This window comes from Theobroma cacao, chromosome 7 (assembly GCF_000208745.1).
Source record: "Theobroma cacao cultivar B97-61/B2 chromosome 7, Criollo_cocoa_genome_V2, whole genome shotgun sequence".
In the NCBI taxonomy this organism is placed as follows: Eukaryota; Viridiplantae; Streptophyta; class Magnoliopsida; order Malvales; family Malvaceae; genus Theobroma; species Theobroma cacao.
This window is the reverse complement of record NC_030856.1, coordinates 3,535,146-3,607,234: the sequence shown is the minus strand read 5'-3', so window position 1 is coordinate 3,607,234 and position 72,089 is coordinate 3,535,146. Positions and strand designations below refer to the sequence as shown.

Below are 72,089 nucleotides of genomic sequence, written 5' to 3'. Positions count from 1 at the left end.
TTCATCATTTTTCCTTTCCCGTAATTATTTTGGTTCTTTGGTCTATCTTATGCTTCTATTCTCTTAATTGAATGAAAAATAGTTGTAGTAACTGAAAACTGAAAAGGAAAAATTCTAAAAAATTTTAGCACATAAAATTTTCACTTTTATTAACACTAGTAATTTTCCTTGTTAATTTTATGTCTCTTTGTTTCTTCTGCCTAAGAGGTTTGTGCTTAACAAAGAGCCAAGGAGGTTTGTGGATCATTTTAATTGACCTTTGGAATTCATCTTTCTAAATAATTTGAAGAAGAAATTAGGTATCTTGAATGTCATTTTACTCTCTCAATTATTCTCACAATTATTTCTTGAATGTCTTTTTGGGATATATTGTTGTCCTCCCAAGCTTTCTTGTTTTGATTATCTTTCGAAAAAATATATCTCAAGCTTACTCTTGTCAAATTCCCCTCTTTGCTTTTGTTTTCTCTATCAAAAGAAAAGTGACTTCTAAGTTTAAATAGACTATTTGTACTAGCCTTAATTTATTTTCTAATAAACCCCTAACATAAGGAAATATTTTAATATAGATCCTGTTGGATTCCTCAAGCCATGTAATTACAAAAAATTGAAATAGAAATGCAATGAAAATAAAAACTAGAGAACCCATACCAAGCATCACCATGGAGTACCATGGCCAGCCATATTATAAAACTATAAAAGAATATAGTTATACCTTAGCCCTTGGTATGTACAAATATGTAGAAAGCAGCAAAGATATTTTTCCACCTGAATGCACATCAAGGTCCGATTGTTGCAAACTAAAACAGTCCAAATGTATGAACGCCAATGTAGTCCACACAATCACTATGAACTCGAACCTTTTTCAAGAGATTGGGGCTATTTTTGACCAGATCTTGTGCTAGCAAGGAAGTTTACCAAACTCAAGTCTTTTGCTTTCTCTCTCTCTTGGCCGAACCTAGAAGGAAAAGCTTTTTCTCCCTTCCTTATACAATGTGAGGCCATAGCAAGACTAGGAGGAGAAAAACACTCACTAATTTTTTGTCTAAAACAACATATTTATAGGTTAACATAACATTTAGTTATCACCACATAAAGTTTAGATAATTAAATATTTGATCCCATGGCTTATTTAAACATTTTAATTAAGTCCAGTTGAAGTTCATAACCTCTATTCAATTAAGTCCCACTTAATTCTAAAAGCCCATTTTAATCTTATCATAGTGATTTTATGTGTGTGACCCATTAGGCTCCTAACAAGTTGGTAATGGACTTGAATTATAATTCTAATAAATTAGGCTTAAATGAATCATATTCATTATCAATTCCCAATTGATTAATTCAATTTCATAGCCTAAGATTGGCATCTAGCAATACATTATGGCTACCTAAATGTTAGAAAAGTCAATATAATTTGACTAACCTTTCAGTGTACAGTATATCAATGTAATTCATTCTTTTATCATATATCCTAGAGATGATAAAAGAATAATGCAATGTCTACTTTTATTGATTTCCATATTCATTCTTGAAGTTAGATCATTAGTTTAATGGAGACCTATAAAACTTCTTTTCATAATATCCAAGTCGCCTTGGCCAAAGACTTCAACAAGCTAATATCAACTAAGAATTGTTAGGATATGTCCCTTAAATCACTTGGGGTGATGATTCCTTTTTTGACTACTCATTTGCTTTCACATGCTTTGTACTACATCCAACCATATCCTGTTTTGTCATCCATGGTAGAACTCATAGTGATATGATCAAATATATAGCACTCCACATATAACACAATCTGGTGTCTCAAGTCTAAAGTGTATTTACACTACTAACAAATGAGAAATATTTGCATAGATACTAGAGTGATATACCAAATGCATTTCTCATGTTGGGTCATGTTCAGTGAACCTGCTCTCCTAAGGCAAGCACCCACATGCTAGTTCTAAATATTTCAATATGTCAACCTATAAGATTGATTGCTTACTTCACAAGTAAAAACCATAGCATGTGCTGATATTTGAGCATTATTGATGCCCTGTCTCAATAATACAATGATCATGAACTTTTAAGAACAATGATTTGATTTATAAAGATTTCATAATTGTATCTCAATACAATTTATTTGTACAACATATATAGTTCCATGGATTTTATCTACCTAAATTTAAATAGTGATTAAATTACAAACTCATGGATAAAGAACTACCTCAATATTACTATAAATAACAAAATGTTATACATAGATAGATTAAAGTGTAATTGCCATACAACCAAAGATTGACTTGTGGGGCTCGTACTAACAGATCCAACAATTTATAATTTGTTTTTTGAATAGGCCCAACTATTTATAAATAATTCAATAAGGAAATATAATTCATGACCCTTTTAAATTTTCAAATTGGATTATTCTCCATTTAAATATAAATTTTGATTTAGCAAAAGTATATTGGATTTTCAATTCAGAGCATCACGAATTGAATTAAGATAAAGAAAGAAAAATTAATAAACAAGTTGGATTTTCAATTCAGAGGACTCATTGCATTCACTTGCCTAATTTTAGTCAAATGTACAAAGGTCAGACGAAAATTATAGAAAAATTAATTCATAACCGGCTGGGAATTTGACATATAATAAAAGGATCTGGTGTGAATGAAGTACCATCAACCTTTGAACTTAGCCTAAGTTGCCTCCACCCCTTTAAAGTATATAAAAGCCTTGTTGAATTGAGACAACGAAAGAAATATTAATAAAGAAGTTGGGCATTTCATATTAATCTTCCATTCCACCGATTTAAACCAACATCCTCTAAGGATAGGAGAAGTAACAATTCTTTACCTCGCTTAATCAGGTAATTCAGCTGTCTACTACTTTATATCGCAATTTGTAATCTTTTGGTTCCTGTTTTTTAGAATCTTATAATCTTTTGACATAATTTCATCATCTTTCGATAACTTGCACAAAATTATTTTGGTTCTTTCTTTGTCATGCTTCTATTCTCTTAATTACGTTTAAATTAATTATAGTGAGTAAAAATAGGAATAATTCCAAAAACTCTAGCAAATAAGCTTTTCACCTTTATAACACTACTGAACAAACACTTCCATCTTATCTTTGCAAACTAGAACGCGTAATCAACAATGGCAGGTGGGCATACTACAATTGCTTTCAATGTTGATGAAGATGATTACCAGACATTTATCCAAAGCCTAAGATCCATACTCTCATACTCCACATCACATGATATCAATGTGCTCATGCCACAGACACAGCCTCTAAGCTGGTTAGATATTCGCCTAACTTCTGGTGATTCCACCATCATCTTGAGAATCGACAAAAGAAATCTATACGTGCGTGGATACTCAAGAGATGATGGCGCAACATTTTGGGAGTTTAAGGATACATCTTTGATTCCTGGATCGAGAACTCTCACATATACCGGAAGCTATGTAAAGGGTATAACTTTGATTAAGGTTGCCGATGTTAACCGTCAAACTCTTCCATTGGGTTTATCTAATTTGCGCACTGCCATTCTTGACCTAGCAAGAAATGAGGACCCAACCGACAAGGATGCATTGAAGGATTGTGCTAGAGCACTGTTGCTTTTAACTCAAATGATTGCTGAATCTATTAGGTTTCAATTAATAACCGACCACATTGTTACAAATTGGTACAATTCTGCACCACTCACTTTGCAACTCGTCGAGTTGCAACAGGGCTTTGGAGATTTTTCTAGTGCTGTCCAACGTGCTGACCTCCCCTACTGGACAAATAATACGCCCTTGCCTAACGTCCCGAACCCTAATGAATTCAACATTTGGACCATAGGTCAGGCAATTGCTGCACTTGGGATCTTGTTGTATGTCCCGCGCACAAGCAGCCGCAAGAAACGCCAAGTTGACGTTGATGTTGGCAATGCTCATAATGCGGATATTACTGCTGTTCCTAATGCTGATACAAATGTTTCATACGTGCGTACCTTGGTGAGCATTGAGTATGTACGTGTGAACAATATTGATGGTGAAAATCCAGGTGACCTCTATGGAATGGTGAAGGTCAAGGACTTTTGGGGCCTTCATACGGTGTATGATCGAAGTTCAAGTGACTACGAGAGCAAAGGTCCTGGTGGATTTGCCACATTGACAGGCCCTTCTACTGCTATTTCGGGCAGTGATGTGTTCGTTATCAACGTCAGTTTGTGGGACCATGACAGCTTGTCCCCCGACGACGAGATTGCTCAAGGCGACATCGTGTGGGAGCCAAGAAATGAGAATTTAACTTTCACCAATTACGACAAACGTTTAGAGGAGGTTGTGTATGGTGAAAATGGAAATGTCACAGTGGGTTATTCCGTTGTAAGACAAGCTCTCAACGCCACTATTGAGGTTTTGTTGATCAATGGGGATAATGAATCACCGGCCGATGTGTATGGAACAATCAAAGCTTCACAAGATTTAGGGGGATCATCGACGTCCCTCACATTGTTTGAGAAATCATCTGATAAATGCGTCAAAGTGCGTCCCTATCATTCTATTCCCCTGACTCGTTCAGTTGTGGTAGCACCAATAAGTTCTGGGTTAACAGTAATGACAGATTTGTGGGATTATGATACTGTATCATCTGATGACCAAATTGCGAAGGGAAGTGTACACTTTGATGCAATGGTCGGAAACCAAACCAAGAGCATATACGGTGAATATGGTGAAGTGCAAGTATCCATCACTTGCGAGTAATTGAGGAAGCAACACTTCCCTTGCCCAACCTTGCTCGCTGGTTGGTTGGTTGGGATACATAGTAAATAAATGGAGTGGGAAGGGGATGAATATTGTTATGCTGTAATATTTTTGAATTGTTTGCAAGAGTTGTGTGACTGTTAGTGTATGGTATTTTGTATCCGTTTTATTTTGTTTGGAAATTGGATGTAATGCTAATATAATAAAGTTTAATATAATAAAGTTTGCTTTTTGTTTGATTTATGCTAGCAAATATATTTGTTTGTTGAACGATTTAAGAAAGAAATTTAAGAACAAGGTAGTTTCCTAGATAGTGCAGCCTCTAGCCACCAGGGTGACATTACCAACATGAAATCTAGAAGTTAAAATCTATGTAAAATTAAAGAATGAATTTGGAAGTATTTGATGAGTGATGAGGTTGGAATGATTAGAGTATGTGGAATGGGTGGCATAGGGAAAACTACCATCATGAAAGATATCAATAATCAATTGTTGAAGGATAATCAGTTTGATTAAGTGCTATGGGTTGCATCAAACAAATTCAATGTTTTCAAGTTGCAAGAAGATATTGTAGATTCTTTGCAACAATCTCTTTCAAAAGATAAGCTACAGTGAGCAACAACATTATAGCATATTTTGGAGGGAAAGAGAAACGTGTTGATCTTAAATGATGTTTGCAAAGGATTTTCTCTATTGAAAGTAGGAATCTCAAAATTGACATTAGATATGGTAAGGGCAGAGCTAGCCAATTTTTATTGGGAGGGCCAAAGACGAAGAGGAATAAAGGTTAAAAATTTTTAAAATTAATACATTGCATTTAAACAACAATTAAAAGATTCATAATAGAAAATAATTGAATATAACATATAAATCAAAAGGAATAAGAAAAAAAAACTTACAAAAAAGTTGTGATCGACAATGTTTTCTAGATTTATAAAATATAATGTATAAAATATAAGTAGGTAAATACGATATATAGGATTTCAAACAATAGTTAAATAATATAAATAGAAAGAAGAAGATAAAAGAAAACTTTACCTTATCCAAGTTCATAAGATCATAAATCTATCTTTTAAAAAATGAAATGTGTTTCAGTATTTAATTATATAAAAGAGAGTAAAGCAAATTAAAAGAACAAAAGGAGAAGAGAAAAAGAAAAAGAAGGAGAAGGAGAAAGAGGCGTGAATAAATTTAAATTAGAGCAACGTTGGTTAGGACTTGTAGGGTCATTTTATTATTTATTATTTATATTAATTATTAAATAAAAAAATTATTTGAGGAGCATTAAAAATATATAATAAATAAAATATTTCAAAAATTTTGGGAGGGCCATAGCCTCCATAAATATGCTACTCTCTAAGATTATTAAAAATATATAATAATTAAAAATTTTCAAAAATTTTGGGCGGGACAATACCACCCTCCACCCTTGATATATGGGAAGGAAAGTTGAACTCACTAGTGGATCCACTGAGGTTTGTAAATCTATGGATGATATGGTTGTCAAACTGCAACCACTGTCGAAACAAGGTGTCCAATGAACTTCTTCTTAGATCCTATGGGGCATAGTGTTGTATGAGATAAAAATTTAAAAGACATTGTCAACAAAAATGTTGAGTCATGTGGCGGTTTACCACTTAGTATTGTGACAATAACTAGTAACATGAAAGGGGTAGATGATATTTATGAATAGAGAAATGCACTAAATGAATTAGAAGAGCAGGTGACAACTATGAAAGGATTAGAAATTAAAATATTTGGATGTTTAAAATTTAGTTATGGTCATTTGTGAGATATAAAATTCAAACTTGTTTCTTATATTGTTCTTTGTATCCTGAAGATTTTGAATTCTTGATGGCTTTGAGACCAAACAAGTAATGCATGACAGAACCCATAGGATTTTAAATAAGATTGAAAATAATTGCTTGGTAGAGAGTGTTATAACTTAAGTGAGAAAGTTCCTATTGAGCAAAAAAAAGTGAGAAAGTTCCTTGAGTATTGATGATTATTATTATTGAAAAATGTTTTCTCTTTTTTTTATTCCTCTTATTAATGTTCGAATGATCAAAACTAAAAAGCATAGGCAAGACATATTCAAGAATTTGTGATGGTTCTTTAGCAGAATTGGTAAAAGTTTGAGATTTAATAACATAGTAGTAGAAGCAGTATCTTTTTTTTTTTGAAAGTTGGAATAATTCATTAAAGGGAGTAACCAATGGTTAAACTCCAATTAAAAGTACAAAAGAGCTGCAATTTTAAGACCTATGCGCAGTCCCAGTGATGGCATAACCCTCAAAAATACATAATTGGGCAAAGCTAAGGCCACTAACATAGATTTTCCTAAGCAATAAACTCACAATTCCCGCTCCTTAAATGTTGACTTTAATCTCAACCTTTCAATCAGAGCACATCAGCACCAGGCAACCCCTTTCACCACCTCTCCCTACCTCAGGAACCAATGGAGCACCAGAAACATCCGTCATAGACTATCTTCAACAACAAAACAAACAAGCTGTCCGCCTACCAGTCAATACTGAAAACAGTAATCAGGCAAGAAAGATTTCATGCAAACAGGCCAACACTACAACAAGCAAAAGAAGCATCCAGTCACACTAAGATGCACCTAAATCATCACAAAAAGAACCGCAAAAAATCTCGCTCATCATTTACTCACTCCTGCCCCCACCTCACTTCTCCTACTTGGAGTGTCCTCCCAGACGTTCACCAGGTCCACCTCTCTGCCTATTCCTGTTTTAGCCAAATTATCAGCTTGTTGATTAGCCTTCCTTAGAATATGCTTTTTAAAACTATTGGTTTTATACATAGTGGTTTTTAAATTATACAGAGTCGCTTATATGGAGCTTGTAGGACCAATATTCGAAGTGGTTAAGTGCTGTGTCATACTTCTCATGTGCACGCCTAGGGAAATTTGTTTGCCAGAAGATTGAAGAAGTCAAGGAAATTTATCAACGAGGTAATTGATGGGTCTCCAACTACTGGGATGACATTTCCAACAACATATCTAGAAGGTGAAATCAATGCAAAAGAACAAATTTGGGAAAACTCAATGGGTGATGAGGTTGGCATAATTGGAGTGTGTGGTATGGGAAACACTACTATCATGAAGCATATCAATAATCATTTGTTGAAGGAAAATCAGTTTGATGTAGTCATTTAGGTCACTGTATCTAGGAAATTCACTTGAATTGTATGTCATCTGGATTTGTTCTTGACAGAGGCTTTCATCAGAAAAAAAAAAATCTTCTTTTTGAGATTCAAATTCAGTTTCTGTATATGATTTAACTAATTATATTTGAAATTTGTTAAATCCTTTTATTAGGGGGTATCTTCAGGTCTTATATCTGAAAGAAGCATTATCCAATTTCACCAACGAGATTTCTAAAAGCAAGGCATAGAATGCCAATGCAAATGAATGTAACCTTACTCTCCCTTACGTTTAAACTAACTACAGATTGACTTGACAGTAATGGAGTTGCAATACTGGATTAGAATTATGTTAACCTCCAGTCAATATAGATTGCAAGGTTGAATCACTGCAACTTGTTTCAGTTCCTATTTTTCAATGGTCTTAACTTGACAGCATCATGTACCAAGGAAAGAAATGTCAAAGCCAGCTGAAGATAGTTTTCTCTATCTCCAAGAAGGGTTGAGACGTATAGAATAGTTCATATGCAGTGCTTTGTGTTTATTTCATAGATAGAGAGATTGAAGGACCAAACTGAAGCTTCATGTGATTAAGATATACAAATTCCATGTAATCTCATCATGTTTTGCTTCTTTGCTGCATTTGTGTAAGATAGTTTTCTTGTTTTAATTATCAAAAAGATCTGTAATTCCTTACTTATGTTTAGATTATATTAACCCACAATTGAAAATCTTTAGAACCGTTTAAAACGACTAATATTTACTTGCTTCTTTTTATTATTATTATTATTATTATTTTCAGTCATGATTATGTTTATTATTGTTGAAAATTAGATTTATGTCCATGTGATGCACGTGTGATGATTTAATTACAATACAGTTTTTTGTTTCCAATTTAAAGAGATGTGAACATATAAAGTCAGATTTCCCTTTAGGTTTTCCACTAGTGACAACAGACATAGCAACAGTCTCACTCAATGGCTGACCCATGATACGAAAATTCCTTTGATTCTCCTCTCTGAAAACAAGATTATATGCCTCATCCAAAGATGGAAAAGACTTCATCACAATGATCTGTGATCTTAAGGCAGAGAAACTATCATACTTCAACTGTTGATACCCTATGCTTGAGTGTCGTTTTATTCAGTTAACTTTACCGTTTTACGTAATACGACTTTAGCTCATGTCGTTTTGCTCTTGTTTACTTAAAACACTACTTGAGTGTGTCGTTTTGATGGTGTTATATGGCTGTTAAGCCAGGTGTCCTCTGTTTCCTTTGTAGCTGTTGCCTAGCACTGAGACCAATACATGGATTTCAGTGCACAGCCAACCAAGTGTGTTTTTTTCCTTGTTTTCGAGGCTTAGTGCCATTGCTATTTTTCCGTTTCCTTTCATTGTTCAGTGTGATGTACATAAGGTGAAATTAAAGAGAATGAGAGGCGGTGTGAGCTTCTGAGTGTGCTCTCCCCATTTTTATAGATTTTTTCTCCCTGTTCTTTGATCTTGCTGTTCCTCTGTAAAATTTCCTGATTAACAACCTTCTTCCTTCAACACTCCGGCTCATCCAGTGTTTTTCGGAGACAACTACCTTATTTGGGCAGTGAAATACTATTCCTTACTTATGTTTAAAATTTATTAATCCATAATTGAAATCCTTTAGGATTGTAAAACAATTCATATTGTCTTGGATTTATTATTATTATTATTATTCTCCAAGATGATGTTTATTATTATTGAAAACTTGATTTATGTCCATGTAATTTGCTTTATGTTTGTAGCAATTAATAAGCAGGTTATATATGTTTCGATTTTTAAACCATATGGTGTATTCTGCTTCATTTTTAGTCCCAAGGAAGCATTTCTTATGAGGCAGGTCATTTTGATATTGAACTTGATTTCTTTGGAGACCCTTGACTGCTCTTAAAATTTCACTTTAAATCTTGCCATACTGTATATATTTAACTTCATCAATTGATATTATATTCCATACTTGTTGAGAAAAAGTGAAAAGAAGAAAACATTTAATAGAAGAGATGAGCATTCTTAATTTGTCTGGGTACTGAAAAACCAAGCATAAGAATGCCCATCTTCACTACAATGCTTTCAATTTAAGAAAATAAATTTGCATCATATAGCAGAATTATGAGTTTCAGAATTTTCAGTGATTAACACTTCATTTTATAATTTTTACAAATAATTCTAGATTATCGTTATACGTAAAAAGTCTGAGTATGGTCCAACCAAGCTACTTGAGCAATATTTAAACCTTTATTAGGAGTAAGGATAATTTTATACATGTAATTATGTCATGTCAAGGTTCCAATGCAGTAAACAGTAGCTTGATTATCCAGCTGATACATTCTTTTAACATCTGTACATATTTATGGTCTTTGCCTCAAGACATAAAGAAAGTTGAGAGGACAAAATTGGAGTTAATGGAAAGTAGGACAAGTGCCCCATTGATAAAAATCCTACTTTCTCAGTCTTTGTTCAATTCAAATTTGAATTATTTTGAAACAGATGTTCCTAATTGCTATCTTCTTGGCTCTGTTTTGCTGCTTCTCTTTCTGATTTTAAACAGGATATGATGGAAATGCCCCAATTGACAACTGATAATCATGGAACCAATAAACAGGATATTTTCTGGAAGAGAATGAAGTGATAATTTGGTGTCTTGAACAATTGATGATCTGTTCCCCTTCCTTTTTTTGAGGTAGTCTGAAATGGCTGACAAGGAAGAAGCTGAATCTCCACCTGGCGCAAGCCTCATTTCTTTCTCATTACTTTTATCAAGGGCTGAACTTCTTGTGCATAGTGTCTTCTATAACCAAGTCTTTCTATATCAGCAACAAGGAATTATAATCCATGACTTATTTAAATTGGATTAATTCTCCTTTGAAATTTAAATTTCGATTCAGCGAAAGTACATTGAGTTTGCACCGCAGAGCATCAAGAATTGGTATTATTTTGAAAATAGCTCTACGGTGTGTGACAGGTTTTGTTGCTCCACATCGTCAATTAGTATTATTTTGCCAGGTCTAGGCATCCTGTTTGATTTGTAAGAAAGTCATAAAGTAACCAATTGATGGCAGAATTAAGCCAAAAACACAGAAACCTAGAGAGCAGATGGCATTATAAGTATTAGTTTTCCATCTTCCCTTTGCTAATGACAGGGTAGGTGCTGTTTTTACATTTTTATGCAGGATGGTCATTGTTTAATCAAGTTGGTGCATTTCCTTTTCTCCCATTTCTTCATTTTATCTTTTTTTTTTTTTTGTCAGATTGCTCAGTTTCTAACTTTCCTTGTTGGAGTCATTGCAATGCCATAATGCATGACATAATAAAGCCAAAAGCATGAAATTTTATAGGTTTATGCTATTCAAAACAAATTGATTACGATGAAAGCAGGGGAATTTTAATAGCATTTGCGTAACATCAATTCTATTTGACCCTTAGGGCAGGTTATTGTAATTTTTTGGTAATTCAAAAGACAGATCTTGTACGTAGCCTATAAATTATCTTTTATGTAATCAGCTAAAATGTCTGTTAGAAAGACTTAACTATTGGCAATCATGTTCACTTAATAATTATTATTGAGAAGAAAAATAATCTCGATGACATTTTTTCAAAGTCTAAAAATGCATGCTTACTTAATTTCTTGCACTCTGATAAAAAAAAATTAGGCTCTGAGCCATTATGGAGATTATGAGATTAATATGAATATGGTTCTTTTAGATTGGTTGGAAATGTTCAATGGTTAGCCAATGCAAATGAATCCAACCTTATTTTCCCTTGTGTTTAAATTAATTACAGATTGACTTGACAGTAATCGAGTTGCAATACTGAATTAACAATTATGTTAACCTCATCTTAATATAGATTGCAAGGTTAAATCACTGCAACTTATTTCAGTTCCTATTTTTCAATAGTCTTAACTTGACAGCATCATGTACCCAGAAAAGAAATTTCAAAGCCAGTTTTGAAGATAGTTTTCTTTATCTGCAATAAGAGTTGAGATTTATAGAATGGTTTCAGTGGTCTTAACTAATAATCATACCGATAAGTAGGACAGAATTGATGAATCTCAAGGTTCCGTGCTGGAACAGAAATGTAATCACAATTCTTATTTCTTCAACAATTTAACTTTTTCTTTTGTCTTTTTTGGTTTAATTTCTCATTTCGCCTTCCTTTCTTAAGGTAATCTGAACGGGCTAATAAGAAAGAACCGAATTGCCATCAAACACAAGGCTCTTTGCAAGGGCTAAACTTCTTCATTCTGTGCATTCCATAGATTGACACCTTTCAGGAATGCTTTCATTCTAATGGCCCAAACAGGATAGTTAGAGCCATTGAAAATGGGTACGGTTTGCTGTGTGACAGTTGAGGCTGACATTTTGCCGAAGAATGAGCTTTTGATGAGTAAGAGGGAGCTTTAACAGGCACAAAGATCAGTTGTTTGCTCTGATACCATGTAAAGAAACTGTGAAAGAAGAATGAAACTATAATAGAGCAGATGAGATCATATACTGCTCTGGTATGGAGAGGAAAAAAAACAGAGAGGAATTTGCTAATATTCACACACACTGTATTCAACTATGACCAAAATATTTATACAAGCTATACAAGATTAACACCTATTAACATAAGAGACAAGTGTTGTAAAGCTAACCATGGACAAAGACCCCTCATAAACACTAGTGTACAACACTTAACAACCAGTACAATGAAGCAAAATACATAATAAACAAAATGATAAAGTCAATGCATGCTTTAACTCTAACAAGGTAACACTAAAAGAGTGGTTGAAACTTAGTGTCACTTTATTTTCATAATGTCTACAAATCCTCATATTTTTATTGCTTTTGATGATGTTCTGCAGTAGTGGTTATAAGGCACCAGAATATGCTATTGAAGGATTGTTTTGAGTAAAATTAGATGTCTTTAGCTTTGGTATATTATTGCTGGAGATTATAAAAGGGAACAAAAATAGAAGGCTTTACCATCCAACACAGAGCGGCAACCTTGTTGAACATGTCAGTTTCAGCAAATTTATTATAATCAAAATTTTTTTTTGCTTATCTTGGATTGATAAAACCTAAAAGGGATTCAATTTGCTGCAAGCATGGAGATTATGAAAAGAAGGCAGTGCTTCAGAACATGTTGAAGAATGCTTAGGAGAGCTTTGCAATCTATCACAAGTGATACGATGCATCCATATTAGTCTTTTTTGTGTACAACAGCATCCTGAGGATAAGCCAAGTATGTCATCTGTGATTCTGATGTTGGGAATTGAAATTGATTTGCTACACCCCAAACAACCTGGTTTTTTGTTTCAAAAAAGTCCACTTGAAGAAGATTCTTCATCAGACAAGCATGTATCTTCTTCAACAAATAAAATGACTCTATCTATACTAGATGCTCGATGATTGATTAACAGTATACTTAACTCTTTCATCTCCAAGGCATTATTAGATGATATTGATGATCAGTATGTCTTGTACCTTATGCTTTGATACCAGTGGTTTAGTCCCAATTTGAGCTTAGCACCCTGCAACTGCTTACTTGTGGGTGATGATATATATATATATATATATATTTGTCCCACAGAGACATTGACAAGATGACTGCACTGAAGCTTCATATAAATCAGAAATTAGGAAGGATTCTGTGCAATCTTTATTTTCCAGTTTTGTGTTCTAACATAAATTAGCATTTTCTTTCTTTAAAATTATAGTGAAATCTTTCTATATCAGCAACAAGAAAACGACTCAAGATCAGGCATCTCTTTTTTAAACTATAGATTCAGATTAATACAGTCAATATACTGCAGAACACTTGGAAGGAGAATTGTTCATACATAATAGTATAATTTAGATAAATATCTTAACGAACTAACAATTACCTAAGCTGTCTTAGTCAAGTAAGCCGTTCATACCAGTGTTACTTCCCGTATGAGTTTGCAAGCTTTTTGCTTAAATCCACAAGTATGAAGTTGCCTTGGAAGTAGTACTCTGTAGTATTAAATAGTTTCTTGTCTTGTACGAGTGAAAGATAAGAAGTGAGGTCAATAATGGAGAAAGGAAAAGTGATTCTATCAGACATTATAGTGGAATTAGTGCTCCACAACCCACTTGTGCCTCCCTATTTCTCTAACCTTGTCATATTTTCTAACTTCTCATTTGACAAAGTAATCTTCTTGTATGAGTTTACCTCTCGGGTGCTTTCTTTCCACCAAACAATTATAATAGCTTAGATCACCTTGTATTCGCTCTCATTTTTTCAACTTTTATTTTATTTATATTTTCTTTATTTTAAACTAGCTTTAAGGGAAGTGACTTCCGAACCCAATGAAACTATGTAAGAGTTTCTTTCCCTTGTGAAAGAAAGTGACCTTATATTTGTACCTAGGTTTTAATCAGTCTAATAATCAACCACCTATTCATTGATGCAAGCAGTTTAATCTAAGAGCATCAGCAGATTGGTTACTTTAATCTTAGTTCTCTTGCTTAATTTCTTTGCTCTAAGGAACAAAGGGTTTAAGAGATCCCTATCATCCTCTTTTTTTTTTTCTCTGTTTTGCACTTGCTTTGTGTAAATCAAAAATAAGAATTTTGTGAAATCTCATTGTAAATTGATTTCATTTCTTTTATCTTGCACTTTATCAGACGTTTCATTGAGGAAGAGTCATTTAATCCTCACATCATAACAAAAATGAAAACGCATGATAAGTCATTAATTATTTGTGGTTACTACATAAACTTAATAAACTTAATATATGTTCTTTGTCCCTACTCACATGACGCTTGAAGAACTGCATTTACTATAAGGTAGCTTTTCTGCACTCCATAAACTGCTAGTCATTACTGTTAAGGGCCAGGTAGAGCATGCAGAAGACAGCTAATGGTCTTTTGAAGGAAGACTTGCATACTAGTCAACGGTTATCAGTTTAAGCATGTTTGCTCTCTAAAATCTGCCAAACTGAAAAGTTTTTCTATGAATTTTAGAAGCTTTGAAAGTTGAAAGCAATGGACATTCTGTCTCTAGATATTTTGAAGCTTTACCTTAAGACAAACAAATTAGATAAGATTTTGCTGCCCTTGCGAAAGAATGTTTGTGACTTGTGAGGACAATAATGAAGGAGAGTAGGATAATGTTGTGACTTGTGAGGACAATAATGAAGGAGAGTAGGATAATGTTGTGACTTGTGAGGACAATAATGAAGGAGAGTAGGATAATGTTGTGACTTGTGAGGACAATAATGAAGGAGAGTAGGATAAGTGGCCCCATAATTCATCCACATTTGCATTATTGTGAAACAGCTCCAAGGAAAGTGACTTAACAACTTGTGCGACGACTTTGCATTTTCTTCATAATTCATTTTCTTCTCATAAAGGATAATTTTGAACATCTTGATTTCTTGACAAAGTTTGCAAAAAGAAGTTGGTTTCCTTCATTCACAAACTCAACCGAGACCTGTAAGGATAGAGCTTATTCGCCTTACTTCATCAGGTAATTAAACTATAAAATATCTTTGGGCTCATATTCTTTGGAATAAACTTATAACATAAATTCATCATCTTTCATTCCCTTCACATAATTATTTTGCTTCTTTGTTCTCTTAATTAGGTGAAAAATAATCATAGTGAGTGAAAACTGAAAAGTTAATAATTCTGAAACTTTAGCACATAAATTTTCTCTTTTATTAACAATATTAATTTTCCTAATTAATTTTATGCCAACTTGTTTCTTCTGCCTAAAATGTTTTCTGCTTAACAAGGAGCCAAGGAGGTATGTGGATCATTTTAATTTACCTTTGGGCTTCATCTTTGCAAATAATTTGAAGAAGAAACTAGGTATGTTGAATGTCATTAAACTCTCTATTTATTCCCACAATTATTTAAATGTCTTTTGGGTATGTGTATATATATATATATATATCACAAACTTTTTTGTTTTAATTATCTTGTCAAAAAATATATCACAAGCTTTCTTACTTATATTTAGATTATATTAATCCACAATTGAAAATTTTTATAACTGTTCAAAAAATATTAATTAATATTTTCTGGTTGTTTATTGTTATTGAAAATTGGATTCTGTTTTTCTTTTTCCTCTTTGAGTAATGCTGTAATTAATATTCAATAATTTGTGATGGTTATCTACAGGGGGAAATGAAGATGTGATTCTTTACTTAAATCCCATAATTAGCCTAAGTTGCCTACACCCCTTTAAAATATGTAAAACCCTCATTGAATTGAGGCAAAGGAAGAAAAATTAATAAACAAGTAGGGCTTTTCATCTTACTTTGGTTTCCTGCAGAGTACTCATTGCGTTGACTTGCCTACTTTTACTAATAAATTCTCTTCCCATAAAAGATTTTGCAAGCAGAGACATCTGATTTTGCTCTTCTCTTCACAAATTTTGGAAGGAGATATTATTAATCTTCCCTTGTTCCACAAATTTAACCAATACTCTCTCAGGATAGAAGTACCAACTCATTGCCTCACTTATCCAAGCAATTGAACTGTCTACTCCTTTATATTATGACTTTTAATCTTTTGAATCATATGACGTTATAACATAATTTCATCATTTTTTGACATAATTATTTTTGGTTCTTTCTTTGCCATGCTTTTAGTTTCTTAATTAGGCTGAAAATAATTATAGTGAGTAAAAAATAAGAATAATTTCAAAAACTTTAGCGAATAAGATTTTCACCTTTAAAACACAACTGCTTTTTGTTCTTTTTATTAGTACTGACCTTCGTTTTTTTCAGTACAGCAGTTATTTCCCCCAAAAAAAAAAAATTGTAGCAAGGGGCCAAGGGAATTAATTTGCGACACATCGACTTGACATCTGCTCTTCATCTTTCCAAATAATTTGAAGAAGAAACTAGGTATTTTTATTGTCATTCTCAGTTCATTCTTGCAATTATTTTTCAAATGTCTTTTTGAGATATATTGTTGTTTTCAAAAGTTTTCTTGTTTTAATTATCAAAATAAAAGATATATTATTCCTTACTTATGGTTATATTGTAGAATCCACAATTGAAAATTTACAAACATGAATACAGTAAAACAATTTACTAAAAAAATAAAGAAATTGAATAATTCATCAAGGAGGTGAAAAACATAATTACCAGGTAATAATAAATAAAAGAGGTCATAATACATATATAGAATTAATTGAATAATTCAAAGAGATTTACAAAAAGAATAAATTAGCTTTCGAGGATGGAATCGGGACTAGGAAATATAGAAACTAAACATGAGTAGACAAAATATATGGGGAACAAAAAGTTAAATTAATTAAGCAACGTTAGTCTCTAACAAAAATGTACCAAGAGAGTCGAAAAGTTTACAGCTCATATTGATAAGGGTAAAATTTGAAGTAATTATATAAGGTAAATTTTGAATTTTGAATGTAAATTGTTGACTAACCATTAAATTGTAATAAGTATTAAAAAAATCAAATTAGAGTAATTATTAAAAAGACAGATTAATAGAAATAATAGCCAATAAAAGCTATGTGAAACAATTAGAAAGGAATGCAATGAAATCAATGCAAATTTTAATATTATAAAGTTTTTCTTTTGTTTGAGTTATGCTAGCAAATATATATTTTTGTGCAAAAAAACTCAATTTTAACATTAAATGGCAATTTCTTTATTCATTTAGGGTAATAATTAGAAATTCTTACCTAATCTAATTTAAATTTATATTAAATGTGTAAAATGCATAAATGGAAATAATTAAATTTAGTAAATTTAGTCTTCCAATATTAAAATTACATCTTGCCTTGATTAATTGATACATAACAATTATTTAATATATATACATCGCTACAACAAATTTGACTTAAGACAACATATTTTAAAAATGTCTTACTGAAAATATTTTAATAACACTTTTTTATACTTTTTAGAATATTTTTGTAGATTTAACTTTAATATATAAATTTTTAGATGCATTATGAATAAAATGTAACCATAGAAATTGCATACAAGCAAAGACTTCACTTTTTTATATTGCTACTAAATGTGAAAAATGTGAAATTAAAAGTTTAAATAGCTACACTTTTTAAGATTTCACTATACAAAAAAATAAGTTGCTTAAAGAAGTGTGATTAAAACTCAATTTTGTTGTAGTACGTGTTAGAAAAACACACTATCAATGTAAAATCGTTTCTTTTTTTTTTTATCGAAAAATTTATCATTTATATATTTATATTAGATTGATTCTCTATTTACATCATCCTTTTATTAATGTTGTAATAGTCAAAGCTAGGAACCATAAATAGATATGATATATTCAAGAATTTGTGATGGTTCTATAAGGGGAAATTGAATTATATATATATGAATAGTGTTAAAACTGTAATTATTATACTCAAAGATTATGGAAAAACTTCTTGTTTCTAATAATGTTTTCATAAACATTATGTTTTTTCTTTAGAAGAATTGGTGAAAATTTTTATTTAGTAACACTTTTCTCTTGACATATTGCATATACATAATGTTGTATGAAAAGTATAGGATTTTAGTATAGGGAGGAACTTATGTCAGATGGAGATCTAATATATACACTACTGAACAAACACTTGCATCTTATCTTTGCAAACAAGAACGCGTGATCAACAATGGCAGATGGGCATACTTCAATTGCTTTCAATGTTGATGAAGGTGATTACCAGACATTTATCCAAAGCCTAAGATCTATACTTTCAAGCTCCACATCACATAATATCGATGTGCTCATGCCACAAACACATTCTCTAAGTTGGTTAGATATTCGCCTAACTTCTGGTGCTTCCACCATCATCTTGAGAATTGACAAGAGAAATCTATACGTGCGTGGATATTCAAGAGATGAAGGTGCAAAATTTTGGGAGTTTTCGGATTCATCTATGATTTCTGGATCGAGCCCTCTCGCATATGCAGGAAGCTATGTAGATGGTTACACCTTCATTGATGCTGCCGGACAAGATGTTACTCGTGAAACACTTCAGCTAGGTTTACCTAATTTAAGCAATGCCATTGCCAACTTAGCAAGAGCGTTGGACCCGAACTCGACCCAAAATAATGCATTGCAGAATTGTGCTAGAGCACTGCTGGTTTTAACTCAAATGATTGCCGAATCTACGAGGTTTCAATTAATCACGGACCACATTGTCAAAAACTGGTACAATTCTGCACCACTCACTTCACAACTCGTCGAGTTGCAGCAGGGCTTTGTAAGTTTTTCTAGTGCTGTCCAACGTGCTGACCTCCCCTGGACAGATAATACGCCCTTGCCTAACGTCCCGAACCCTAATAGAGCCCAAATTTGGACCGTAGGTCAGGCCATTGCCGCACTTGGGATCTTGATGGAGACAAGACCCGTGACAAGCTAAGCTGATGTTGTTGCTGGCAATGCTCATAATGCAGATACTGCTGATACAAATGTTTCATACGTGTGTACCTTGGTGAGCATCGAGTATGTACGTGTGAACAATATTAATGGTGAGGATCCTGGTGATCTCTACGGAACGGTGAAGGTCAAGGATTTTTGGGGCCTTCTACTGCTACTTCGGGCGGTGATGTGTTCGTCATCAGTGTTAGTTTGTGGGACTACGATAGCTTGTCCCGCGATGACCAGATTGCTCAAGGCGACATCGTGTGGGAACCAAGAAATGAGAATTTAACTTTCGCCAATTATGACAAACGTTTGGAGAAGGTTGTGTATGGTGAATATGGCAGTGTCATGGTGGGTTACTCTGTATTAAGACAAGCTCTCAACGCCACTATCCATGTTGTGCTGATAAATGGGGATAATGAATTACCGGCAGATGTGTATGGAACAATCAAAGCTTCGCAGGATTTAGGGGGATCGTCGACATCCCTCGCATTGTTTGAGAAATCGTCTAATGAATATGTCCAAGTGCGTCCCAATTATTCTATTCCCTTGACTCGTTCATTTGTGGTAGCACCAGCGAGTTCTGTGTTAACAATCACGGCAGATTTGTGGGATTATGATACGCTGTCATTTGATGACCAAATTGCCAAGGGAAGTGCACACTTTGATGCAGCGGTCGGAACCCAAACCCAGAGCATATATGGTCAATATGGTGAAGTGCAAGTGTTCGTCACTTCGAGTAATGGAGGAAACAACGCTCCCCTTGCCCAACCTTACCCGTCGATTGGTCGGTTGGGATACATAGTAAATAAATGGGTTGGAAAGGGGAGGAATATTCTTATGCTGTAATATATTTGGAATTCTTTGCATGAGTTGTGTCACTGTTAGTGGATGGTATCTTGTATCCATTTTATTTTGTTTGGAAATTGGATGTAATGCTAAATATAATAAAGTTTGCTTTTGTTTGATTTATGCTAGCAGATATATTTGTCTACCGAAGGAGTGAAGAAGGAAATTTAACAAGGTAGCTTCCTTGATAGTATGCAGCCTCTAGCCACCAAGGTGACATTACCAACACCAAATATAGAAGTTAAAATAGATGTAAATTAAAGAACAAATTTGGAAGTGTTTGATGAGTGATGAGGTTTTTCCGATTACAGCATGTGGAATGGGTGATATAGCGAAAACTACTATCATGAAAGATATCAATAATCAATTGTTGACGGATAATCGATTTGATAAAGAGATATGGATTACCATATAAAAAGAATTGAATGTTTTCTAGTTGCAAGAAGATATTGTAGATTCTTTGCAGCAATCTGTTTCAAAAGATGAACTGCAACAAGAAACAACATTATAGCATATTTTGGAGGAAAAGAGATATGTGTTGATCTTAGATGATGTTTGGTAACGATTTTTACTATTGGATGTAGGAATCTCAAAATCAACATTAGATATGGAAAGGAAAGTTGTTCTCACTAGTAGATTCATTGAGGTTTGTAAATCTATGGATGGCGTGGTAATCAAACTGCAACTGCTTTTAAAAAAAAGGTGCCCAATGCACTTATCCTTAGATCATGTGGAGCATAGTGTTGTATGAGATAAAAATTTAAAAGTCATTGTCAACAAAATGTTGAGTCATGTGGGGCATAGTGTTGAAGCATTATCCAATTTCACCAACGAGATTTCAAGCAGGGCAGAGAATGCCAACATCAATTTAATTATTTAAACATAGTTTTTTTCCTTTGCGCTTCCCCATGTTGTTCCAGTTGCTTGGTTTTTGACATGTCCTGTTTGAGTTTTAGCAAAGCCATAGACGATCAATGGATGACAGAATCAAGGCAAAAGCAGAAAAACTTGAAGAGCAGATAGTATTGTTTTGCCCTCTTCCCCTTGCTAATGACAGGGCAGTTTCCATTTTTTTTTTTTCTAAATGTAGGATGGTTAATACTCAGCGAAATTGGTGCATTTTCTTTTCTCCTATTTCTTTTTTTTTTCTCATTTCTTTTTAGTTTTTTTTCAAATTGCTTGGTTTCTAACTGAATTAGTTGCACTCTGATAAAAAAAAATTAGGATCTGAGTCATTATAGAGATTATGATATTAATATGACTATGGTTCTTTTAGATTGGATGGAAATGTTCAATGTTTAGCCAATGCAAATGAATCTCGCCTTATCTAGAGATCAGAAATTATCATTACATGGTTTCAAGATATGTAGATCTAGAGACAATGAAAAACCTAAGGATAGCTAAGGACCATTTGTCAATTGAAATGTGCAATTCTTGAATCAGCCATGAATTCTTGGTTAATTTACAAAACTAATCAAAATTAGCCATTTCAGATTACTTCAAAAAAGGAAGGAGAAAAGATTACTTGTTGAAGAAACCAAAATTATAATTTCGTTCTCTCCCAGTCCCAGAGTATCCTGTTTATTGGTTCCATGATTATCAGCTATCCATAGGGTCATTTCCATCATCTCCATATTCAAAATCAGCAAAAGAAGCAGAACAGCAAAGCCAAGATGATTGCAACTTGTGCATGGCTTCTTCTATTCAAATTGGATTAATTCTCCTTCTAATTATAAATTTCAATTCATGAAAAATATACAAGAATTGGTATCTGACACACAGAAGATAGTATATGCTGTCTAGATGACTAGACTCAAACTGCAGCTCTCGAAAAATATAATAAAGATTTTCACAACGTCTATTTCATTTTAGTTTTACTTGGTAATCTTGGATTCCTCAATCATGTTGCGCATGCAAAAGTTAATTACTATTCTTTGAGAGATGAACCAAATTATAGCTCTCAGCCTCCTACATTGCCTCTGCTTAAGACCGTCATTATTAAAACATACAAACCTCGTACAAAAAAAATAATGCACAACCAGCTGGGAAGTTGACATATAATATAAGCTTCTCACATGAATGAAGTACCATCAACCTTTGAAATTTAGGAAGTTAGGCATTTGATCTTATTTTAGCTTCTTGAAGAGGACTAATTGCAGTGACTTGCCTCTTATTTTTTAACTCAGTTGCTTCGTTATTCATTCTCTTTTCACGAAGGATTTTGCAAGGCGAGAGATCTGATTTTGCTCTTTCCTTCACAAATTTATAACAAATTCATTGCCTCTAAGATATTGCTCTTGACTCAATGTCTTTTTCCACAAATTTAACTAAAACCCTCTAAGGATAGGAGAAGTACCTAGTCATTACCTCACTTAACCAGGTAATTGAACTGTTCACTACTTTGTATTATGATTTTTAATATGTTGAATCTTATAACCTTATAACATATTCATTCATCTTTGGACAAGTTCGACATCATTATTTTGGTTCTTTCTTAGTCATGCTTCTATTCTCTTTATCAGGCTGAAATAACCATAGTGTGAGTAAAAAATAGGAAAAATTTTAAACAATTTAGAAAAAATAAAATTTTCACCTCTCCAACACTACTAATTTTCCCTCTATTATTTTATTTCTTACTTTCCCTCTTTTATGTCAGCTGTTTTCCACAAAGAATTTTCACTTAACAAGGAGCGAAGGGGATTAATTTGCAGTTCAACTACTTGACCTCAAGTTCTTCATCTTTCAAATAATTTGAAGAAAAAATCAGGTACTTTTAATGTCATTTTAGATTTTAGATTTTAGATTCCTCAACTATGCCTTTTGATCTTATCTAAAAATATTCTATATACATAATATTATATGAGAAATATAGAATTTTAGTATAGGGAGGCAGTAGCTTATGTAACATGGAGATCTCATATATGTTGGTTTATTGAACTGCAGTGAATAGCTTTTATGAAGCTTATAGGGCCAATTTTTGAAGTGATAAAGTGTTTAGGGGGTCCAACTTGTACATACATAGATCATCACTGGAAACTTGAACAACATATGAATGATCTTCGAAGAAAAGTGAATGATTTAAATACTCGAAAGCTAGACCTCAAACTCAAAATAGAAGTGGAGCTTCGTTGCTGAAAAGTGGTGAATAAAGAAGTGAAAATTTTGTTTGAAGATGTACAAAGGGTAAACAGTGAAATGGAAGAGATTAAAAACAAGTTCCATGTTGTTTCATACTTTTCATGTGGTTGTCTAGGAAAATTTGTTTATCAAAAGATTGAAGAAGCAAAGGATATTTTCCAACAGGGTAATTACCCTAATGGTGTGGCAATTGATGGGCCTCCAGCCACTGGGTTCACGTTACCAACACCAAATCTAGAAGGTGAAATCGATGTAAAAGAACAAATTTGGGAGTATTTGATGGGTGATGAGATTGGAATGATTGGAGTAAGTGGAATGGGTGGCATAGGGAAAACTACAATCATGAAGCATATCAATAATCAATTGTTGAAGGATAATCAGTTTGATAAAGTGATATCGGTCACAGTATCAAAAGAAGTGAACATTTTCAAATTGCAAGAAGATATTGTTGATTCTTTGAAACAATCTCTTCCAAGAGATGAATTGCAACGAGCAACTATAATAAAGGATGTTTTAGAGGGAAAGAGATACTCGTTAATCTTAGACGATGTTTGGAAACGGTTTTCGTTGTTGGATGTGGGAATCCCTGAACCAACATTAGGTATGAGAAAGAAAGTAGTATTCACAAGTAGATCCATTGATGTTTGTAAATCTATGGGTTGCAAGGTGGTCAAAGTGCAACCTCTTTCAAAGGAGGAGTCCATGAACTTATTCCTAAATCAGGTGGGGCATAGTGTTGTACAAGATCAAAATTTAAAAGACATTGTGAACAAAATTGCTAAGCAATGTGGAGGTTTTTTGCTTAGAATTGTGACAATAGCTGGGAGCATGAAAGGGGTATATGATATTTGTGAGTGGAGGAGCATTAAATGAATTAAATGAGCGGGTGAGAAATGTGAAAGGATTGGATACTGAAATATTTGAGCATTTGAAGTTTAGTTTTGATCGGTTAGAAGATCCAAATATCAAAAATTGTTTCTTATATTGCTCCTTGTATCCTAAAGATTTTGAAATTAGAAAAGCGGAATTAATTGAAAATTGGATAGAAGAAGGATTCCTTCACGGCTTAGAGGCTAGACAAGCAATGCACAACAGAGGCCATAACATTTAAAATAAGCTTGAAAATAATTGCTTGTTAGAGAGGGTTACAATTGATAATATTGAGCGAGTAAAAATGCATGATGTTTTGAGAGACATGGCACTGTCTATTAAAGGTCATTAGTTCATGGTAAAAGTTGGTATGCAATTGGAGGAACTGCCAAGTGAGCAAGAATGGACAGTGAGTGTTGAAAAAGTCTCCTTGATGCGAAATCTAACATTAAAAATTCTTCCTCACACATCACCTAAATGTTCTCATTTGTCCACTTTGATATTGCAAAAATGTTACTTAAGAAAGATTCCAAAATCTTTCTTTAAGCACAAGGTTGGGTTTAAAGTTCCAGATCTTTCTCATAATGAAATTGTGGTTCTACCCAATTCCATCTCTAACTTGAAAAATCTCAATGCATTGATAGTTTTTAATTATGGCATGTTAAAAAATATGCCTTCGTTGAGCTCATAGCATTGAGAAAGTTGGACATTTCGTATACAAGTATTGAAAAGGCTCCTCATGGTATAGAACTGTTAGAAAATCTTAGATATCTTGATCTAAGTTCAAAGAATCTAACGGAGCTACCAGTAGGAATATTACCGATGATTTCTCATATCCAATGCTTGATATTACCTGGGGTGCATTTAATGGAAGAAGAAGTAAGCAAATTGGGGAAGCTTGAGTATGTTACATGTTCATTTTGTGACATGGAAGAGTTTAAGAAATATGCAGAGTTTAAACAAGGTAAATGGCCTACACATTTCAGTTTTCAAGTGGGATCATATGTGGCTTTTTATGATGTAGTGGTTCTTGGTTTTTCTCCAAATTTCAGAAAATTCAGACACGGGTAATATTTTGGAATTGCGAGATGGAGAGTAGTGATGATATAGTAGTCCCAAAGGACCTTCATACTTTAGATATTGAGAAGTATGATGATTTCAAATGTTCAAGTAATATTCCTTTGTTTTGTAAGGCAACTGACTTGAACATATGTCGTATTTTGGAGTGTAAAGGGATAGAGTGTGTGGTTGACTTGTCAGTATCGTCTTGCAATGCACTTCAGAACATCGAGGAGCTAGTCCTATTTTCATTGCAAAACTTTCATGAAATTGTGAGAGTAGGAGTGCCGGTTGAATTTGAATCTACCTATCATGCTCCAAGACCACTTGCCATATTCTCTTTTATTAAAGTATTGGATCTGATGTTTTGTTCGACGATGAAGAAGTTGTTTCTAGTGGAGCTGTTGCAGAGCCTCCAAAACTTTTGAGGAAATTAATGTCCAATATTGTGAAGAAATGGAGGAAATAATAGCATTAGAAGAAAATCACAAAGGAGAAAGAACAACATTTATTCTTCCCAAATTAAAATCATTAGAGTTAATCCGCTTACCAAAATTGAAAAGCATTGGCAGTGGTGAAGTTGTGATTCCTGTAGATTTTCTCAAAAATCTCATGGTAGTCGATTGTTCAAAAATCTCAAAAATCTCTTCCCCTTCTTGAAAATGGGCAACCATCTCCTCCTCCTTTTCTGAACACTATTAGAGTACACCTGAGTGAAAGGTGGGAATCAATGAAATGGGATCACCTTGATGCTAGGGATGTCCTTTCTCCATTTCTTGTTCATAATAGAAGGAGATGAGGAAGAGGTATTCTTACTTAGTTACTTCTTTTGATGAATCTTGTCTTGTTTGGTCATGTTCAGTTTCGTGTTCATAATCGACTATTCTTGGTCTTTATCCTTGCACTTATTAAAGGCCTGGTGTATATTTCATCATTGCTTAAAGATAAATTTTTCATTATGTTATTGTTTGCAGGTCTGTTGAAAATCTCAAGGATTTTATTATATTTGCATACTATTATTTGCTAAAATGATGAAAGACAAAACTCGATAACCAAAAAAAGGTAAAACAAGAGAGAAAATAACAATAAAATAAAATCACCAAGTAAAGTAAAATAACTATGCAATATTTATGCCTTACATAACCACCTACTTCACAATACAAACCCACTACCCAACATGACAATAACCGTAAAAGAGAAAATAAACAATATTAACTAATAAACTAAAAAATTGTTGAAAATAACTGAATTTGGTTCTTCAAGTCAAATCTCATTCTTCAACGAGATCCACCAAGACCCAGTTTTTTGTAGAGAAGGTGCCAACATTCATGTAGATGCTGTTTTAAGTGTTAATCAGGTAAATATGAAATTTTATACTTTCAAACAAACTATTAGGACTAGTCCATTTATCTGGGTTACCGGAGTTACTTGGATTGGCTTTTGCAGGCAATCTTGGGAGGAACCATCCAGGTCCCAACTCTTACTGGTGATGTTGTACTCAAGGTTTGTTGGAAATTTTGCATGATTGATGTAAAACATAAGAAACTGACATTTGATTATTTATTGTAGTTGAAGTGAATGCTTACTTTGTCACTAAAATTGTGAATTTATATGGTTTCGTATTAGCAGATCTGCCTTGTCACTCAACCTGGCCAGAAGGTAGTTCTGAAGAATAAAGGTGAGAAAGACTAGAGAGATACAAGGACAGCAAGAAATTGAGCCTAGGTAGTTCTAAAATTATGAATTTGTGGATGTTTTTGACAGGGATTAAAACAAGGAATTCTTACGCATTTGGTGATCAATATGTGCATTTCAAAAAAAAGCATGGGAGAAACTCGACGGCAAGAACGCAAAAACTACGGCAACCACAGATATGATAACAGTGGCAAACGTTGGATAGATAGTCTACACTCAGTCTTCGCCAACAACTTCAGCAAACGACTCTCATGGAATGCCATTAGAGGCACGTTTGAGGAGTATGGGAGGGTGGTTGATGTCCATATTCCAAAAAGAATCCTACAGGACAGAAACAGAGGCACAAACTTTGCTTTTATCCGGTACCGGGACAAAAGCGAAATGGAGAGAGCTCTAAAATGGGGTGGCCATCAATGGATCAACGGTTGAAGGGTTGGAGTCAGGAGAGCGAAACTGTGGAGAGCAAATTGCAACAAAGAGATAAAGGGTAGTATGGTTAAAGGCTCACTAGCTTAGGGAGCAAACCAAAAAAAATTGGATGGAAGGTCATATCGTGATGTGGTGATAGAAGGCAAGGTCAACGATCAAGACCCAAAAGGAGCTACGACAAAGCAGATGATGGCAGCCAGACAAATTTGCAAAGAGTCCCCAAAGGCGAAAAAGGAGACAGAACAGGGGACAAAATTGGAGAACAAGGAAACAGGGCAATAGCAGATGTTATCACACAGGAGTATAAGTGGGGTTATCAACACAAATATCCTTGATGAGGACATGGACTGGACCAGGCGCAGTGCTGTAGGGTGACTACGTGAAAGATTGAGCTGCGAAATGATTGAAGCAAGGATGTTTACTGAAGGTTTCTCAGTCCGAGTCAGAATGGTGGAGGGTTTATCAACTTTAGTGACCTTCGAGGATTACGAGGAGATGGTGGTGATGCTAGAAAATTGTTGGGATCTTTTCGACCAATGGTTTGAGTCCTTGATTCCGCTTGATATTGCTAGCAGCGACAAGAAAGTCAGGTTGTGGATCAAACTAGAAGAGATCCCAATCAAACTATGGCATCTTAATACTTTCAAGGCAGTTGCACAATGCTGGGGAGATTTCATTGGTGTTGACAGAGCAACTTTTACAAGAGAAAGATTGGATCGTGCTCTAATACTGGTCAATGTCAAGAGTCGCACCATCATCCATCCATGAGCCATGTTAGAGGCAGAGAGGAAGATTCATATTATCAGCGTAAGTATTGTAGGGGGAGAACGCTGTGACGACCTTGAAATCTACACCACCAGAAAAGAGATTGTTGCAGAGGAAGAAGAGACGATCGTGAAGGACAGACTCAATGGAGGACCACCAGACACGGTGGAGGAGCCACCGTGTACGTTGAACCCAACGATCAATACGGATTCACAAAAGGGATGTACGGGTTGCTTAGAACTGTCAAAGATTTTTGAATTAAAGGGGTCTGCAAAAGGTGAATTTGGTGACAGATCAGGGGAAACTAAAATTGGATCACAAATCTGTAGGACAGAAGATAGGGGTAAGAATGCATAAGAAAAGAGGGAATAGTTAGACAAAAAGACGAAAGTGGTAGTTCAATCCATAGGAAATAGTGGAAATAATGTGTCAAAAAAAGGGGAACAAGAGGAATGTATCGTGATGAGTTATAAAAAGAAGAAAAAACTCACATGGGCCGGGGTCACTAATGAAGGGAACCGTATGAGCGGAGCTGGGCCAAGTAAGAATGGGTCTTTCTTAGCTGGAAGGGAACAAGAGTTGGAGATTGTCAAAGGTTTTGGGCCACTTGATGGAAACCCATCAGCTGTGGATTGTAAAGAACACTCAAGTGGGCCAAAATTAATGCCAGGGGTCAATTTTAAAGGCAGTTCAGTCAGTATCCCAACTCAAGGCCTTAATAATCATGTTGAACAAAAAAAGGTCCCATTTCGCTTAGAATAGTTCATAGGAAAAGAGACGATCAATACTGGTGCTTTAGAGGACGATGGTGCTGCTTTGAACTTAAATTTGGACAGAAGGATTGGGCTTCAAAAACAAGTTAGTACGGATCGTGTTGAGGAAGATAGTGATAAACAAATAAAAAAGGTCCTTCACGAGTTGAATGAGGCCGAACAGAGAACAAGTCACAATAACAAGGAGCAATTGAGCACAGGTATGGAAAATGTAAAAAGGCGACTGAGCAAAGCGGTGACCTCTTCTATTGGTGAGAACAATTCGAAGGGAGAGGCTCCAACCATAACTGAAAGCTTTGATGAGGAAAGGTGGATGAAAGTCACATTGAGAAGAAGTAAGAGAGGGAAGATCAGATTAAAAAGGTATTCACCAGATTTGAATCAAGGGCAAGGGAGTTCAGGTAAAGGTAGTAACAAAGGCAGTAAAGGGAAAGAAATAAGCAAAGTTGGAGCAGTGTCGCCAAAATCTAGTAAATCCAGTGGACAAAAGAAAAGATTAAAAGAAATATTAGAAGAGGAAAAGGGCACTGCAGATGTTGAGCCAGAAAACAAGGCAGATGGCTTAAATTTAGAAGCAGATCATCAATGGGAGAAATCCAACATCAGAAAAGAGGCTGAAGAGATATGGGAATTTTTAAGAAAATTAGGCTTAGAATTTCAGAAAGACAGAGAAACAATGGTTCAGAGAATAGTAGATTTGGAGGCAATAGACAAGGGTGATGGTACCTCGACTACACCAGCTACATCGTGAAAGTCCAGGTTCGATCTTTTAATTTTTGTCAGTGTTTTTTTATCTGTTAATGAAGTTGTTGACATGGAATATTAGAGGCTTGGGTAATAGAGAAAAGAAGAGAGTAGTTAGGCTTCTAGTAGAGAAGGAAAAACCAGATATGTTGTTCATTCAAGAAACAAAATTGAAAAATGTTGATAGGAGTGTGATTAGGTTAGTTTGGGGTAGGGTGAATAACAAAAATTGTACAGTGGCTTCTGTGGGGGCTTCTAGAGGGTTGCTTGTGGTGACAAAGGAGGATTTTTTTGATATTGAACAAAGTTTCGAATCTAGGAGATACATCTTGTTAATTGGATTGATCAATAAGCTGAACTTTAGATGTGGAATAGGTAATGTTTACGCTTCAAACTCTGTTAGTGAGAGACAAGCTTTGTGGTAGAAATTGCAAGGCATAATTAAATCTACTAGAGTTCCATGGTGTTTAGGAGGCGATTTCAATGTGACCATGAATAGGGAGGAGAAGATAGGGAGGAGTTACAATGTCTATGATATTGATAGTTTTAGGAAATTTATTGAAGACTTGGGGTTCATTGACATGCCAATGATAGGGGGAGAATTCACTTATAGAAATTTTAGGGAGGATAAGGCTTTTAGTAGACTGGATAGGTTTTTAGTAAGTGAAGAATTTCTTAGTAGGTTTAGTAGGTTGGTTCAAAGAAGACTCTCAGCTTCATTATCAGACCACAACCCAATAGTTTTAGGGGAAATAAGGATGGATTGGGGTCTGAAACCTTTTAAAATTTTCAATCATTGGTTGGACGAAAGCACTTTTTCAACGATGTTAAAAAAAGCTTGGGAGGAAAGTAAGGGAGATAAGGGGAGCATAAGAGGAATTTGGGGGATTTTGAAAGATATTAAACCAGTTATTAAGGAATGGAAACATACAGAGTTAGGAAACTCACAAAGAAAAGTAGAGGAGATTGAAATGACAATTCAGGAAGTAGAAGAAGCTTTGATTTGTGGAGCCAATAGTGTCAATTGGAGGAATTTGGTGAGAATGAAAAGAGGGGAATTGTGGAAACTTCATAGAGATGTGGAAAGGGAGTGGCATCAGAAATCGAGAGTGAAATAGTATGTAGAGGGCGATAGGAGCACTAAGTTTTTTCATTCAATTGCATCCTCAAGAAGAAGATCAAACTTCATTCCATGCCTTACTATAGAGGATCAAACCATTGAGGAACCTCAACTGATAAAGGAGAAGATTGTGGAATACTTCCAGATGATTTATAGGAAAGATAGGGTGGTTGGAATTAAAGAGATGAGAGGCAACTTCAAGATCCTTGAAAGAGGCAGAGCAAAGGAGTTGGAATGAGAGTTCACAGAGGTAGAAGTGTGGGAAGCTATTGAGTCGTGCGATGGGAACAAAGCACCGGGAACTGATGGTTTTAATCTTAATTTTTTCAAGAAACAATGGCTTATGATTAAGGATGAATTAATGAGCTTCATTGTAAAATTTTTTGAGAATTGATGGTTATGTCAATGCCACCTTTATCACTCTTATTCCCAAATGTAACTCTCTAGAATTTATCAAGGACTGTCGGCCTATTAGTCTAGTAGGGAGTTTATATAAGATCATTGCTAAGGTTCTAGCTAATAGATTGAAGAAGGTAATAGGAGAGGTGATAGGAAACCAACAATTTGCTTTCATCAAAGGAAGACAACTTGTTGACTGTGCCCTTATAGCTAATGAAGCAGTGGATATTATGAGCAGGGACAGAGAGGGAGGGCTATTTTTTAAAGTGGATTTTGAGAAAGCCTACGACACAGTCAATTAGGGTTTCTTATATTTTGTGTTTGGCAAAATGGGGTTTAGTGGTAAGTGGAGGAGTTGGATTAGAGCATGTATTTCCATGGCTAGAATCTCTGTCCTTGTTAATGGGGTCCCTACTAGGCAATTTAGAATAAGGAGAGGTTTGAGACAAGGGTGTCCGTTATCCCCATTTCTATTCAATTGTGTTGCTGAGGCTTTTAGTGTGTTGATGAGTGAAGCGATAAGTGTGGGACTTTGCAAAGGGATTGAGGTGGGCAATCGAGGATTAATTCTTTCTTATTTACAATTTACCGATGGCACAACAATCATGTGCAAACTTGAATGGGAGTCGATCAATAATGTGAAGAGAATCCTTAGATGCTTTCAACTAATCACAAGTTTACGGATTAACTTCCAAAAGAGTAGCCTATTTGGGGTAGGCATAGAGGAGAGGACGGTGGATGAGTGGGCTGGTAGAATTGGATGTAGAATGGAAAAGTTCCCATCAAAGTACTTAGGATTACCTCTGGGTGTTAAAAATAACTCGAGAGAGATGTGGCGACCAATTGTGGAGAAATTTGAGGCTAGATTAGCAGGGTGGAAAGGGAGATTACTATCTATGGGAGGTAGAGTGACTCTCATTAAGTCTGTCTTAGCTAGTCTACCGATCTTTTACATGTCGCTATTTAGGATGCCAGTTGGAGTTAGCCAGGAATTAGAAATAATTCAACGAAGGTATCTATGGGGTAGCTCCTTAGAGGAAAGGAAAATTCATTATGTGGATTGGGGCTCTATTTGTACCTTCGAGGAGTTTGGAGGTTTAGGTTGGGTTGACTTGCAGACTAAAAATAAGGCTTTGCTCAACAAGTGGATATGGAGATATGGGAATGAATGAGAAAACTTGTGGAGAAAGACATTGGTGGACAAAGAAGAAGGTGATAATAGAGCTCTTCTTTCGAACTCAGGAAGGATAAACAAGCAATCTTTTGTATGGAAGAGCATCATTAAACCCATGACTGAGGCTGATGTGGGCAGTTCCATTTTACGTGGAGGTCTTGGCTACATTTTAGGGAAAGGGGATTACCTTGATTTTTAGAGCGATAAGTGGATTGAAGGAATTATTCTTAAACAATTGTGCCCAAGGATTTTCACATTAGCAACTAACAAGTTAGGCAAAGTAAGGGAATTTGGCCAATGGGTTGAAGGGGAATGGCAATGGAAAGTGGAGTTAAGACGAAATTTGTTTGGTTGGGAGATGGAGCAGTGGAAAAATTTGATGAACATAATAAATGTTTATCTAATGGTTGAAGGGTATGAAGATACAATTGTGTGGAAATGGAGTCCTAGTGGAAAGTATTCTGTTAACTCTTTTTGTAGATTTTTGGCTTCAAGCGATAGGTAGGTGAAAAATTTGTGGAGTAAGGTGTGGCAAGGAAATGCCCCTATGAAAGTTGAGGTCTTTAGTTGGCGTCTTCTCAAGGGAAGGGTTGCGGTTAAAGCAGAGTTGGTCAAGAGAGGTCTATTAAGGGCTGACTTCGCAATTTGTGTTTTATGTAGAGTGAAAGAGGAGACAGTCGATCATTTATTTTTTGAATGTGCAAAGAGTTGGAAGATTTGGTCGAGCTGGGTTGATCAATGGGGGTTGCAATGGGCAACTCAAGCTAAAGTGAAACCCTTTTTACTTGATTGGAATGAACTTGTAAGGGCAGGGGATAAAAGGGTATGGCGTTTGGCTTTTTCTGCCATAGTGTGGACTATTTGGCTAATGAGGAATGAGATTGTGTTCTAAGGTAAGAATTGAGACGAGGACCAGTGTCAGGACCTTGTCAGAGTTAGGGTTGCATGGTGGGCAAAAGCTAAATGGCTAGTGGACTTTCAACAATTGGAACAAACTATCAGATACCCTGAGGTGAATAGACAACACATTAGGATTAGGGGAGGTAGACGAATGGTTGAATGGGAACCACCTAGTAGAGGTTTTCTTAAATTCAATGTTGACGGAGCAACTAGGGGTAACCCAAGTCAAGCTGCTATTGGAGGTGTGTTAAGGGATGATAAGGGGGTTGTTAAAATTTTGTTCTCTATTCCTATAGGAATTTTTGAGGCTAACACTGCTGAAGTGATGGCAATTAAAGAGGCTTTCAAACTATTTGGAGCCTCTAAATGGGTGGAAAGTCATTGCTTGATAGTGGAGAGTGATTCAGAAAATGCAGTTAGTTGGGTCCACAAACTCAATAAAGCCCCATGGAGACTTAGGAGAGACATCTTTATCTTAGAAGGAATTCAGAAGAGGATAGGGGAATGGCAACTTAGGAAGATTAATAAGGAGGCAAATGGGGTAGCGGATGAGTTGGCTAAGTTTAGGGTTCAAAGAGAAGAAAACCTTATTCTTGTCTTTAATTAATTTTTTTGTGCATCTTCTTTACCACATTTTGTTGAGCTTCTTTAGTTTTATTGATCCTGGGCTGACTCGTTTTTTGTTTGACTTCTGTATGGTGCAGATAGTTTGAGTTTTGACTTTTTTTTTTCTAGATTAACATTCTGTACTCAAGTGTTGGAACTCTGGCTTAGAGATGATTAATAATTCCTTGGGGGTATGATGCTCTAGAGAAAGATCTGTCATCAGTTGATATTCAGTCATCATGTTCAACTTTCACTTTCCCCTTCTTTAAGTTAAAAAAAATGAAAGAAAAAAGAGAAAAAAAAGGAAAAAACAAAGAAAGAAAAGAAAAAGAGAAAAAGAAAAAAAGAGAAAAAAAAAGAAAAAAAAGGTAAAAATTGTCCATTGATTTCTTATAGCACCAAGTAACAATTATTCGGTGATATTTGCTTATTTGAGCATTTTTTTGGACTTTGTTCGATCTAATGGGGAAGGATTGGCTAGGGTCTCTTAGATGAAACTTTCTTTTTCTGAATCTTTTAGGATGTTCTTGCAAGAGTTTTGCCTTCTTGCTCTCTTTTTTCTCTCTAGGGAAAAAGTTGAGCCTCTACCTATGTTCCTTGCTTCCAGCTGATGATCTTACTTGTGATTGTTCTGTTGACACAATCATTTTTTTTAAGGGTCTTTGGATTAGGATCTGTCTTTCATTTTTTTTTTCATTGTTTCTCTCCGGTTAAGGTTTTTGATTTTTTTTTCTTTCTTTTGATGATTTCTCTTGTTGCTTTGATTTGGGTTTCGTAGGGAAGCTGGGGTCTTTTCTCTCTGTTCTTTAGTTGTTTTTTTTTTTTATGTTCTTGTTGCTCATTTCCTTGTAGGCTTGGTTTTTGTTTAGGGGTCATCTTTGAGGTTATGCTCAACATGCTGTTTTGGCTCAAGTTAGGGTCTCTCTCATTATTTATATATATTTAAAAAAAAGAAAAAAAAGGAAAAAAGAGTGGAAAATAGAAAAGAAAAAGAAAAAGGAAGAAAGAAAAAAAAAAGAAAAGAAATGACAGTTGAAAAAATGGAAAAAAAAAGGAAATCAGTAAAAAAAAAAGAGGGGAAAAGAAAAACAAAGCAAAAGAAGATATAAAATAAACAAAGAGGAAAAAAATAAAGGAAAAAAGGGATTAAGCTCTTTGTTGTGTCAAACAAAAGGGGAAAGGGAAGGAGGTTATGATTTCTCTCCTACTGGGGGTGTGATGGGTTGAGGGTTATTTTTGAAGGTTGGGGAAGTCAAGAGTTTTTAGGATTATTATTTTTTTAGTGTCTTTGTCTGCTAGTTCTTTTTTTTGGTTATGGTGCAATTTTTCTGGTTGCTTGGATGTTTTCTTTAAGGATTCTTTTTGTTTGAGTGAGGGATTTGGTCATGGATGCTTTGGGATGGGGGGATTTGCCTTTTTCAGGGTCGGGGGCCTTGTTTTCTTTGGGTGGTTCCTTTGCTTATTTTTTTGCAGATTTTCTCTACGAGTTGATGGGTTCTTGTGTCCTCCTTTTGGATGGTGCGTTGACTCTCCCTTACTTCAGCTTTACGGAGGACTTCTTTGCTTGAGTCATGTTCTTCAGGGTATGTTGGTATGGCGGGGAGTGGGGATGTGTTTTGAAAGCTCTTGCTCTGAACTTGTGATGAATCTGATGCTGTCCGGGTTGGCTTGTCTTGATATTGTGGTTGTTGCTACCAGGAAGGGTTTTTGTTGACGATACGAACCCATGGGGTTTTGTTTCTGCTCTGTCAATTGCCAGGTTGCTTTTGGATCAAGAGTCTCTTGGATTTGATTGTTTGGCCTCTGCTGTCCGTTGGACCTTTTTTTGGTCCTCTTGTTGTTCGTTGCCACTAAGTCTCTGTTTTAAGGTTGTTTCGTCTGATGATTGGTGCTACTTTTGTTTTGAATGGTCTTCTCCCATGTTTTCTAAGTGATTCTTTTACTGTGTAACTTCCGGTGGCACAAGTAAGGTTGACTTTACATGATAAGATCCTTACTGTAGGAGTTTTTTCTTGTTTGTTGGGTTGGGGGGTTTTGTTATTTGCAATCGAATAGAATTAGGGTGATTTTTGTTTTATAGCACCTCTTCTTGTTCATGGTGCTATGCTGTCAATTTTTCTTTGGGCAGATTCTTTTTGGTACAGGTGTACAGGTTTCATCCAGCCCAGGCAACTATTATGCCATCAAGAATCTTTTAGGCAATTAAGACTAAAGACTTGAAGTGGCAGGTTGAAGGCTGGCTCAATAAAATTTTACCTTTCAAAAAAAAAAATATGTGCATTTCATCATCAACCTCCCAATTTAAGTCTTCTACGTGTCGAAAATTTCTAATATTGTTATGTGAAAGAGAATGTTTCTAATTTTACGGAGCTGATGCAGGAGCGTTTAAGATTATATTTTATTTTATTTAATTTTTTGTTAATTTTAGTTGATTTAGGAATTATAGGTATATTAAAATTCTTCCTTTACTTGTGTTAGGATTTTAAGCTAGTCATGTTCTATTTAGGAATAGAACACCTATTTTATTTAAATCTCTTATTAATTGTTCTAATTGTATTAGATAACTAGGAGTAGAGTTTTATTAGGATTTGGGCCTATAATACTATAAATAGGACCCTTAGGCTTAGTTATGAGACATTCAAAGTTGAGAGTTAATAAATAATATTTTCTTAAGCAGGAGTGCTTATTTTTCTAGGCTCTTTTTAAAGAGTAAGAGGTTTTAATATCTTTGGCTAGCCAACCAAAGTGAAATTTTGGCTATTTTTCACCTTAGTGGAGTTTTCAACCTTGCCAAGATTAATGATTCACTTTAGTGGGGTTTTCAAACTCGTCACAATTGGTGTCTTTCATAACTTTCAGGTGTCTTTACAACACCCCGACGTCAGTTTGGTATCAGAGTGGGAGGATTATTATTCGCTGCATAAGTTCAGATTCGCTATCAAGTTTCGATACTCCCTGTACGGGTAATTTTATTGCTTTATAGTTATATCATCATCTTTTTTTTTTCTACATCACCATAACATCATCACCATAAAATAAAATGCCGCCAAGACGTCAAAATCGTCAAAGAGATGATCACGAGATTGAGATTGCAGAACTACGTCAGCAAATTCAAGAATTACAAGAGCAACTCGCAAGACCTGATGCTCAAATAAACAATAGCAACTCTAGTGATGAAGAGAATGACACCAACCCATTTCATCAAAATTTGTCCTCTGATGAAGAAGTACCTATTCGTCGCTTGAGAACTGCTGCTGCCAGAGATTTGAGAATCAAAGTCGACATTCCTGAGTTTGAAGGAAGACTTCATCCTGATGACTTCCTTGACTGGCTCTACACAGTAGAAAGAGTTTTTGAACCCAAAGATATTCCTGATGAAAAACGTGTGAAGCTTGTGGCAATTAAATTGTAGAAACACGCTTCTATTTGGTTAAAAAATCTCAAAAGACAACGAGAAAGAGAAGGCCGCTACAAGATCAGAACATGGGATAAGATGCATCGAGAACATCTTGAATTTAGTGAGATATGGAAGACCAGTTCCCAACATCCTTATCGACAATTTCATCAGCAAGAAGGATATCTTTTTAAAGGTAACCAACTATGCATCCCTCAATGTTCTTTACGCCAATCTATTATTTGGGAAGCTCATAATGGAGGATTAGCTGGACATTTTGGGAGAGACAAAACATTGGCTTTTGTGAAAGAAAAGTTTTATTGGGCCAAGCTGGAACGAGATATCATCCGACATATTCAAAGGTGTCGTATTTGCCATATTGCCAAACTTGGAAATCAAAACACTGGTATGTATAAACCATTACCCATTCCTGAAGCTCCTTGGGTAGATGTAAGTATGGATTTTGTTTTGGGTTTACCAAGAACTCAAAGGCAAAAGGACTCTGTAATGGTAGTCGTCGATAGATTTTCCAAAATGGCTCATTTTGTGCCATGCCATAAAACTGATGATGCTTCTCACATAGCTGATTTGTACTTCAAAGAAATTGTGCGTCTTCATGGAATTCCAAAAACCATCACTTCAGATCGAGATGTGAAGTTCATGAGTCATCTTTGGCGAACCCTCTGGAGGAAAATGGGAACTCATTTACAATTTAGTCCAGCAAGTGACCCTCAAACGGATGGTCAAACAAAAATAGTCAACAAAAGTTTGGAAAACTTATTACGAAGCCTTGTAGGTAAACACATTCGCCAATGGGATCTTGTATTAGCACAAGCAGAATTTTCTTATAATAACTCTGTGAGCCAAACCACTAGAAGATGTCCATTTGAAGTAGTGTATGGAAAACAACCTCTTAGTCCTTTGGACCTTCTTGCATTACCAACTACTCGTGAATTTAGTGCTGATGCTGAAGAACGTGCTAAGCAAATCAAGAAGCTTCATGAAGAAGTTCGAGAGAAGACTAATCGTCAGACTGATAGATACCAAAAGCAAGCCAACAAACACAAAAAGCCAGCTAGTTTTAAAAAGGGAGATTTAGTATGGATTCATTTAAGGAAAGAACGTTTTCCTAAGTCTCGTGCAAAACTATCTCCTCGAGCTGATGGACCATTCCGAGTCTTGGAACGTATTAATGAGAATGCTTACAAGATTGAACTTCCAGGAGATTATGAAGTTTATGCAACTTTCAATGTAGCTGATCTTTCACCTTACTATGGAGAACATGATGAAGATATGGATCTTGAAGATGATTTTTCTCCAACTTAGAGAGAATGACGCAGGAGCGTTTAGGATTATATTTTATTTAATTTAATTTTTTGTTAATTTTAGTTGATTTAGGAATTATAGGTATATTAAAATTCTTCCTTTACTTGTGTTAGGATTTTAAGCTAGTCATGTTCTATTTAGGAATAGAACACCTATTTTATTTAAATCTTTTATTAATTATTCTAATTGTATTAGATAACTAGGAGTAGAGTTTTATTAGGATTTGGGCCTATAATACTATAAATAGGACCCTTAGGCTTAGTTATGAGACATTCAGAGTTGAGAGTTAATAAATAATATTTTCTTAAGTAGGAGTGCTTATTTCTCTAGGCTCTTTTTAAAGAGTAAGAGGTTTTAATATCTTTGGCTAGCCAACCAAAGTGGAATTTTGGCTATTTTTCATCTTAGTGGGGTTTTCAACCTTGCCAAGATTGGTGATTCACTTTAGTGGGGTTTAAGCTTGTGGCAATTAAATTGAAAAAACACGCTTCTATTTAGTGAAAAAATCTCAAAAGACAACGAGAAAGAGAAGGCAGTTACAAGATCAGAACATGGGATAAGATTCGTCAAGAACTCAAGCGTAAGTTTCTTCCTGAGCATTATCGACAAGAAATTTTTATCAAATTTCATAACTTGAGGCAAAAAACAATGACGGTGGAAGAATATACAATGGAGTTCAAGCAACTTCACATGAAGTGCGATGTCCATGAACCTGAAGAACAAACTGTAGCTCGTTATCTTGGGGGTCTTAATGTTGGAATTGCAGATGTTGTTCAACTACAACCATATTGGAACGTAAATGATGTCATCAGATTAGCATTAAAGGTTGAGAAACAACAATTACGAAAAAGCTCAATGAGTGCTCTTTTTAAAGAGTAAGAGGTTTTAATATCTTTGGCCTAGCCAACCAAAGTGAGATTTTGGTTATTTTTTACCTTAGTGGGGTTTTCAATCTTGCCAAGATTGGTTATTCACTTTAGTGGGGTTTTCAAACTTGTCACGATTGATGTCTTTCATATCGTCTAGGTATCTTTACAACACCCCAGCGTCAGGAGCACCCCTATTTGCTCTGAGCATATTCACATTTGAAGCAAATTACGCCTCAATTTATGTGCTTCCCTTAAAAGCAAGTTAAATGATTATTGGAATCCATTTGTACAGGAATTTAACCCCAAGACATCGAGAATTGGTTGAAGAATGTGCCAAAGAAGGAATCATATCTTCTGCCCCGAATTGGTGTCCCGTTTCCTGCCCCTCTTATAAGATTATGCCATCTGTCCAATAAATGGAAGTTTATCAACAGCACGTTAACTTTTTTTTTTTCTTTCCCTGATATTTCCAATCATTACTCTCCAATCTAGGAAACGTCAGCCATCTTAGGGATTTTTGGATTGTTCTTAGCTTTACTCTTCTTCATGAACAAGTCGTTATCGGTTAAGAACTCAAGTGGTATTTACCTTCTTTGTCATTCTCTGTTTTAGCAAAACCCAAAATAGACTCCATCGGAGAACTTAGATCCGGAAAGAACACATAAGCCATCTTTGAGATCCTTTGCTGAAGAAGGGATCCAGTGGACAACTAACTTACCAATAGCCTTTGATTAGCGTGGTTTGTGATATGTTGGTGTGTATTGATGGCATGATATTATATTTGGGCTACTATGTTGTAACCCGATGTGGTTATGTCTCGAGATAGTGTCTTTATGCTGGTTTTTGCAGTGCTTTAAGGATGGCAGGGCGTGAAGGAAAATTTGATTCGATTTCATGCTAAAGGAATGAGGATGGTCTTTTTACTCATTGTGTATCTCTTGTAGATTCTGTGTTTTTGACTCTTTTGCTGTACAGGGATATTATGTCTGTGGGATGATTTTTGGGTGGGGTTTAAGCAGTCTTTGTTTTCATCCCAAGTGTAACCAAATTTTTTGATTTTGATATTCTATACGCAAATTCAAGTAATGAAAATAAGATAATTGCCTTGTGTGGCTTATGTGGCTTTTACTTGCATCAGTCTGGTTCTCTCTGCGTCAAATATTGTGACCAATGGAGTTGCTCGAGACCCAGATATGAAGAGGACGATCAAGTGCGGCTTTTTCTTTTCTTTTTCCCCAATTTTTAAGCTCTGTGCTATTCCACCATTACATTAATCTTTTCTGTAAAACAACCATTTCATTGATTTTGGCAAATTTGGACCCAATAACATTGTTAGAGCAGAGAACATAAAAAAAATGTGGTCAATCCTGTAAAAACAATGGCATTGTGTGTACCTTCTCTCAATAATTGTTTTCCAAAAAACAAAACTTTGGAGTTCTTGGGATTGTTCTTAGCTTTCTTTTTGTCGATGCACAAGTGGTCTAATCCAAAACAATCTTCGGGATTCTTGAGATTGTTCTTAGCTTTGCTCTTGTCCATGAACAAGTCATCCTTGGTTAAGGACCTAGGCGAAAACTAAAACTTGCTATTGTCTGAAGCCTCCACCATGACGGAAGAAGAAGTAAAGAGAAAAAACTGGAGAGTAACGATTGAAATCATTGGAAAAGAAAAAAAAGGAGGGAGTTAATGTGCCGTTAATAAACTTCCATTTATCGGACAGATGGCATAAATTTATAAAGGGGGCATAAAATGGGCACCAATTCGGGGCAGAAGATTTGCATTCGCTAATGACAGGGTAGGTGTTGTTTTTAGTTTTAGTTTTTTTAATGCAGGATGGTCATTGCTTAGTCAAGTTGTTGCATCTTCTTTTCTCCCATTTCTTATTTTTATCTTTCTTTTCAGTCAGATTGCTTAGTTTCTAACTTTCCCTGTTTGAGTCATTGCGATGCCATCATGGATAACCTACCAAAGCCAAAAGCATGAAATCTTATACGTTTTTGCTGTTCAAACAAACTGATTGTGAGGAAAGTAGGGGAATTTTAATAGCATTTTTTACCCTTAGGACATGTTATTGAAATTTCGTGACAATTTAGAAAATAGATTTGTGATATCACAGTAGAGATGAATCTGATTGTTAAAATTTATATAATAATCCAAGTCAATCACTTCCAGTAATTTAAATTTAAAATTTTGAGAGTCACATAGTTTAGACTTAAAAAGTTAGTGAACTAATAGTGTTTGGAGTTAGGTCATTATAAATTTTGTACAAATATTTGCAGCATTGTGTCACTAACTTTTAATTAATTTTTCCCATAATTTAATGTTTTGTACAAATGTTAGCAATGTTAGCAATGACTTGGAGCATTGACTCACAAACTATTAGTTAATGTTAGCAATGACTTGCAGTATTGACTCGATGACTATTAATTATTTTTTTCCATAATTTAATGTTTTGTACAAATGTTAGCAATGTTAGCAATGACTTGCAGCATTGACTCACTAACTATTAGTTGATGTTAGCAATGACTTGCAACATTGACTCGATGCCTATTAATTATTTTTTTCCCATAATTTAATGTTTTGTACAAATGTTAGCAATGTTAGCATTGACTCACTAACTATTAGTTAATGTTAGCAATGACTTGCAGCATTGACTCGATGACTATTAATTATTTTTTTCCATAATTTAATGTTTTGTACAAATGTTAGCAATGTTAGCAATGACTTGGAGCATTGACTCACAAACTATTAGTTAATGTTAGCAATGACTTGCAGTATTGACTCGATGACTATTAATTATTTTTTTCCATAATTTAATGTTTTGTACAAATGTTAGCAATGACTTGCAGCATTGACTCACTAACTATTAGTTAATGTTAGCAAGGACTTGCAGCATTGACTCGATGACTATTAATTATTGTTTTTCATAATTTAATGTTTTGTACAAATGTTAGCAATGTTAGCATTGACTCACTAACTATTAGTTGATGTTAGCAATGACTTGCAGCATTGACTCGATGACTATTAATTATTTTTTTCCATAATTTAATGTTTTGTACAAATGTTAGCAATGTTAGCAATGACTTGCAGCATTGACTCACTAACTATTAGTTGATGTTAGCAATGATTTGCAGCATTGACTTGACGACTATTAATTATTTTTTTCCCGTAATCTAATGTTTTGGACAAATGTTAGCAATGTTAGCAATGAGTTGCAGCATTGACTCACTGACTATTAATTTTTTTTTCCCATAATTCAATGTTAGCGATGACTTGCTGCATGGACTCACCGACTATTAATTATTTTTTTCCCATAATTTAATGCTTTGTACAAATGTTAGCAATATCAGCAATGAGTTGCAGCATCTAATCACTGACTATTAATTATTTTTTTCCCGTAATTTAATGTTAGCGATGACGTGCTGCATTGACTAACCAACTATTAATCATTGTTTTCTCATAAGTTATTATCTCTTGGCACGAAAGATATATTAATATTTGGAGAGGAGATTTTCTTAGCTGCTATCATCATGGGCTTTGCTTTGCTTTCTGATTTTAAAAAGGGGATGATGGAATGGAAATGCCCCAATTGATAACGGAATCACAAACAGGATATTCTGGAAGAAGATGAAATGATAAATCTGGTTTCTTCAACAATTTATCTTTTCAAGTAATCTGAAATGGCTAATAAGCATGTATAGCTTCTTTCTCATTACTTATATCAAGGGATAAACTTGTTGTGCATAGTTAATTAGATTCTTCAATCATGTTGCAGATGCAAACAAATTACAGCTCAGAGCCTCCGACTCTGGCTCTGCTTCAGATCATTACTCAAATGTACAAACTTCAGACGAAAATTATAGAAAAATTAATGCACAACCAGCAGGGAAGTTGACATATAATAAATGGTTCTGGTGTGAATGAAGTACTTCTAATAATTCATTCTCTTCTCATAAAGGAGACATCTGATTTTGCTCTTTTCTTCACAAAATTTGGAAGGAGATATTAATCTTCCATTCCACCACTTTAACCAAGATCCTCTAAGCATAGCAGAAGTTACCAATTCTTAGCCTTACTCAACCAGGTAATTGAACTACTGTCTACTACTTTATATCACGATTTTTAATCTTTTGATTCATGTTTTTAAGAATCTTATAACCTTTTAATATAATTTCATCATCTTGCACACAATTATTTTGGTTCTTTCTTTGTCATGCTTCTATTCTCTTAATTACTCTGAAATTAATTATAGTGAGTAAAATAGGAATAATTCCAAAAACTTTAGCAAATATGCTTTTCACCTTTATAACACTACGGAACCAACACTTCCACCTCATCTTTGCAAACAGAAACGCCTGATCAACAATGGCAGGTGGGCATACTTCAATTGCTTTCAATGTTGATGAAGATGATTACCAGATATTTATCAAAAGCCTAAGATCCATACTCTCATACTCCACATCACATGATATTAGTGTGCTCATGCCACAAACTCAGCCTAAAAGCTGGTTAGATATTCACCTAATTTCTGGTGATTTCACCATCATCTTGAGAATCGACAAGCGAAATCTATATGTGCGTGGATATTCGAGAGATAACGGTGCAACATTTTGGGAGTTTTCAGATTCATCTTTGATTTCTGAAAGGAGTCCTCTTGCATATAGCGGAAGCTATGTAGATGGTTACACTTTGATTAATGCTGCTGGCGTTACCCGTGAAACTGTTCAGCTGGGTTTGTCTAATTTGAGAAATGCCATTGCTAACCTAGCAACAACAGAGAACCCAAACTCGACCCAAAACAATGCATTGCAGAATTGTGCTAGAGCATTACTAGTTCTAACTCAGATGATTGCTGAATCTTCTAGGTTTCAACCAATCACCAACCACATTGTCATGAATTGGTACAATTCTGCACCACTCCCTTGGCAACTCGTCGAGCTGCAGCAGGGCTTTGAAAGTTTTTCTAGTGCTGTCCAACGTGCTGACTTCCCTCACTGGACAAATAATACACCCTTGCCTAACGTCCCAAACCCTAACAGAGCCAACATTTGGACCGTAGGTCAGGCCATTGCCGCACTTGGGATCTTGCTGTATGTCCCACGCAAAAGCAACCGCGTGAAACGCCAAGCTGATGTTGATGCTGGCAATGTTCATAATGTGGATATTGCTGCTGATACAAATGTTTCATACGTGCGTACCTTGGTGAGCATCGAGTATATACGTGTGAACAATATTGATGGTGAGGATCCTGGTGACCTCTATGGAACGGTGAAGGTCAAAGACTTTTGGGGCCTTCATACGGTGTATGATCGGAGTTCAAGTGACTACGAGAGCAAAGGTCCTGGCGGATTTGCCACATTGACAGGCCCTTCTACTGCTATTTCGGGCGGTGATGTATTTGTTATTAGCGTCAATTTATGGGACCATGACAGCTTATCCCCCGATGATGAGATTGCTCAAGGTGACATCGTGTGGGAACCAAGAAATGAGAATCTAACTTTTGCCAATTATGACAAGCTTTTGGAGACGGTTGTGTATGGTAAAGATGGTAATGTCACGATAGGTTACTCTGTAGTAAGACAAGCTCTCAACGCCACTGTCGATGTTTTGCTCATCAATGGGGATAAGGAATCGCCAGCGGATGTGTATGGAACAATCAAGGCTTCACAAGATTTAGAGGGATCATCAACATCCCTCACATTGTTTGAGAAATCATCCGATGAATATATCCAAGTGCGTCCTTATCATTCTATTCCCCTGACTCGTTCGGTTGTGGTAGCACCAGCGAGTTCCGGGTTAACAATCACGACAGATTTATGGGATTATGATACAGTGTCACCTGATGACCAAATTGCGAAGGGAAGTGCACACTTTGATGCAGTGGTTGGAACCCAAACTAAGAGCATATATGGTCGATATGGTGAAGTGCAAGTATCCGTTACTTGTGAGTAATCAAGGAAGCAACACTCCCTTGCCCAACCTTGTCCACCAGTTGGTGGGTTGGGATACACAGAAAATAAATGAGGGAAGGGGAGGAATTTGTTGAAGTGTGAGGGTTGGCTTGAAGAACCTGTGAGTGTTATGGCGGTTTGCGCCAAGATTGGGATTTAATTTGGAGAAGATGTCACGTAATCTAGTCACATGACTCATTTTAAAGACTACTGTTTTATTTTACATTACTGTTATATCTTTATTTGGTTATTCTTTTCTATTAATGTTTGGCTAGAAATGTGTTGTAAGAACCACCTGGGGTGGTGCTGTGTGTCACCAACTATGCTCTTTCGCTTAAGTATGTGATAGTTTATACTACACTTGAGTGGACGCTTTTACTCAAGTCAGTCAAAACTCGGTTATATCTAATCCAACAATAATAATATCAACAAATCAGACTGAGAAAACCCGCATTAAAATTAAAAGGCATATCGAATGCCATATATGCAACCACTAAGTCATAAAAAAGAAATATGTTTTATTAATATGAAATTAATTACAAAGGAACCAAGACATGCCATTGTCGAGCGATAGAGGCAGCTCTAGATGATTTGCTACAAACATACCTTTATTAGTGACGCAGCCCAACAATCCACTGACTGCTCATCTCCTATAAAGAGTTTACGAGATTTAAAGTATTCTACTAGTAGCCATTACAACGCTTGAAATAAAGACATTCTTTTCCTAAAAGGTCTTTCCCCTTAAAGATTTAACAAGTATTTGTGGAGCTGTCACCATGAGCTATTACATTGTTTGAAAGAGAGACATTTCCCTTACAAGTATAAAAGACTCAATCTCATAGACAATTTTACCCTATCATAGTATGGTACAAGGTTGGCTCATGACAGTCTGCGTCATACTTGGTAGTATGCAAAACAGTTAAGGCTATCTGTTTGTTGCTAGCCAAGTTGTTTTAATTTTCACTCTCCTACACTCATCTATCGAATAATATACGGTCCTATGCAAGACTAAAATGTTGAGTTTTTGGCTCCTTCATTTTGGCTGTTAATTTTCTCTGGACTGGTTTTTGTTTTCTTGGTTTTCTTCCATAACCATCGGCCTAAAAAACATTACAATATAACTACTATTTCCAACATGGTATCAAAGCTTGTTGAGGACCCTAAGGGACCCTAGCTTCATTTTTTAAACCGTTGAAAAACATTTGGTTTCTTTCCAGAATAGTAGTCACTCACTGCAAAGCTTTAACAACTTCGATTGACCAGCAATGGCTTCATCTTCCTTCAACGCTCTGGCTCCTCCGTTGTTTTTTAGAGACAACTACCCTATTTGGACAGTGAAAATGAAAGCTTACCTTCGTACCTTTGCCCCGTGGGAGGTTGTTGAGATTGGCAGAGATCTCCCTGTTCTAAGGCACGCCAATTCCACTATTGTTTTCTCAACTTAAACAGCATAGTAAGGAGGTAGCAAAATGATCTTGTATCCTCTCAGTTGTATCTTGTATTCGTTTTCTTTTGTTTGGAAATTGGATGGAATGCAGAACCAAACGGGACCAAACACTACCGATTTTCCCTCTTTTATGTCAGCTATTTTCCACCAAAAATTTGTGCTTAACAAGGACATTAGGAGCCAAGGGGATTAATTTGCAGGTCCATCTACTACTTGAGCCTTGTTCTTCATCTTTCCACATAAGTATTTTTATTATCATTCTACTCTCTCAATTTTTTCTTGCAATTATTTCCTAAATATCTTTTTTGAGATATATTATTGTTTTCACTATCTTTCGTGTTTAAATTATCAAAAAGAAATACTATTCCTTACTTATGTTTAAAATTTATTAATCCATAATTGAAATCCTTTAGGATTGTAAAACAATTCATATTTTCTTGGATTTATTATCATTATTATTATTGTCCAAGATGATGTTTATTATTATTGAAAACTAGATTTATGCCCATGTAATTTGCTTTATGTCTGTAGCAATTAATAAGCAGGTTATATATGTTTCGATTTTTAAAACATAGTGTATTCTGCTTCATTTTTAGTCCCAACGAAGCATTATTTTTCCCCTTATAGTTACAATCAAAAAGATGAGGCAGGTCATTTTGATATTGAACTTGATTTCTTTGAAGGCCCTTGACTGCTCTTAAAATTTCACTTTAAATCTTGCCATACTGTATGTATTTCACTTCATTAATTGATAGTATATTCCATACCTCTTGCGAAAAAGTGAAAAGAAGAAAAAATTTAGTAGAAGCGATAAACATTTATAAATTTGCATCTTATAGCAGAATTATGAGTTTTGGAATTTTCAGTGATTAACATTTCATTTTATAATTTTTACAAAAAATTCTAAATTTGTTATAAGTAAAAAGTCAAGTATGGTCCAACCAAAATTACTTGAGCAATATTTAAACCTTTATTATGAGTAAGAATAATTTTATACATGTAATTATGTCATGTCAAGGTTCCAAGGCAGTAAACAGTACCTTGATTATCCAGATGATTCATTCTTTTAACATCTCTACAAGTTCATGGTCTTTGCTTTAAGACATAAAAAATAGATTGTGAGGACAATATTGAAGTTATGGAGACTTGGACAAGTGGCCCCATAATCAATATCCTACTTTCTCAGTCTTTGTTCAATTCTTATATGTATTATTCTGAAGCAGCTTCAAGGAAAGTGACTTCACAACTACTTTGATGACTTCGCATGGAGTTGCCGACTTTAGACTCTTATTTTCTTTCTAATATATTAAATCTCTTCATTAATGAGTAGAAATTAGACCAACAGCATATACGTAAAGAGTTTCAGCTTTATTATAACGCTGCTGATTCCCCGTCTTTCATATCAGTTACTTTTCCACATAAAATTCCAATCCTAACGAGGAGATAAGGAGGTTTGTGGCTTGGAACCTGTTGAGCTCCATCTTTCCAAATAATTTGAGCAGGTAAACAGGTTTGACATCTTTTCCCCGACTATATATAGCTTTAGCCCTTGCCATCATTCTATCCTCTCCTTTGTTCTTCCAATACTGATTTCTTAAATTTCTTTCTGGGATATGTTTGTTTGTTGGATGGGAGAAACAAAAGAACAAAAAAAAATTCCGAAATTAATTAATTTTGAATTGTTTGATATATATATATATATGAGAAAGCTCCTTTTGTTTGAGTGATGCCATGTGTTCACAACAACATGAACTTTCAAGCCCTTAAGAAGATACCGTATGTAATGTAATGGACATAGTTTTACCCTTGCCACTTTGTTCGATATTACATGACCGAAACATAAACTCAAGCAAAAATTAACTTAGTATTCATTGTTTTTGCATTACAGAGAGTAGCTTACATGGAGCTTGTAGGAACAATCCTTGAAGTGGTAAAGTGCTTTGGGGGTCCAGCCTGCAGATACTTGGATAATCACCTAAAACTTGAAGAACATGTGAATGAACTTAGGAGAGGATTGAGTGATCTAAATATTAGAAGGCAAGATATAGAATTAAGAAAAGAAGCAGAGATTCGTTACAGAAAAGTGGTGAAGAAAGAAGTGGAGAAATGGTTTGATGATGTACAAAGGATGAATACTGAAACGCAAAAGATAGAAGAAAAGTTTGGTGCTGTATCCTACTTCTCACGTGCTCCCCTAGCAAAACTTGTTTGCCGAAAGATTAAAGAAGTGAAGGCAATTTACCAACAAGGTAGTTTCCCTGAGGGTGTGGCAGTTGATGGGCCTGCAGCTGTTGGGTTGACATTCCCAACAACAAAATTAGAAGGTGAAATTGATGTAAAAGAACGAATTTGGACATACTTGATGGAGGATGATGAGGTTGGAATGATTGGAGTATGTGGAATGGGTGGTATAGGGAAAACTACTATCATGAAGCATATCAACAATCAGTTGCTGCAGGAGAATTGGTTTGAGAAAGTGGTTTGGGTTACAGTATCAAAAGAACTTAATGTTTTCAAATTGCAAGAAGGTATTGCACAAGTAATGGATACATCTCTTCCTGAAAATGAATTAGAACAAGCAACTGAATTAATAAAACTTTTGGAAGGAAAGAGACATGTGCTGATTTTAGATGATGTTTGGCAAAGATTTTCTCTACTTGACATGGGAATTCCGGTGCCAACATTACAGAATGGGAGCAAACTGGTACTCACTAGTAGATCCATTGAGGTCTGTAAAGCTATGGGTTGTAAGGTAGTCAAAGTGCAGCCTCTTCCGAACCAGGAATCTTTGAACTCATTCTTAAATCATGTGGGGCATAGAGTTTTAGAAGATCCAACTTTAGAAGACATTGTGAAACTTATTGTTGAGCAATGTGGTGGTCTACCACTTGCCATTGTGACTATAGCAGGTAGCATGAAGAGAGTAGATGAAATTTGTGAGTGGAGGAATGCATTAAATGAATTACATGAACGGGTAAAAAGTGTGAAGGGATCAGATGTTGAAATATTTGAGTGTTTGATGTTTAGTTTTGACCGTTTGGAAGATTCAAAAATCCAAAATTGTTTTCTATATTGTTCCTTATATCCTGAAGACTGTGGAATTGAAAGATTGGAGTTGATAGAGAAATGGATCGATGAGGGACTCCTTGGTGAATTAGAGACCAGGCAAGCAATGCATGACAGAGGCCATACAATTTTAAACAAGCTTGAAAATAATTGCTTGTTGGAGAGAGCCACAGATACTTATGACTTCAGGAGAAAAGTTAAGATGCATGATGTCTTAAGAGACATGGCATTGTTTATTAGAAGTGTTGATCGACCATTCATGGTGAAAGCTGGTCTGCAGATGAAGGAACTACCTATGGAGCATGAATGGACAAGCAATCTTGAAAAGCTATCCTTGATGAATAATTCATTATCAGAAATTCCTCCTTACATATCACCTAAATGCCATAATTTGTCAACCTTATTATTGCAAAAAAATGAACTTGGAAGATTCCAGAATCTTTCTTTGAGGACCTACATAGGCTAAAAATTCTGGATCTTTCTTTTACTAGAATTTCTGATCTGCCCAATTCTGTATCTGACTTGGACAATCTTGTTGCATTGGTACTTCGAAATTGTAACAAGTTAAGATATGTGTGTTCGTTAGCAAAGCTTAAATCCCTCAGAAAGTTAGATCTTTTTAATACAGCTATCAAGGAGGTTCCTCATGGTATAGAAATGTTAACAAACCTTACATATCTTAATCTATATTCAAAGTATCTAAATGAGCTACCAATGGGAATACTACCCAAGTTTTCTCAGCTCCAACACTTGGCAGCAACCTTGAATCTAAAAGGAGAGGAAGCAGCCAAACTGAGGAAGCTTGAGGTTTTCTTGGGGTGTTTTTTTGAGTTGCAAGACTTTGAGGAATACACCAAGTCCATATTGGATCAAGGGCCAAACAATTACTTGGTTGCAGTGGGATCACCTAAGCCTGACTACTTTTACTTCGATGATGGGTCAAGGTTTTTTCAGAATCCTAAGTCTAATAAAGAGGTATGTTTTATCAACTGCAAGATGGGGAGGGAAGATCTTGTATTGCTCCCAAATGACCTGCATTATCTGAGTATTGAGCAGTGCCATGATCTCAAAAGCTTAAGCAATCTTTGTTTGTTGCATCAAGGAGATGCGTTGAAGACAGTTATGTTAGGAAGTGTGAAGGGATAAAGTGCTTGATTGACCAGTCATTATCTTCTTGTAACTCACTCCAGAACATTGAGAAGCTACAGCTTGAGGATTTGTGCAACTTGCGCCAATTTGCGAAAGTAGAAGCAGCATTTGTATCTCCATCCCACATTCCATTACGACCTGCCATTTTCTCTTCTCTCAAAAGTTTTTACTTGAGAAACTGTTCAAGTATGAAGAAGCTGTGTTCACTTAAGCTGTTGCAGGGTCTTCAAAACTTGGAGGAAATAGATGTCGGCCTTTGTGAAAAAATGGAGCAAATAATAGAATCAGAAGAGCAGGGAGAAAATAACAGAGGAGAAGGAAGGGCTACCAGCATAACATTTATTCTTCCCAAATTAAGGAAACTTTCCTTGTTCAAATTACCAGAGCTGAAAAGCATTTGTGGTTTTGGACTTATGATTCCTACAAATTCTCTTCAATATCTTGAGGTAATAGAATGTCGGAAGTTAAAAAGGATCCCCTTATCTCTTCCCCTGCTTGAAAATGAACTACCATCTCCTCCCACTCCTCCTGTGGAGCAAATCGTTTTATATCCAGAAGAATGGTGGGAATCACTGGAATGGGATGATCCTAATGTCAAGGAAATGCTATTGCCTTTTCATTTGGCTGAACACAGCTTCTCGTCTGGTAATCGTCTTGCTTCCTTCTTAAAACTACAAAATTTCAATTATTAGCTTCTGTTTTTGGTCAAAAAACAGTTTCTGATTTTAGTTCATACTATTGACAGAAAAAATTCCACTTCTTGATCGATTGCACACCTAAACTATCAGACCAAAACAAAAGCTTAACTTAATGTTGATGGGTTAAGGATAATTTAACGCACTTCTTGATGGGTAGTGTATTTGGCTTTGTTATATTATTGCTGGAGATAATATGTGGAAAGAAGAATAGAAGGTTTTATCAACCAGACAAAAGTGTTGAGCCTTGTTGGACATGTAAGTGGTGTGAAATGTTTTATCATTTAACTAATTATGTTTTCTAACTGATAAATGACAAAATGGTTTTGATATGCATCAGGAATGGAGATTTTGGAAAGAGTAAAGACCATTTGAACTGGCAGATGATCCACTTTCTTAGGGGAGTCCTCTGCTCTATCAGAAGTGATGAGGTGCGTCCACATTAGTCTTTTGTGTGTGCAGCAGCAATTTTTGAGGACTATTTGAGAAGAACTATTTTGAAGATCTTCAACAATGAAATGACCGTCACACTGCATAAATATCTTTACTGAATGATTTTCATCATCATCTTGTACCTTATATTTCTATATATTTTGTGAATTAGTCACATTTAGAACCTTAGAGGTTGAAATTCCATTTCTCAAGTCTAATAATCTGATATGGCTTATTAACTGAAAAATCAATCTAGGAACAAACAATCTGGTTAACTCAGTGGAAAACTTCTGATTGCAGCATGATGCTGAAGCTCCATCAAACAACAGGGCAATTCATTTCCTTTCTCCATATAAAATGGACTAAATTCTGTAGATCATTAACTATTTCCTTCTGTGCATAGTCAAATCTTTCTTTTGCAGATTGGGATACTTAATTTTCAGTTTTAAGGTTGGAATAATTCTCTTTATAAATTATAAATTCAGATTAATGTAATAAGTCTATTACAGAACACAGAACACCTGGAATGGGAATCTGTCATGCAAAATTGTATAATTTAGATAGATATCTTAAAGAATTAGATAATTTCTTGTCCGGTTCGTATGAAAGACAGGAAAAGTGATTCTATGAGATAAGGAAATCCAATTAGTGCCCCACAAGTCACTAATCATGACTCCCTATTTCTCAAACTTTTTCATATTTTATTTCGCCACTAACACAAAGTAATTTAATCGTACAAGTTTACCTTGGATTAATTCTTCTCGGCTGCTTTCTTTTTTCCAAACAATTAAAGTAGCTTAGGTTATTGTTTCTTTAAGAAAAATGAACAAATGTTCACTCTCACTTTATCATCTTTAATTTACTTTATTTCAAAGCAGCTTTAAGGGAAGCGACCCCGAAACCAATGTCATGATTTGCATTGACTTATTGGTCATTCTTGGGACTTTGGTTGGAGGAATATTTGAAATGAACTATTTTGAAGCAGTTTCACGGGGCGGCCGTGAATCATCTTCAACAATGAAATGACCGTTACACTGCATCAATATCTTTACCTAATGATTTTCATAATCATCTTGTACCTTATGTTTCTATATATTTTGCGAATTAGTGACATTTAGAACCTTAGAAGTTGAAGTTCCATTTCACAAGTCTAATAATCTGATATGGCTTATTAACTGAAAAATCAATCAAGCAAGTAACAATCTGGTTAACCCAATGGAAACCTGCTGGTTGAAGTATGATCCTGATGCTCCCTCAAACAACAAGGCACTAACAATCCAGGTTACCGTAAATAGGCGGAAATGATGAGCTGGCTCAGCATGTTGAAGCCTTAAAAGAAGAGAATGCCAATCTTAGATCCGAAGTGAGTCGTATCAAACGCGAGTATGAGCAGCTTCTTGCAGAGAATACCTCCCTCAAGGAGAGGCTATGGGAAACTCCTGGGCACGAGGATCTGAAATCTGGTAGGAATGACCAACATACAATTAATGATGGGCAAACAGAGCTTGTGAAGGGTAATCACTAGGATTCATACACCCTGTCTCATGCCTCTTTCCGGGAGCATAACCCTGTTAATTTCTTGTGCAAATAATGATCTGCACAGCATGTTTAAATTTTATCAAAACTGACCTTGATAGTTTTTAGGTTTCCTTTATCTCTTATAATCCATCATAACCTATTTCATTCTGTGCATAGTCAAATCCTTTAATAACAGATTGGGGTACTTAATTTTTAGTTTTCAGGTTGGATTAATTCTCTTTATAAATTATAAATTCAGATTAATATGGTAAGTGTATTGCAGAATACTTGGAAGAGAAATCTGTCATACAGAATTGCATAATTTAGATAGATATCTTAAAGAAATGGATAGCTTCTTGTCCGGTTCGTGTGAAAGATAGGAAATGAGGTAAATGATGGAGAAATAGGAAAAGTGATTCTATGAGATATGAAAGTCCAATTACTGCCCCACAAGTCACAAATCAGGACTCCCTATTTCTCTAACTTTTTCATATTTTATTTCGCAACAAACATGGATGAATTTTCAATTGCTTCACCTTTCCTTAACTTCTCTTTTACTAACTAATTTAGTCGTACAAGTTTACCTTGGATTCTTCTCGGTTGCTTCCTTTTTTCCAAACAATTAAAATAGCTTAGGTTATTGCTTCTTAAGAAAAATGAACAAGTGTTCACTCTTACTTTATCATCTTTTATTTTATTTATATTTTCTTTAGTTTAAAGCAGCTTTAAGGGAAATGACCCCGAAACCAATGTCATGACTTGCATTGACTTATTGACTTGCATGGACTTTAATTCTTTTTTGCTTCATGATTCGTTAATTCTCTTCTTATATCATATTAGGCTTTTCTTTTTTTGCAGGGAGATCATCTGATTGTTGCTGCTATTTTTCTTGATTGTTTTTCAAATTTATTAAAGGCTTTCTGAGGATAGAAGTACCACTTCATTGTCTCACTGAACCAAGTAAGTTGTCTGTACTTATAATTTATGTTTATCTTTGATAACATTAATTAATCAGAATCTTAAATTCATCTTACCATAACCTCCATGTTAAATATTAAAACACAAGTTGGGCATTTACTTTAGTTTCCACATAAACATTCATCTTGCCCGCTTTTCAATAATTCATTATTCATTTTTTTCCTTATAGAGGATAATTTGGAAGGAGATCTGCTTGTTGTTGTTTTCTTGATAAATTTTTGTAAGGAGATCTTAGTTTCCTCCTATCATAAAATTAATCGAGACCTCTAAGGATCGGAGAAGTACCAACTCATCTGCTTCACTTGACCAGGTAATTATGCTTCTAGTCCCTTAATTAGGTGAAAAATAATTATATTAAATAAAAACTGAAAATGAATAATTTTGAATAGTTTAGCACATAAAAGTTTCACTTTTATTGATTCTAGTAACTTTCCTTGTTAAATTTATGTCAGTTTGTTTCTTGCTTAAGGAGTTGGTGCTTAACAAAGAGCCAAGGAGGTTTGTGGATCATTTTAATTGACTTTTGGGCTTCATCTTTCCAAATAAATTGAAAAATAAATCAAGTATTTTTGAATCTCATTCCACTCTCTACTTTATTTCCACAATTATTTTTTAAGTGTCTTTTTGGATATATATATATTATTGTCTTCACAAGTTTTCTTGTTTTAATTATCTTATCAAAAAGATATTTCACAAGCTTGCTCCTGAAAATCCCCGCAAATCTTTTATAAGGAGATATTTGTCAAATTCCCCATAATTAGTCTAAGTTGCCTCCTCCCCATTAAAATATATAATTATGCAAAGGTTCTTATATGAATGAAGTATCATGTACCTTATAAATTTGTGATTCTTTGCTTAAATCCCATAATTAAACTACGTTGCCTCCACCCCTTTAAAATAACAAAACCCTCATTGAACTGAGACAGAGAAACAAATATTAATAAACAAGTTGGGCATTTCATCTTGCTTTAGAGTTTCCTGTAGATGACTAATTGCACTCACTTGCCCACTTTTAATAATTCATTCTCTTCTCATAAAAGGATTTTGAATGGAGAGACATATGATATTGCTCTTCTCTTCACAAACTTTATAAGGAGATGTTAATCTTCCCTTCTTCCACAAATTTAACCAAGTGATTGAACTGTCTACTCCTTTATATTATTAATGTGGTAATGATCAAAATAAGAACCATATATAAATATGATATATTCAAGAATTCGTGATGGTTCTTAAATGGGGAAAATGAATACTATATAAAAATAGTATATATATTCATCTAGATATAAATAGTTTTAGAAATGTAAATATTATACTCAAGGATGAATGGATGGTGGAAACAAAACCTTCTTGTTTCTAATAATGTTTTCAAAAACTTTGTGTTTTTTCTTTAGAAGAATTGGGGAAAATTTTTTATTTACTAACATTTTTTTCTAACATATTCTAGATATATAATATTCTATGAAAAATATAGAATTTTAGTATAGGGAGGGACTAGTGTATGTCATATAGAGACGTAATTTATGTTGGTTTATTAAACTACAGGAATAGCTTATATGGAGCTCATAGGGTCAATTTTTGAAGTGATAAAGTGCTTTGGTGGTCCAACCTGTACATACGTAGATCATCACCGGAAACTTGAAGAACATATGAATGATCTTCGCAGAAAAATGAATGATCTAAATACTCGAAAGCAAGACCTTGAATTAAGAAAGGAAGCAGAGCTTCGTTGCAGAAAAGTGGTGAAGAAAGAAGTGGAGAACTGGTTTGAAGATGTACAAAGGGTTAATACTAAAATGGAAGAGATTGAAAAGAAGTTCCATGATGTTTCATACTTTTTACGTGGCCGTCTAGGAAAATGTATTTCTCAAAAGATTAAAGAAGTAAAGGATATTTATCAACAGGGTAGTTTCCCTGACGGCGTGGCAGTTGATGGGCCTCCAACCCCCGGGGTGACGTTACCAACACCAAATCTAGAAGGTGAAATCAATGTAAAAGAGCAAATTTGGGAGTATTTGATGGGTGATGAGGTTGGAATAATTGGAGGTTGGAATAATTGGAGTATGTGGAATGGGTGGTATAGGGAAAACTACCATTATGAAGCATATCAATAATCAATTATTGAAGGATAATGGGTTTGATACTGTGATATGGGTCACCGTATCAAAAGAATTGAATATTTTCAAATTGCAAGAAGATATTGCAGATTCTCTGAAACAATCTCTTCCAAAAGGTGAATTGCAACGAGCAGCAACACTAAAAAACTATTTTGGAGGGAAAGAGATATGTGTTGATCTTAGATGATGTTTGGAAATAGTTTTCTCTATTGGATGTGGGAATCTTTGAACCAACATTAGGTGTGGGGAGAAAAGTTGTACTTACTAGCAGATCGATTGAGGTCTGTAAATCTATGAGTTGTAAGGTGGTCAAAGTTCAACCGCTTTCAAAGAAGGAGTCCATGAACTTATTCTTAGATCATGTGGGACATAGTGTTGTGCAAGATCGAAATTTAAAAGACATTGTCAACAAAATTCTTGAGCAATGTGGCGGTTTACCACTTAGCATTTTGACAATAGCCGGGAGCATGAAAGGGATAGATGATATTTGTGAGTGGAGGAATGCACTAACTGAATTAGAGGAGCGTGTGAAAAGTGTAAAAGGATCGGATATTGAAATATATGAGCATTTGAAGTTTAGTTATGATCATTTGGTAGATCCAATAGTTCAAAATTGTTTCTTATATTGCTCTTTGTATCCGGAAGATTTTGCAATACTAAAAGTGAAGTTAATTGAAAATTGGATAGATGAGGGACTCCTTGATGTCTTAGAGACTAGACAAGCAATGCATTATAGAGGCCATAGCATTTTAAATAAGCTTGAAAATAATTGCTTGTTAGAGAGGACTACAACTTGTTATGGGGAAGCAATTAAGATGCATGATGTTTTGAGAGACATGGCATTGTATATTAAAGGTCATCGGTTCATGGTAAAAGCTGGTATGCAATTGAAGGAACCACCAAGTGAGCAGGAATGGACAGTGAGTGCTGAGAAGGTTTCCTTGATGCATAATCCAAAGTTAGAAGTTCCTCCTCACATATCATTTGAATGCCCTCATTTGTCAACCTTGATATTGCGATATTGCTGCTTAAGAACTATTCCGAAATCTTTGTTTAAGCACATGCCTGGGCTAAATGTTTTAGATCTTTCTGGTAATAATATTGTGGATCTACCCAATTCCATCTCTATCTTGAAAAATCTCAATGCATTGATACTTGCTTATTGTAACATGTTGAAATATCTGCCTTCCTTAGCAGAGCTCAGAACATTGAGAAAGTTGGACCTCTATGATACAAGAATTAAAGAGATTCCTCATGGTATGGAAATGTTAAAAAACCTCAGATATCTGTATCTATGGTCAGTGAATCTAAAGCAGCTACCGGTAGGAATATTACCGGTGATTTCTCATATCCAATGCTTAATATTACAAGGGCTGCAAGTAATGGGAGAAGAAGTAGGCAAATTGAGGAAGCTTGAGTATGTTTCATGTTCATTTTCTGACATGCAAGACTTTAAGAAATATGCAGAGTCTATACAAGGTAAATGGCCTACAGATTTCTATTTTGAAGTGGGATCTTTTGCGGTGAAACCTTTTAGGTTTTGCCCCGATTTCAAACAAGTTCTGAGAAGGGTAATATGCGAGAATTGCAAGATGGAGAGGTTTGATGATATAGTGGACCCATTTGACCTTGATACTATATGTATTCGTAAGTGTGACGATTTCAAATGTTTAAGCAGTATTCCTTTGTTTCGTACGGCAACTGTCTTGACGTGTTCTATTAAGGAGTGTGAAGGGATAGAGTGTGTGGTTGACTTGTCATTATCAGCTTGCAACATTGAGTATCTATTCCTTGAGAAACTGTGCAACTTGCGTGAACTTGGGAGGGTAGGAGTGGCGGCTGAATTTGAATCTACCTCTCATGCTCCAACGCCACCTGCCACCTTCTCTTCTCTTAAACTATTACAACTGTGTTGTTGTTCGAGGATTAAGAAGTTGCTTCCAGTTGAGCTGTTACAGGGTCTCCAAAACTTAGAGACAATTGATATTGTCCTTTGTGAAGAAATGGAGGAAATAATTGCATCAGAAGAAAATCACAAAGGAGAAGGAACAACATTCATTCTTCCCAAATTAAAATCATTGCGGTTGGACGAGTTACCAAAATTGAAAAGCATTTGCACTGGTGAAATTATGATTTCTTCAGATTCTCTCCAACAGCTTTTTATATACAAATGTCCAGAACTGAAGAGGATCCCTTTGTCTCTTCCCCTTTTAGAAAATGGGCAACCATCTCCTCCTCCTTTTCTAAAAGCTATCATTGTAGATACAAGAGAATGGTGGGAATCAGTGGAATGGGATCAGCCTGATGCTGAGGATGTCCTTTCTCCCTTTGTTACATATAATTAGAATGAGATGGAGAAGAGCTGTTCCATTAAATGTGCCTCCAAGGCTCTCAGTGGTAAAGTCCTTCGCTTCTTATCAAAACTGCAAACATTCTCAGTTTCTTCTCATCCACATTCTATTTTTATTTTTAGTCATTTATCTGTTTCTGATTTAATGTTGTTGTTTCTGTAGATGGACACAGGAAATTGCTAGCGCGCAGCTTCCTAGGATTAAATGAGTCTAGTGTAAATATTCTCTACATCAACTAACACCCTTCAATCTGTCTTCCTGGATAGGAGATTTTGCCAGTTGCTATCTTCCTTGGCTTTGTTTCGTCTCTGCTTTGTTTTCCTGATTTTAACCAACAAATTTTGGAGGACTGCTGCAATATCAAGCCACTACACTACAGTGTTTACTCCTTTTTTCTTAATTAGAATTTTGAATTAGGGCATCATTTGATCTTTGGACTAATTATTTTGTTTCATTCTCTTATCTTTATGTTTCACATTGTTATTTTTACTTCTGCTTCTTAATTTTCTTTTCCTCAAAGCTATAAATTCACACGTAAAACCTTTATTAAGATGCAAAAGTAAACATTAATACTTTTAAAAACTGAAAGAAATTACTATAATTTAACTTTGATGGATGAGAAAATGTATAATTTTAGGTATGTATATATAATAAACAATAATAATATTAGAATTGGTATTGCAAAGTATAAGTTTGAATAGATATTATTCTTTCCTTTACTTTTGTTACTAATCTTGAGCTGAGAGATGATAAAAGGTTTTCAATTTGCTGCAGGCATGGAGATTATGCGAGGAAGGCAGGCCTGTTGAACTTGCTGATCATTTCATTAGGAGTGTCCTGCAATCTATCAGAAGTGAGACGATGCATCCACATTGGTCTTTTATGCGTACAACAACTTGCTGAGGACGGACCAACTATGTCATCTGTGATTCTTATAATGTTGGGAATTGAATTGCCTCAGCCCAAACGACGTGGGCTTTTTGTTTCTCAACTGTCCCCCTAAAGCAGATTCTTCATCTGGCAAGCCTGGATCATTCTCGATGAATGAAACTACCGCATCAATGTTGGAGGTTCGTTAGGGAGTTGAATCCTCATATCTCTCATGCTACAAACTCTCTTTATATACTGTTCATGAGAGTACGCTTTGTGTTATGTTTTAATAATCGAGTGATTGCATTCCCAGTTGACCCTTTGGATTTGTGCTTTTAAAGGAAATGCCTACTGGTCAGAAGTGGTTGATGAATTGGAAATTATTTAATACAAGTCAGTGAAGTTATGTTTGTACAATGAAGAGAATGATTAGAGGAATAAGCTTCATACAACTAAGAAATACCAATGTTAATAATTTGTTTGCTGCTGCAGTTTGTGTAGAGTTCATTGATCAAGAGTCATTCAATCACATCATCTTAAAGAAAGAACGCATGATCAACTCACCTGGTATTTGCATTTTATACGTCAACCATACCAAAAATCTCGAATAGAAATCATTGATGATGTTAACCATAATTCTGATAAAACTCCTTCTTTCAGGCCAACAATGTAAAACAAGAAAAGATCAGAGAAGAAATACTGGTAAAAATTCCACTTCTTGATCGATTGCGTACCCAAGCGATAAGACCAAAACAAAAGCTCAACTTAACCCACTTCTTGCTGGGTAGTGTCTTTGGGTTTGGTATTTATTATTGCTGGAGATAATATGTGGAAAGAAGAATAGAGGGTTTTATCAACCATTCAAAAGTGTTAAACCTTGTTGGACATGTAAGTGTTATGAATTGTACTATCATTTAACTAATCAAGTTTCAAATTGATAAATAACAAAATGGTTTTGATATGCTTCAGGAATGGAGATTCTGGAAAGAATTTAACACAATTTGAACTGGCAGCAGCATCCTGAGACAGGGGAACCATGTCATCTATCATCTGTAGCTCTAATGTTAGCCAAATCAACCAGCTTTTCTATTTGACAAGGACTACTTTGAAGAGCCTCAACCAATGAAATGATTGTCACACTTTTAGAGACTCCATGAGTGCATTTCACTATTTGGCTAAAAGAAAAATATATATCACACTGCATCAATATCTTTGCCGAATGATTTTCATCGTCATCTCGTACATTTTATTTTTGTGTATTTTGTGATTTAGTCATATTTAAGACCTTAGAAATCGTAATTCCATTTCTCAAGTTTAATAGTTTGATATGGCTCATTAATTGGAAAATCAACAAAGGAACTAACAATCTGGCTAACTGAGCGGAGAACTGCTAATTGAAGTATGATGCCAAAGCTCCATAAAAAAACAGGGCACTTCACCTCCTGTCTCCTGGTAAAATTTCTTTTTAAGTATGATTCAGTAGATCATAACCTATTTCATTATGTTCATGGTCAAATCTTTCTATATCAGCAACAAGAAAAGATTTCAAGACTAGGGTACATAATTTTCTCTTTTTAAATTATAAATTCAGATTAATTTCAAAAGTTTAAAACAGAATACTTAGAAGGGGAATCTATCATATAGAATAGTATAATCCAATTACTGCTTTTATGCCTCCCTGTTTCTCTAACTATTTCATACCTTAGTCCTTCCTTCAATATGAACCTGACTTTTCTTTTGACAAAGTAATTTGATTGTCGAAGTTTACCTTGGATTCTTGTCGGGTGTTCTTTTTCCTTCCCAAACAACTTAGATTATTCTGCTTTTCTTTTCATCTTTTATTTGATGCTTTTCTTTTCAACTTAGATTATTCCACATAAATATTCATCTTGCCCACTTTTCAATAATTCATGTGCTTCATTATTCATAAACTAAATACAAATAATTTTGAAGACTTTAACACATAAACTAAATCATTTTAATTGACCTTTGAGTTTCATCTTTCCAAATAATTTGAAGAAGAAACCAGGTGTTTTTGAATGCCATTCCACTCTCAAATTTATTCCCACAATTATATCTTAAATGTCTTTTTGGGATATTTTGTTGTCCTCACAATTATTTTGTTTTCACAAGCTTACTTACTTTATGTTTAGATTATATTAATCCAAAGTTTAAAATTATTAGGATGGTTCAAAAAACTTAATTAATATTTTCTGGGGTTATTGATGTTTATTTTTATTGAAAATTGGATTCTCTTTTTTTTTTTCTCTCTCTCCCTCTCCCTCTCCCTCTCCTAGTAATGCTGTAATTAATATTCAATAATTCATGATTGTTATCTACAAGGGAAAAGAATAAATAAATCATTTATTTTGTTATTTACGGTTTATATTTACTCCGTTTTGCTTGAAAGTGAAATATTAAGGAAAATTTGAAGGCAAGAACGAAAAACAAGGTAAAAAAATAAAACATTGGTAATGTCTCTTAAATGAAGTAATTAAGATAAGTTTTCTTTTCAAGATACTATTTTCAATAAAACAAAGGATGAAACTAATTATAATCTTTGATCTTTACTCTTCAAACTAGCTTTTGAGAAACTCCAAGTCTTTTACGAGATGCTTGTGAAGTTCTCTTTTTGCTTTTGTTTTCCTTATCAAAAGAAAAAATAATTGTTAAGTTTAAATGGACTATTTCGTACTAATCCTAATTTAATTTTAAATAAACCTCTAATATAAGGAAATGTTCTAAGTATAAACTCAACTGTTTATAAATAATTCAATAAGGGGTCTCTATATATGTCACACTTTGAAGTTTTATAAATATACTGATCCAAATGTGACTCTCACTTTTCATCTTTAATTTGATTCATGTTTTCTTTATTTTAAAGAAAATTTTAAGCCAATATCATGACTTTGTACATTTCCATTCAGCAATAGAGGATTGGTATTTGTGATTCTTTTAAATAAAATAAAGATTTTCACAAAGTCTACTTCATTTTAGTTTTTCTTTAGGGGCCACTTGGTATTTGTGATTCTTTGCTTAAATCCCATAATTGTTTTGGTTCTTTCATTATCATGCTACTATTCTCTTAATAATTAGGTTGAAAATAATGATAGTAGGTAAAAAAAATAGGAATAATTCCTGAAACTTTAGCAAATAAGATTTTTTCCCTTTATAACACTACTGATTTTTCCTCTTTTATGTCAGCTATTTTCCACAAAAAATTTCTATTTAACAAGGAGCCAAAGAGATTAATTTGCAGCTCATCTACTTGACCTCTGCTCTTCATCTTTCCAAATATTTTGAAGAAGAAACAGGTATTTTTAATGTCATTCTTCATTCTCAGTTTATTCTTTCAAATTTTTCTTAAATGTTGTCTCTTTGGGATATATTATTGTTTTCACAAACTTTCTTTTTTTAATTATAAAAAAGATATACTATTCCCTATTTATGGTTAGATTATACATTAATCCTCAATCGAAAATCTTTAGGACTATTCAAAATTATTAATATTTGCTTTGGCCATTGATGTTTAATATTATTATTATTGGCCTAGATGATGTTTGTTATCATTCAAAACTATATTTAGTCCATTCAATGCAACGGTTTAGGATTTTATTTACAATAATTCTCTTAATTTAGAATATAAATAAGAACATAAAAATAAAAGATTACTGAAAAAATTAAGTCGGAAGTATGCGTGTTAATGAATAATGTCTTAAAGATCTTGATAATTGGAAGGATAAATGATTTTGATGAAAATTTAGAAATAATAGCACAGTAAAACAATTTACTAAAAAAATAAAGAAATTGAATACTTCATCAAGGAGGTCAAAATACATAATTACCAAATATTAATAAATCAGAGAGGTCAAAATCCATATGAGGATCAAATCAAATAATTCAAAGAGATATATAACAAGAAGAAATAAAACTTTTGATGATGGAAATTGAGACCAGGAAACCATAGGAACTAAATATGAGTAGGCAAAATATATGGGCAAAAAAGCATTAAAATAGCCTAAGCAAGTGTAGTCTCTAACAAAAAAGTACTAATAGAGTAGAAAAAAAAATTTATAATTGGAGAAGGGGGATTCGAATCTTACTCTTTAGATAGGGGGATGATGCATAAACTAATAAGTTAAATGCTTATATAAGGTAAATCAAATTAGGAGTAATTATTTAAAAAATTAATAGAAATAATAGACAACATATGCTTTGTGAAACAATTTGAAAGGAATGCAATGAAATCAATGCATATTTTAATATTATAAATTTTTTCTTTTGTTTGAGTTATGCTACCAAATACATACTTTTGCACGAAAATATCCATTTTTAACATTAAATGGTAATTTATATATTCATTTAGGCTAACAATTAGTAATTCTTAACTAATCTAATTAATTTAAACTTGTATTAAATGAAAATAATCAAATGTACTAAATTTAGTCTTTCAATATCAAAATTAAAACTTTGCATTGATTAATAGATACATGACATTTATTTAATATGCGCACGTGTTAGAAAAACACGCGTTATCAATATAAAACCATTTTTTTATCAAGAATTTTGTCATTTATATATTCATATTAGATTCATTTCTCTAGTTTCATCATCCTTTTATTTAATGTTGTAATGATCAAAACTAGGAACCATATATAGATATGATATATTCAAGAATTTGCAAAGATTTTTTAATTGGCATGTTGAGTTTTGGGTTGACTAGAATTTTAAATCTTATTTGATTAGGATTCTTGTTTGTAAACAACATTGAGTAGTTGTATAGTTTTAAACTTCTTGTTCCACGTCGAGTTCTAATTTCATTCTATTTTGACTTTTATATTATAAAAGTTGATCTCTAAGCTTTAGAATAGTGAGTAGTGCTTTAAAAACTCTAAAGAGGGAACACATTGTAACTCTGTCTTTTACTCTATGTGGAGTTAAAGTGGTTTGTATGAGTGTTCTTAGGAGGTTATTAAGAAAGAGTGTGCAAGGGATATTGGGTTGGTTTGAGAAACCATGGAAGTCAATTTATTGTATTTTAATTTCTCAATAATAGAAGATCAGTTTTACTCCGTAGATGTAGGCGAGAGGTTAAATCACGTAAATTCTTGTGTTTTTCTATTTGTTTGATTTCTCTGAATTTTATCTTTATTATTTCTTAGGCAATTTTCATAACAAACTAGTATCAGGCTTTGGGTTTAATAAAATCAAGATTCAACAAGAATGTCAAGAGTTATCAATTCTATGAATTTTTCAATTGAAACGTTTAATGGGAAAACTAGTTTCACGCAATGATAGAGAAAGATGAAAGATCTCCTTGTGTAGCAAGGTTTGATGCGCCCTTTCTAGGAAAGGAAGAAGGGCAATCGAATGACATGAAGGATGTTGAATGGGTGGAGTTGGAGCAAAGGTGTGTGAGAACTATTCGGCTTTGCATTAGAGATAACATGTTTCACCATGTTATTGATGAGTATTCTGCTCCAAGGTTGTAGGCAAAGTTGGAGAAGAATTACTTGGCAAGAAGTCTTTTCAACAAGTTGCAACTTAGGCAAAAGTTGTATCACTTAAAGATGGAGGAGAATGGAGACCTCATGAAGCATATGAATGAATTCAATAGGATCATTGATTAGTTGAAGAAAGTTGATGTGAAGGTGGAGGAAGAGGAAAAGGCATTATTGTTCCTGGCTTCGCTCTCAAACTCTTATAAGGTATTTGTGGAATCTCTTATCTGTGGGATGGATACAATAATGTTAGAACAAGCACAAGCAACGTTAATGTCTCGTGAAGCCGAAAACAAATATAAAGAAGGGGATAGAGATTTAAGTGGCTTGGCATTGGTAATTGAGGTTCGTAGAAGGAAATCAACAGGCATGAAATCTCAGGGTGGCGAGTCTAGATCTGGTAGTGTTTAGTGCTTTCAATGCAAAGCGTATGGACATTAAAAAAGATTGTCCAACAAAAGGGGATGAAAGTAAGGTGAGTGTGCTTTCGTTGCTAAAGGTGATAATTGTGATATCCTTGCAATCTCACGTATGCTATCAAAAGGATTATTTTGATTTACTTTAAGAAGGGGTGGCTAGGAATTTGACTTTGGGCAATAAGTCAATAATGAAAGTCATGGTTCTTGGAGTGGTGGAAATCAAAATGTTTGATGGGGTTATGCACTCTTTGGGTGGTGTGGCCTATGTCTCAGAGATGCGTAAGAATTTAATATCATCGAGCTCGTTAGGCTGTAAAGGGTATGGATATTTAACTTGTGATGGAATGGTAAAAGTCACACAAGGTGACATGGTCTTGATGAGGGGGGAATTTGCATAATGATTTGTATCATCTAAAATGTGAGGCCTTGAAGAGATGGGAATAGTGCAAAAGAGATGGTAGCAACCAAAGTGAGATTTCATTTGCCAAAGAGGTGATGAAAGGTTCCGATGGTGTAGACGATGGTGAAAGGACAAAAAGTCTTACCAATAGTGAATTGGAACGGTCATCAATGTCTTTTTCTGAAGTCAATTAGTGCCACTGACTTGACAGCTACACAGGTGCATTGGCCGTTTTGTGGAATCGAGTTTTGAACCATGCTTGTTTTGGTAAGTGTAGTCATGGTAATTTGGAAGGCCAATGATTTGGAAGATCTTGTGCTTGGAGAATTGTTCAAGATATTGGAAAGTAAGTGGAGATAGGAAGTTGCAATTGGGTGCAACTAGTGGAAGGGATTTAAGGAGTTTGAATTCAAGTCTAAAGTGGAGATTTGTTGAGTTTTAGTTTGACTAGAATTTTAAATCTTATTTGATTAGGATTCTTGTTTGTATACAACATTGAGTAGTTGTATGGTTTTAAACTTCTTGTTCCGTATCGAGTCTTAATCCCATTCTACTTTGAACTTTTATATTATAAAATTGGATCTATAGGCTTTAGAATAGTGAGTAGTGCTTTAAGAGCTCTATAGAGGGAACACTTTGTAACTTTATTTTTTGCTCTAGGTGGAGCTAAAGTGATTGGGGTGAGTGTTCCTGGGAGGTTATTGAGAAAGGGTGTGTAAGGGATCTTGGGTTGGTATAGGGAATCATAGAGGTCAATTTATTGTACTTTAATTTCTCAATAATAGAAGAACAGTTTCACTCCGCGAACGTAGGCGAGAGGCTGAACCACGTAAATTCTTGTGTTTTTTTGTTTGCTTGATTTCTTTGGATTTTATCTTTATTATTTCTTGGGCAATTTTCATAATAGGGCAAAATGATAATACCATATATAAATAATATACATTCATTTAGATATAAACAGTTTTAGAAATGTAAATATTATACTCAAAGCTGATGGAAACAAAGACTTCTTCTTTCTAATAATGTTTTCAAAAACATTATGTTTTTTCCGTTGAAGAATTGGTGAAAATTTTTTATTTAACATTTTCTCTAACATATTCTATATTATATGAAAAATATAGAATTTTAGTATACGGGGAAGTAGCTTATGTCATAGGGAGATCTAATATATCTTGGTTTTTTAAATTACAAGGAGTAGCTTATATGGACTTTATAGGGCCAATTTTTGAATTGATAAAGTGCTTTGGTGGTCCAACTTTCACATACATAGATCATCACCGAAAATTTAAAGAACATATGAACGATCTTTGAAAAAAAGTGAATGATCTAGATACTCGAAAGCAAGACCTTCAATTAAGAAAGGAAACAGAGCTTCGTTGCAGAAAAGTGGTGAAGAAAGAAGTGGAGAAATGGGTTGAAGATGTACAAAGGGTTAACACTGAAATGGAAGAGATTGAAAAGAAGTTTCATGATGTTTCATACTTCTTACGTGGCCGTCTGGGGAAATTTGTTTTTCAAAAGATTGAAGAAGTAAAGGATATTTACCAACAGGGTAGCTTCCCCGACGGTGTGGCAGTTGATGGGCCTCCAACCACCTGGGTGACATTAGCAACACCAAATCTAGAAGGTGAAATTGATGTTAAAAAATAAATTTGGGAGTATTTGATGGGTGATGAGGCCAGAATGATTAGAGTATGTGGAATGGGTGGCATAGGAAAAACTACCATCATGAAGCATATCAATAATTGATTGTTGGAGAATAATCGGTTTGATCAAGTAATATGGGTCACCATATCAAAAGAATTGAATATTTCCAAAGTGCAAGAAGATATCGCAAATTCTCTTAAACAATTTCTTCCAACAGATGAATTGCAACGAGCAACAACATTAAAGGATATTTTGGAGAGAAAGAGATTTGCGTTAATCTTAGATGATGTTTGGAAATAGTTTTCTCTATTGGATGTGGGAATCTCTAAACCAACATCAGGTATGGGGAGGAAAGTTGTACTCTCTAGCAAATCGATTGAGGTCTGTCAATCTATGGATTGTAAGGTGGTCAAAGTGCAACTGCTTTCAAAGACAGAGTCCATGAACTTATTCTTAGATCATGTGGGGTATAGTGTTGTACAAGATCAAAATTTAAAAGACATTGTCAACAAAATTGTTGAGCAATGTGGCGGTTTACCACTTAGCATTGTCACAGTAGCTGGAAGCATGAAGGGAGTAAATGATTTTTGTGAGTGGAGAAATGCATTAACTGAATTAGAAGAGCATGTAAAAAGTGTGAAAGTATCATATGTTGAAATATTTCAGTGTTTGAAGTTCAGTTATGATCGTTTGGAAGATCCAAAAATCCAAAATTGCTTTTTATATTATTCCTTGTATCCTGAAGATTTTATAATTGAAAAAGTGGAATTAGTTGAAAACTAGATAGATGAAGGACTCCTGGACAGCTTAGGAACTAGACAAGCAATGCATGACAGAGGCCATAGCGTTTTAAATAAGCTTGAAAATAATTGCTTGTTAGAAAGGGCTACAACTTGGTATGACAAAGAAGGGAGTTAAGATGCATGATGTTTTGAGAGACATGGCGTTGTATATTAAAGGCCATCAGTTCGTGGTAAAAGCTGATGTGCAGTTGGAGGAACTACCAAGTGAGCAAGAATGGACAGTGAGTGTTGAGAAGGTTTCTTTGATGCGAAATTCAAAATTAATAGAAATACCTCTTCACATATCACCTGTATGTCTTCATTTGTCAACTTTGATATTGCAAAAATGTGACTTAAAAAGGATTTCGGAATCTTTCTTTAAGCACATGCCTGGGCTAAAAGTTTTAAATCTTTCTGATAATAATGAGATTGTGGGTCTGCCCAATTCCATCTCAAACTTGAAAAATCTCAGTGCATTGATGCTTCCTAGTTGTTATGAGTTAATATATGTGCCTTCATTAGTAGAGCTCAAGGCGTTGAGAAAATTGGACCTTTCAAATACAAGAATTAAAGAGATTCCTTATGGTACAGAAATGTTAAAAAACCTCAGATATCTTCTTCTAGCATCCATAAATCTACAAGAGCTACCAGTCAGAATATTACCGACGATTCTCATATCCAATGCTTAATAGCAGAAGGGCTGCATGTATTGGGAGAAGAAGTAGGCAAATTGAGGAAGCTTGAGTGTGTGACATGTTCATTTTGTAACATGCAAGACTTAAAGAAATATGAAGAGTCTATACTAGGTAAATGGCCTACAAATTTCAATTTTCAAGTGGGAATATTATTCTATGCTTATTGTCTTACACCGATAATAAAAAATTTTCAAAGAAAATCAGAAACGGGTAAAATTCAATAATTGCGAGATGGAGAGGTGCGATGATAGAGTGGTCCCAAATGAGCTTCATACTTTAGATATTAAGAAGTGTGATGATTTCAAATGTTTAAGCAATATTCCTTTGTTTCATAAGGCAACTCACTTGAAGATATGTCAAATTTGCAACTGATTTCAAATCATGTTTTCACTATGTTTTAGAATACTAATTACCAACTTCCCTAGAATGTTCAGAAATACAATTGACCAACATGATATAGCCTTCTATGGCTAATGTTAATATGTACAAAAATGTTCCAGGGGCTAGAGAGAACCATGTGATAAAGGACAGGAGCATTGAAGGGCAAAGAGAAGACCCAGAAGTCCAGTTATTGACTTATCATTAATATCCAAAGCAAGCAATGATTTTCCCATTGACAACAAACTAGGACAAGGTGGTTTTGGGCCTATATATAGGGTAAATTTGCAACATTCTGGTGAAATTGATCAGAAGACAGAGTATGAAGTATGTTTAGAACAAAGTTACAACTCTTTTAAGTACATTATTTTCAGGGTAACCTGGTAGATGGACAAGAGATTGCTGTGAAGAGGCTTCCAAGAAGCTCTGGACAAGGTTCAACTGAGTTCGAAAATGAAGTAGCACTAATAGCCAAGCTTCAACATCGAAATCTTGTAAAGCTTCTGGGATGCTGCATTGAAGGAGAGGAAAAGATGCTGGTTTATGAATATATGCCAAACAAAAGACTGGACTTCTTCAATATCGGTATTCAATCTCTCAATAACCTATAAATTCTATGGGACTAGTTTACATCAAAGAGAGATCCTTTGTTTTAACTTTTAATCCAATATTCTGCTTAGAAACGTTCAGTTAGTGGATGAACTAATGTTGTACCTTCCCTTTTAAAAGAATGAGTTGATTAATTCATCTGTCCTGACTCCTGTTATTTCCATGATTTCTCTGGGTTAGGCATATTTATTACTCCAACTGTCTCATATACAATCTGCAGACATTACAAGCAAGAACTGAACAATATTTAATTGATTTTTTTTTTTACACAGTTGGGAGCTCTACCACGTGGAATTTTGTATTTGATGTTCAAATTGTGCCCCGAGGCCCATGCAATTGGATAGTGAAGTCTTTTAGATCATTAGTAGCCTGTCAAATACCTCAATTTAAGTTGGAAAAAATCAACTTCTTTTTATTACCCAAAAAACGGGGAAAGTGGTGGGGGTTAGTACGTGGAAGTCAATTTGTCATAACAGATGATATGAAAAGTCCCTGTCAACATTGAGAAGGTTTCTCAGAAATTTCTTTCTCCCCAAACAATTGCTATCCTAGGACTTCAAATATCCATACAACTGAAATATCCAATCATGTGGCACCCTGCATGTATTTTGCAAGCAAAATGCTTCATATAGAAGCTATCCTTTCTTTTCTGTATAGTTATGATTACTTATTAATTGTCTCATAATGTTCTTCAAAGCTTCTCTTGCACTAATTGATAATATATGAAGCTAAGGCTGCTCATAAATATAATTATAGAAAAATGTGAGGAAAAATCTCCATTGTGCTCTTGTCAGAAAGTCATAATTCTCTTTAAAATTTTTAATTGACATTTTGGTATGAAATGGCCACTCTCATATTCAAATCATCCATCTAGGAAGAGTACATTATCTGATCATTAATTAGTGCTATATAATTAGCATTTGTAAGGCTCTGTAATTACAAATTCCATTTTGGAGTCTGATTATATTCCTTGCAACTTCGCATGTTGGATCTTTTAGATAAGTCCAATCGCTTAACTATTCCAATTTGAAGATATGTTTTGCCTAATCAGCTAGGGCCTATTAGAAGTATCTGGGAAAGACATGCCATCGTGACAGTAGCCGGTGGCATGGAGTAGATGATATGTATTTGTGAGTGGAGGAATGCATTAAATGAATTAATGGGTCAAAAGTGTGAAAAGATTAGATGCTAAAATATTTAAGTATTTGATGTGCAATTTTGACCATTTAAGAGATTCAAAATTCCACAACTATTTCTTATATTGCTCCTTATATCATGAAAACTGCAAAATTAAAAGAATAGAGTTAATAGAGAAATGAACCGAGGAGGGACTCCTCCATGAATTAGAGACTAGACATAGCAATGCATGACAGAGGCCATAGCATTTTAAACAAGCCTGAAAATAATTGTTGGTTAAAGAGAGTTGCACTTATTTATGACTTCCAAGGGCAAAGTTGAGAGACATTGCATTGTTTATTAAAAGTTTTAGTAGACCATTCATGGTAAAAGCTGCTTTGCAATTGAAGGAATTATTTGTGGTCAGGAAAAGTGATTCTATCAGACATGAGAATCCAATTACTGCCACACAATGCACTTATGCCTCCCTATTTCTCTAATTTATTCGTATTTTATTTCGTCACAAACACAATGGATGGACTTTAATTGCTTCTTCTGTCCTTGTGCTCAATTTGC

General features: G+C 34.7%; 3 protein-coding genes, 1 long non-coding RNA gene and 3 pseudogenes across 10 annotated transcripts in view; all 7 read left to right on the top strand.

Moving 5' to 3' along the window:
• Positions 1-20,253, top strand: part of LOC18593753 — a 21,265-nt gene extending 1,012 nt beyond the window's left edge. Inside the window, exons 1-4 of one of the 6 annotated variants that reach the window (XM_018125049.1) lie at positions 15,234-15,401; positions 15,670-15,745; positions 16,674-16,788; positions 18,516-20,253. In XM_018125049.1, the coding sequence (XP_017980538.1) occupies positions 18,531-19,283 (753 nt within the window). In that variant the 5' untranslated portion in view covers positions 15,234-15,401; positions 15,670-15,745; positions 16,674-16,788; positions 18,516-18,530 and the 3' untranslated portion in view covers positions 19,284-20,253. Of the gene's footprint in view, positions 1-15,233; positions 15,402-15,669; positions 15,746-16,668; positions 16,789-18,515 lie in introns of those variants that run through there. The other 5 variants (XM_018125047.1, XM_018125051.1, XM_018125050.1 and 2 more) reach the window with 5 other exon arrangements.
• Positions 3,135-4,727, top strand: LOC18593754. The gene has a single exon (XM_018124214.1). It carries the CDS (start codon positions 3,135-3,137, stop codon positions 4,725-4,727), a length of 1,593 nt encoding a protein of 530 aa, XP_017979703.1.
• Positions 42,920-45,596, top strand: LOC18593751. 2 transcript variants are annotated; one of them, XM_018125029.1, is made up of 3 exons: positions 42,920-43,090; positions 43,171-43,479; positions 43,745-45,596. In XM_018125029.1, the coding sequence occupies exon 3, from the start codon at positions 43,761-43,763 to the stop codon at positions 45,345-45,347; it is 1,587 nt and encodes a 528-aa protein (XP_017980518.1). In that variant the 5' UTR covers positions 42,920-43,090; positions 43,171-43,479; positions 43,745-43,760; the 3' UTR covers positions 45,348-45,596. The 2 variants fall into 2 exon arrangements, with proteins under 2 accessions (XP_017980518.1, XP_017980517.1); XM_018125028.1 differs by having other exon boundaries at positions 42,920-43,479.
• Positions 48,692-52,332, top strand: LOC108662944 (annotated as a pseudogene).
• Positions 54,373-55,164, top strand: LOC108662961. The gene is made up of 3 exons (XR_001928856.1): positions 54,373-54,613; positions 54,801-54,941; positions 55,084-55,164. It is a non-coding gene; the product is annotated as an uncharacterized LOC108662961 (long non-coding RNA).
• Positions 56,132-60,346, top strand: LOC108662945 (annotated as a pseudogene).
• On the top strand, positions 67,490-69,634 carry LOC108662718 (annotated as a pseudogene).

What these genes read in the sequence shown, in the direction of transcription:
- LOC18593754 (XM_018124214.1), top strand. Translation starts at nt 3,135, where the DNA reads ATGGCAGGTGGGCATACTACAATTGCTTTCAATGTTGATGAAGATGAT.
- LOC18593751 (XM_018125029.1), top strand. Translation starts at nt 43,761, where the DNA reads ATGGCAGGTGGGCATACTTCAATTGCTTTCAATGTTGATGAAGATGAT.